The 72,089-nt window shown below is 36.0% G+C and overlaps 2 protein-coding genes and 1 long non-coding RNA gene across 3 annotated transcripts; 1 reads left to right on the top strand and 2 right to left on the bottom strand.

The window, feature by feature from the left end:
* The first annotated feature begins 1,143 nt into the window (after positions 1-1,143).
* LOC149215490 (toll/interleukin-1 receptor-like protein) lies at positions 1,144-2,505 on the top strand. Its single transcript, XM_089391093.1, has 2 exons — positions 1,144-2,183; positions 2,273-2,505. Exons 1-2 carry the CDS (start codon positions 1,465-1,467, stop codon positions 2,334-2,336), a joined length of 783 nt encoding a protein of 260 aa, XP_089247219.1. The 5' UTR covers positions 1,144-1,464; the 3' UTR covers positions 2,337-2,505.
* A 25,802-nt stretch (positions 2,506-28,307) lies between these two features.
* LOC149215489 (uncharacterized) lies at positions 28,308-28,775 on the bottom strand. Its single transcript, XR_016251036.1, has 2 exons — positions 28,697-28,775; positions 28,308-28,579 (listed from the first exon to the last, which is right to left on the bottom strand). It is a non-coding gene; the product is annotated as an uncharacterized LOC149215489 (long non-coding RNA).
* A 14-nt stretch (positions 28,776-28,789) lies between these two features.
* On the bottom strand, positions 28,790-30,480 carry LOC149215488 (catalase isozyme 1-like). The gene is made up of 3 exons (XM_089389738.1): positions 29,680-30,480; positions 29,477-29,566; positions 28,790-28,939 (listed from the first exon to the last, which is right to left on the bottom strand). The coding sequence occupies exons 1-3, from the start codon at positions 30,478-30,480 to the stop codon at positions 28,868-28,870; spliced, it is 963 nt and encodes a 320-aa protein (XP_089245864.1). The 3' UTR covers positions 28,790-28,867.
* Positions 30,481-72,089: the final 41,609 nt, after the last annotated feature.

The raw sequence follows: 72,089 nt of genomic DNA, 5'->3' as shown, positions 1-72,089 counted from the left end.
AAGAAAAGCGTATTTTCTATTAGCATGGGCAAATGAAATTATGTTAGTTCCAGTAACATGGTTAGAACTCATATATTGTAGACAAGCAGTAACATGTAAGCCGGTGGAGGTTTCCACAGTTATTCATATTGTTGGAGATTTCTGGAAGAGAATTGTGTAATAGATTTTTGATCCATTCAACATTTCGGATGGTTACTCTATCCATCATCACTCATTCACTCACATTAGCTCTTTGGTCCCTGATGATGGATGGAGTAACCATCGAAAAGTTGGATGAATCAAAAATCCATTACAGAGTTCTTTTCCGGAAATCTCCAACAAACCTCTAACATGGTTAGAGCTCACACATTGTAGACAATAAGTAGGTAAATATACATACTTGGTTATGGGTAACAAATTTTTCCTCTATTTTTTAAAATAGATAAAAAATAGATTTTATATCTGACAATTTTAAGACGATATAAATTTAATAAATTAATGCACATCAAGAGTTTCAAAATTATCTGTAAATTTTCAAAATATCTAATTTTACATTTAAATTTCACAGAACTTTATTCAACTGTGTAAATTTTTTTAACAATAAATTAATGGAAGTCAAATTTGACTTAAATATACTGCAGCCTAACCAGTTTGTCGGCCGGTATGCAAAAACATCTAATTAACTTTCATATCTTGAATGCTTGATTATTCGCGAAGGTGACTCTAACACATGATATCATCAACTAATGAAAGTCCAGATATAGCATATTAACTTTCTTATCTTGAATGCTGTATTATTCTTTAAAAGTGACTTTGCCGCATGTTATAATTAACTACTGAAAGTCCAACTAATCAGACTTACAATCAATTACAATATACCCTTTTCTAAAGTGACATCTTACTAACTTAAATTCCTTGTCTTGAATGTTGATTATTCATGAAAGTGACTGGCCACACGTTATCAATCTAAATTTTTGTGGACCTGAACAACAGAATACACAACCATCACGCACTGTGCGGCATGTTACCATTGGTCTAGATATCATAGACCTGAATAACAGAAGACAGAATGATGCAACCATGACTTATTGAAAGTGACTTTTGCCATAGAGTCTGAATTTTAGTAGACACCAATATCTAAATTTCTATATAACAACACAACTGAATGCACAACCATCACAGACTTTGCCACCTGCTACCATCAGTCTAAACTTTTTAACTGGAGACAGAAGATACAACCAGGACTCCTTGAAAGTGACTTTTGGCAGTGGGATCTAAATTTTAGACCTGAATAACAGAGGATAGAACATACGACTTCTTGAAAGTGACTTGTACCGACATGTGGTCGCCAGCAACGGTTGAGTGTGAGGGCTGGACATCAAATCTATCAGACCAGACAAGCACAAATATCAAAACGAGCGCATTTTTATTTCAAAGCACACGCTCGCTTGCTTACAGTTTACGCAGCGCTTCAAAGGACCTTCCATGGATCTGCTTGCCCGCCTGCGCATCATTTTGATATTGTTATTATTGCTGTCGATGCATTCATTCATCGAGATCGCAATGTTACAATTCACAACCGCCCTTCATCATATATTTTCTTACATCGATATGTCTTCCTGCATCTGCACTATCTTAATATTAACAGCTTTTCTTGCAATCCATGCATTCATCGAGATTCTATTGGCAAAGGATACGACTATCCGTCGTCCTTCTGCGTCCTCGGCGGGCTGCTCTGCGTTCACTTCTTATCCCCATTATGACGTGTTCATAAATTACAGAGTCCAAGACCTTAAACACGCTTTGGCCCTCCCTCTCTACCATAGTCTTCAATCCCGGGGGTTGCGAGTCTTTCTTGACCAGCGTGAAATGCGGGTTGGATGCAAAATTTGGGATCAAATAGAAGCCGCTATTGGTGTCGCCTCGGTTCAGGTAGTCATCCTCTCTCCAAATTATGCAGAATCGGCTTTTTGTCTCGATGAACTCGTCCTTGTGGTAAAGTCGGGGGCTATCATCATTCCTGTATTTTACGATTTAAAACCTGAGCTCGTGTGCACGGGAGAAGATAAAAGTGGAGCATACGATAAAGCGCTTGGCGCACACGAACAGACACTGAAATACGACAAGAAAAGAATTCAGAGTTGGAGAGACGCTCTGTCTCATGTTGCAATTATAAGCGGTTTGGAGCGGGAGGCATCGAATGAGTGAGTATCCTAATCTGTGTAAATCCGTTATAGCTTGTAGTGTGTAGGATTCTCAATAGTTATCTTACGCTCTGAATATGAACATACAGGGAACTCTTGCAGAAGGTCGTCGAGAACGTGTTGAAATTCTACACGCCATCGGTGAATTGTTGACAGCATCCATCGTGGTTGATTGGCGAGAGAATCACGAATATCTGAGTTAAGTGATGATGCGTAGGAATTCCATTGCACGAGCTAGCATATGGCACAGGTTTTTCTTTTATTAAAGAGTAGGTTTGGAATAAGACTATGTAATGCCCAGATATACCATAGCTATGTAAGAATTAGTACGGTTGGAATAAAGCAATGTAATGCTTGGATATGCGATATGTTTTGAAGAAGAGTAGTTTTGGATAAAATTTTTGTTTGTGGTTATTTTTATATTTAGATTTTCATGCGTGGGTTTTTCTTTTCTGTTTTTTTTTTTTTTTTTTATTGTTTCTTCTGTTCTTTGTTCTTTTTCAATGGGAGGGGTATTCAGTTGCCATTCACTTTCCTAAGGAGAATCTTCAAGAAAAGAACTGTGAGGTTTGATAGGGGCAATACATTAGCTACAATGCCTAGATGTAGGTTGCCATCCTTTAAGAAGCTGTTTGGTAGAGTTAACTGGAAGGGTAATTCTCATATTCTTGCACTCATGGAAGTATTTATCTCTTTTTACCAATCTCACAAATCTACATGTCTGGTTGTGTAAGTCAGACAAATACATCTAGTGGGGCTGATGCCTTTGAATTGTTTTCTCCAACTCAGCATATCAGTGTTTCACCGGAGGTGAGCATAACACTGCGATGGGCTTTTCCTGCCTCCTCCCTGCAATTGCCAATATTTGATCCCTCTCTTAGATTCGAAAGTCGCTGCAAAAACAATGTGCCATCCTTTCCTAGTTACAGGTCTTCATTAGGAGGTTGACCTTACCTATCCAATGAACATCGGTATCTCGCTCTCACTCAACGAAAAACTCAACACTTTGGGTCTGAACCGAGACAGATAGAGTGGATGGAAGAAACTCCATAGAACCTTTAGCTAAGACTCTCACCCAACACCGTTGCGATGAATCGTTTAGTGTGATGGACTTATAGTTCAGGAAAATAGTTTCCTGTGAAAGCTTCGAGCGGACCAACAAAGAAGAAGATGCCTAGGGTTAGCTCTGCGCACGGACTTCTGCTCGACGGCTAGGGTTTGTGTAAACAACTTGCGCGTCCACCACAAGATTGGGCAATCTTCCGTTGGCCACAGGCTCCATTAAAAATGGGCGTAGTCCTCCATCTACGCGCCGATAGGGCAAAACATGCGAATAATGCTACGTTGCCCGAGGCCTTCACAAAAACAGACAAACCCATTGCTACGGAGAAAGAAAGTCGACTTGGAAACCTTCTGGGATCTTCAAGGACAATTCCGTGACTGCTGGCTCGACCTTTGCTTGGCTGACAGCCTCTGACGTCTCCCTTCATCAGCGCTCGGATGCTTGGCCCAAATTAAAATAATGAAAAAGATAACAACGGAGCGGTAAAACTCAAGATAGTGGTATTATTATTGTCCAAAAAAACCCCAAGTTTACAATCGATTCAGATTAAATTTACAGATCCATGGGCAAGAGATTGGTATTATTATTATCCAGGAAACCAAGGTTACAATCTATTCAGATTAAGTTTACAAGAACAACACTACAGTTCTCTCGGGGTAACATAGATGTATGTTTATTATGGCATTGTCACATTTGTGACAGTTATGTTAATTTGAATTATCAAATATTTACCCTCTATGTTTTGTTTTTCTGGACTATGTCCATGATGTGTGGATTTGTCCTGTGACCCATGATGTGTGGATTTGTCGTGTGATTAAGAAGGGGTAATTCAGAGCTTTTGAGTTGTTAAAATCACTTTGGGAATTGTATTTAATTTGAGTAATGTCAATTTTTAATAGAGTTAGATTGGTTTTGAATCTTCAATTTTTACTGGAGTATTTCAACAGTGCACCTTTTCATGATCTAGTTTATTTTTTAGATTTTTATAATAATATTTTCTAGTCTACATCTTTGATTTTTATAATCATATTTTCTAGTCTATGCCTTTGATTCTTATAATAATGTAAATTTTTATAACAATATTTTCTCGTTTTTCATAATAATATAGATTTTATAATAATATTTTCTAATCTACCTCTTTGATTTTTATAATAATATTGTGTAGTCCACATCTTTGATTTTTATAATAATATTTTCCTTTTAGGTAGGCTGAACACGTCAATAATCTAACCATTAAAAGTTTTTGTCAGTATAGCTATATCAAAAATCTTCGCAATTACTTTGCACTACGATGGCCCTGACAGTCAAGAATCTTCGCAATTATATAAAAGCTGAGACGATGGCCCTGACTGTCAAGAATCTTCGCAATTACTTTGCACTACTATGTTCTTTGCAGCTCTGCCACAATTAAATCTGGGAAAGCGAGATACAGTTACTGAGCTGGCGTATAAACCCTCCTCCCTCAGCCTCAAGAACGGAGAGAATATAATATATATTTATACACGGAGATCTCCATTCAATTCCAAAACAGCTAGCGGTTTCCCGTACGTTTTGTGAAACGCACTGAAGCAATGGTGGTTTTGAAGGCGATTCCTATTTCCATCCTAATATTTTAATTAATGGAAGGCGATTCCTATTTCCATCATAATATTTTAATATTTTAATTAATTAAGTCAAAGATTATAAAAATAAGATCATTTAATAAATAAAAATAGTAATTTGAAAAATGACTCAAGATCCTAAATGAAACAAGATCATTTAATAAATAAAAATAATAATTTGATTTTGATTTTTTGATTTATTTTTTAATAATATTTGATTTTAATAAAATAATTTGAATATTATTTTTTAAAATAATAATTTGTTCCATCATATTGTTAGTTTAATTTTTAATAGTATTTGATTTTAATAAATTAATTTAAATATTATTTTTCAAAATAATAATTTGAAAAATGAGTCAAGATCTTAATGCAGACAAGATCATTTAATAAATAAAAATAATAATTTGATTTTGATTTTTTTATTCTTGTTAGTTTTTTTTAATAATATTTGATATTAATAAATTAATCTAAATATTCTTTTTCAAAAAGTTCCAACCACAAATTTGCTAAGCATACATTTTTTTCTCTTTATGTTGTTAACTTTAAAAACTAAAAATAAAATTTTGTAAAATATTTTTTGTTAGATGTTTTTTTAATAAATTATTTTAGAATATATAAATTAATTCAATATTATAAAAAAATCAACTTTAAAAACTAAAAATAATTTTTGTTAAGATGTTTTTTTTTAACAAATTATTTTAGAATATGTAAATTAATTCAATATTATAAAAAAAAAATATGAAATATTTAGTTATATAGAATTTATAATTTAAATAAATAATTTTAACAATTTTTTATCCAATTTCACATAAATTTGATAAAAAAAATAATAAAAAACTTTTAAATATAGAACATTTAAACTATGAAATAAAATAATATTGTTGATGCATAATGAAAATAAATAACTATAATTTTTCATTTAATGGGAATAGGTCAATCAAAATATTTATTTTAAGATAATAATATTTTAAATAATTTAATAATTAGGTTTTTTTTTCTCATTGTAATGGCGGGATAACGTGTTGATGTGTTGATTCCTGAGTATGCATTTTCCTCTTTATGTTAAATGGTTGATTTTAAAAATTAAAAATAGAATTTTGTTAAATTGTTTATGAAATTGAATAGTTATTCATGATAAAAGTTTATATGTGATTAGTTTTAAGGGATAGTTAGTTGGTTGAGTTACAGTTGCTAAGTATTTTGCCAACTGAAAGGTTATTGGGTCCAATTTCTTTGATTCCCTTAAACTTAGACTGAATAGTACCCTTTGGGTGGATCTACTGGGATTATTACTCGTGGATAATCACACTTGATTTATTTTTTTACATCAAAACATATATAATAATGATAAACCATGAATTTAAATTTAATACGTTTTTTTAGCTTCTATTTATCATAACTTTTTAAAATCATTATAATAAAACATTAATGTAATGAATTTTATACTATTTTTTTATTAATTTTTTTTCTTATTATTATTATAACTTTTCTTTATGTCATTATAAAATCATTAATATAACGAGTAAAACTCAAAACATGAATTTAATTATATTTTATATAATATATATTTTTTATTTTATCTAATTTTAAATTTAAAATATAAGTTATATATATATATTATAAATTTTAGAAAAATAAATATAAGAATAGTATAATCATATAATAAAATGATAATTTTTTAATATATAAATAAAAATTCAATATTCCTGGATGGGGTTGAGGATCATCACATGAGTGGATGGGGTTGAGGATCATCACATGAGTGAGAGGATTGGGGTGGTTGCCACCTCACCAATTCCCGAGATCATTAAGGGGTGGTGTGACCTGCCCCCATGCTTTATATGTGCGAAGTATGATTCTTGTCATTATGACTCATGCCATTAGCATGCAATTTCTAGATCCTTCAAATGGTTTATTCAAGAATGTATGTGGAGCAAGACAAACGTGGGTCACATGAGAGCCTCTTCGGTATCATTGCGAGTTTGAGTTATGGTTTGGCTAAAGGCATTAGCTTGGTTTTGAGGGAGTCTGCAAAGGAAAGCTTGGAACATAAAAGGGTTTCTAAAGGTTTTTTGTGTGCTTCCTCACAAAGGCGAAAGCCTTTCGTCTCAAGGTGCACTTGTATTTGGTCATTGCTCAGTGGACACCAATCTTAAAATAGAAGTTGGTGAGAAGCTAGCCTTTAATAGTCATTCAAAGCCTAGTAGTGTTCAGAGGGTCACTGTGGCTCAGTATTTTGGAGCTAGTCTGGGGTTTGGCTTTCTCTTTTGTTCCAACCTGCATATTGACGTAACCCTATGGCTTTGGCTTTGTATGTATGGTCATCTGGTTTCTATGAGTTGCCTGGTATTTTCGGGTATTATTATCCCTTTTCTAGTTGAGTTAATAGGTACCTTGCTGACTCAATCAGACTTCTCCCCTCTTGAATTCTGTGTTTTTCTATGGGATGATTTTCCATCGCCTTCACCTCTTGTGCAGCTTTCTTTCATGGCGGTGGCTCTAGTGTGTTGGTTCTATGCCAGTATTTTTTAATTTTCTTGTAGGGATTTCAAGTGAGGTATCTGGTATGTGGTTTTGAAGAAGTGGGGAGAGTCTTGACCCCTGTGATTGCAGGAAACTTCGGATTGTATTCTTGAAGTGTAAATGTCTTTGGTCTTTAGGGAAGCATGTTTGTGGCCTTCTCAAGGTTTACAAAGTGTTGTGGATTTTATGTTTTATCATGCCTCGACAACGAGGCCATCATTGTCGTGGTGTTGGGAAGTGTGGCTAGTCTAGTAGGACTCGCTTTGAGGCTCTTGCTCAAGAGGCGACAACTATCTACTAGGCCGAAATCCTCCCATGCACATAGGTGCATATTCAAAGGCTTGAGTGAAATGCCCATAGGGAAATATAGACAATGTCACATTCTGAGGTTTTGGAAGAAGTTTCTCATTGGCTCCTAGATCGTGGGCACACTAGAGGTAGGAGAAATCGTTAACCTTCATTGGCAACTGAAAAGCTACTAGGGCAAGTTCTAAGAGAGAAATATGATGATAGAAATGAGATCATCGCATTCCTTAATGAACTTCAAAGGAATCAATGGAGAATGTAGGACAACCTAGATCGTCTGAAAGCATATAGAAAATCACATTAAGTGTGAACTCAAGTTCCCAACACCTCCGTGCATTGGGCCAAAAAATCCTGCTCCTGTGACGTCTTCAAAATCGTAAATGTATATCCTTTTGATGTGTTTACGGTGTTTATTTGGATCTCTGGATGTATGGTATGATGGGTTATGCAATCTATATGGTTGGATGTAAAAATTTTGCGAGTTAACATATTAGCCAACCAAACTAGTTAGAGTGAGGTTGATAAATTTTGGAAATCTAACTATGTAACACCCCTTTAATAATGGAAAAATCCCAACTTACAAAAAAAACAAAAAAAAAGTTCAATAATATAATCTTATAATAAAATGATAAATTTCTTTTCTTACATAAAAATATGACAAAATTTAATGTAAATTAAAAATGGTTTATGGAGCAATTTTTATTTTTTATTTCTTATTTCTTTATAAAATCTATTCCTATCCTTAAAAATTATCAAAATTTTAGATTAATAAAAAAAAATTGCTTCTATTTATTACTAAATTCCTATAATGGAAACGATGTTTTTCATTAGAATAAATGCCTCCTAGTATAAATGCCTTCTACTAAATATGGTATCATTGATTTGCTATGAATGGTATGTTTTTTGTTTGCATCATTTTTAAATTAAAAATTCAAATTCTTTTGTTTGTCATTAGAATAAATACCTCCTATTATTAAAGAACAAATGTTTTTTACTAGCGGTTTTAGTATCAATTATATGTTTTCTTTTCATGTCATTTTGAATTAATTTTTATTTGTTTGTGTTGAAAAATGTGTAACTAGGTTTGGTCTTCATAAGTATGAAATGTATTCGTGTAAATATAAAATGAAAAAGAAATTATTATTATTATTGGAGCATGGGTTTCATGCTCAAGTTCTTTTATTTTATATAGGTCAAGCACCCATTGAGTGCTTCTAGGGTCTATCCTAGGTATAAGAGTCATTATCATATATTGAAGACCCTATGGGGGCATTGTAAATTGTAAAGAAAAAAATATTTTTTCTTTAAAGTGTCAAAATACCTCTAAGATCTGTGGAAAGCCATTTGGAGACTCAAATACAATATGCCAGACACAATAGTTGACATTTTAATACAGAGAGAAACCCCCAAGGGTTCAACAATCTGGGATCTAGCTCGACAGAACAGAGATATAGTAGAAAACCATACATTCTGGGAAATTCGAGGCGGCGAGGAAGCCAACTTCTGGGATGAAAAATGGCAGCAGAAGGAAAAAATGAACAGAATTCAAACGGTCCAACAGCTACAGGAAAGAATAGAGGGAAATCGAAAATGTGTCAAAGACTATTGGAAAGATAATGAATTGGATGGAATCTGGAGAAAATGGATAGAACCAATTGAATGGGACTGCGAGCTAAATCAAGAGCAACAAGAAGCTTATATGAAAGAGGTGGATTCCAGGAAAATTAGAGCTCGTACAGGAAGGGACATTCTTAGATGGGGGAACTCCATGAAAGGATCTTTCACCGTCAAAGAGGCATACTACTTAGCGGACACACAGGCTATAAATGAGGAGAATCTCGAATGGAAAATTATTTGGGGAAGAAACTGGTGGCCGAAAGTTTCCCTATTCATATGGCTTGCAGCTAAGAACAAGATCCTAACTTGGGACATAATTCAAAAAAAGGCTTCAGTGGACCCTCAAGATGTTGTCTCTGTAAAAACGAAGAGGAGACCCGAAATCACCTCCTAATTAATTGTTCGTTCACTAAGAAATTATGGATGGATACAAGAAAGATATTCGGCAAATCTGAGATAGTTCCCAGAGACATTAACGCAATAATTTTCCAATGGAACAAGGAGAAATTCCAATGTAAAGTTGTTAGTAGAGCTTGGGATCTTATTGCAGGCTTCGTGCTATGGATGATATGGAAAGAAAGGAACCGTCGGATATTCCAGGACAAAATAAAAGATTCGGAAACTATATGGAGACGAGCGGTCAGTCTAATGAGGGAAACAATCTTGGTGGAGAAATGGGACGTGGAGGACTGGAAGGCTAATCAAACAGAGGAGATGATCCTGAACAGTTTAAACTTAAAGTATGAGATGGTGTATCATAAGCAGGACATCAGGCATAGCGCGCGAGCCCAAAATTCAGATAAATTTATTTACCCCAGAGATAACTTCATCAAATTAAACTTTGATGGAGCATCGAAAGGGAATCCTGGCAATGCTGGTTTCGGAGGCATATTTCGCGATAGTCAGAAACAGGTAAGGTGGATTTATGCTGAATGGGGCGGGGAAATGACGAATAATGAGGCTGAACTTTGGGCGATCCACCAGGGGCTGAGAATCGCAATCAGAAATGGTTATACAAACTTGGAAATAGTTGGTGACTCTCAGATCGCGATTGAAATATTGAAGAAACTTAGCAATGGAAGAGATTGGGAACGAATTACCAGCAGTTGGAGAACTGCCGGAATTGTCCAAGAGATAGCAGGTCTGCTAAAAAGGATAGAATACAAATTATTTAACCATGTAAGGCGGAATGGGAATCGCGCGGCCGACTTCCTGGCGAACTGGGGTTGTAAAGGACGAGGCAGCATTGTAGACAGCCAATGGAAAGCGGTGCGTGCCAGCAGAGATTGGGTAGACTTGGCAACGATTATTAATGAGGATCATGATCAGGCAACGAGCGAGAACGCCAGGATTAATGAGCTGGATAGGTGAGTGGGACTGGAGATCTCGGTTAATGAATGCAGGTCAGTATGGACAGAGGAATGATATGATGGAAATGCACAGTGCAGTACACCGGCGGCGTGTGTGGAAGGCATCTCAGGATCACTCCCACCGCGAAATAATTAATGCATGCGATCGGAGAGGATGGTGGAGCGGCATGTCAGAACTTCAGACGGTAAATGATAAACAAGGAATGATGGCCAGGAGAGGCAACATCCCGGATAATAAATGGCGGCAATGCATCGCCGATATCGTGGCATACTTTGATGGCAGAAAGGTAATAAGTACCCAGACGGGTAAGGGAAGGCAGCAGGTTAGTTTCTTTCCAATTCAGCGTGCAGAGGTTAGGACAGTAGCGAGACAGCGAGACAGGAAAATTTTTAGCCGGCACCAGAACATACCCCGTGACATAATTAGAGATAGCATGGAAACCAGGATGAAGTCTAGGGTGGCGGAGGAGCTGACTATTGCAGCTGACAAGAACAGGGACAGAAAAGGCAAGGCTGCTGCGAAAGAGGAGCTCCCGGCAGAAATTTTTGAGATTGAGGACGATTCTGAGGATGAAGAACCCCGTCGCGAAGCTAACAGGAAGTATAAACCACAGGGCAGATCAACAGGCGGTTGGGTCAACCAGCAGTCGAAAGAGGATCAGCCAGCACCGCAGGTGGAACGCGTAAGAAGATACGGCAGGAGAAGAAGTGATAGGGGAGCGGGAAGCAGGACGGATACGGGCGGCAAGAGAGGTCGGGGGCAGAGCAGGAATGAAGGCGACAAAGGCGAGAATCTGAAGCAGGAAGCGGGACCAGCCAAAAAAACAAGGAGATCGATGGAGCAGAGAATTCACCAGGCTGAGAGGGCCTATCAGCAGAATACAAATCCAGAGGTCAGAAGAATTATGCAGCATTTGGAGGAGGAGTCTTTACAAGGCCAATCTGACGCAGAAATGGAGGACTGGGAATTCTTACTGCATGACCCAGGCAACACCAGGGGCAGAATGTCTCTGTTCAAGCAATCTCTCCACATTTACTGGGTAATGAAAAGGTTATTGGCAAAAGCATTAGAGCAAGTTGCTATTGAGATGGTGGAAATAGCGCAGGGAGGCCCTGAACTGCGTAGGGAACTGAGGTTCATCCACATTGCTTTAGAGAGGCAAGAGAAGAAACTGGATGAATTACAGCAGCTATTGAAGGGAGAACATCAGGGAGCAGACAGAGGAGCAAACCAGCAACCTGCAACTGAAGATGTCTGAGAAAAGATATGTATAGGAAAGTACATAGTCTAGTTAAATATAGCTTTTTGCATGTTATAGATAAGGGAATATACTTTTTGCAGACCAGTAGGATTAGGAGTACTCAGGACCGTTTAGTTCATCTTGTAAGGATAATCAGACTTTGGGCTTTCTATTTTTGGTCGGCCATTAAAAACTTTAGATGGCTAAAATACTCGGTTTCCCCATGAGGGCGAGTTAATATGTTTTGATACTATGTTCTGTTTTATTTTCTATATAGTAATAGAAAGAGTCCCACCTCAGCTTACAAAAAAAAAAAAATACCTCTAAGATCAAGTCGGCTTAATGAGCTATCAAGTCGGCCTACATGAAGAACCACGTCCACCCTTGAGGAAGCGTCTATATAAGAAGAACTCGTCCTCCATTTGGATAACTAACTCACTCATCTCTTATGCGAAAAATAAGAAGAAGAAATCAAGAAGGAAGTGTGAAGAAGAGGAAGTCAAAGATGTCGAAGTGTTTCTGAGCCTTATCTATTCTTCTGGAAAGATTGAAGTTAGGGTTTTTTGTGTTGGATCTCCTGGGGTTTGATTTTGGAAGCAGAAGAGAAAGAAAGGCAAGCAAAGGTCTCTTAGGGCATCTTACTAGCCCTAGGAATCAAGGCAAGGCAAGCAAAGTCAAGAGGAAGGCTATTAGAGGGAGATCGAAGTCTCTTAGAGAAGCAACAACAGTTGCAATAGTTGTTGGGAAACATAATTTTGGATCTACTAGGAGGTCGAAGATATTGCAACAGTAGGTCATGGTAGATTTGATCTTGAAGAGTATTTGTCTGAGTCTACGTCATGGTATTCGTCAATTGAAAGATCTGAAAGATAAGAAGAGATTTACGGGTTTTTCCCTCAAGAAGAGGGGTTTTGGCCCTAGCTTGCAGCCTATATACTGTGTCACTATGCTTACTGTTTTGGTAGTTGTTTGATGTATTGCATGTTGGAATAATAAGGAACAAAGCTAATAAGAAAAAGGTAACACAAACAATTATCTAGTTAAGAGAATTAACATATTCATTGCCCTATTGAATTCTCAACATGTTATTGGAGCTTTGGTTCTCTAAGGGCATCATGAAGATCTCCTCAATAATGAAGAAATTCATCAAGAAAATTGCCAACCATCTCAAGAAAGGTATCAAGGAAGCATGGAGTTTCTTATTCTCTACAAAAGAATGTATCATTCAAAGAAAGGGATGAAGGTCTCTTCTTGTCTCTCTCTAGTACATTCCAAGACGAAGACATTTGGTAATTGAAAGTGGTGCATCAAGACACATGATTGGCCACTCCCACCGATTGAAGATCTTATCAAAAGGAAAGTATGCTTACTCTATGGAACTTGGAGGCAACAAGAGCTATCATGTGAAGGGAATTGGATCAACTTCCATAAAACTCGAAGATGGAAGCAACATCCACCTTAACAACATTTTATTTGTTCCAGGTTTGCATAAAAGTTTACTTTCTATTTCAAGTTTAGAAGACAAAGGAGATCGAGTATCCTTCATTGATGGAAAAGTAGTTGTTTGGGGAAAAGACCCAAGCATAGATCAAGCAAAAGTTATTGGTATCCGAGAAGGAAGGATTTACAGATTAATATCTCCCGTAAACCAAGCCCTAGTTCACATTGAGATTAGTCCATGTGAACTTTGGCATCGAAGGTTTGGCCATCTACATTTCAAAATACTTCCAACTTTAGGTTCCATAGTAGGCGGAATACCGAATTTGAAGGATGATCATGAAGGTGTCTGCAAGGGATGTGCATTGGTCATGAATACCAAAATACCATTTGGAAGCAGTGCTTCGTAATCGAAAGAAATCTTGGATCTCATTCACTATGATGTGTGTGGCCCTATGACTCCAAAATATCTTGGAGGCCATCTGTACTATGTCACATTCATAGATGATCAATCAAGAAAAACCTAGGTTTACTTAATGAAAACCAAGGATGAAGTATTAACAAAATTTCAAGAATTCAAGGCTGAAGTGGAGAACCTTACAGAACGAAGAATCAAGATATTGAGATTTGATAATGGAGGAGAATACACATCCAAAGATATTATAGCATTTTGTAAAGAGTTTGGGATTAAGAGGGATCTGATAGTCCCATACAATCCCGAACAAAGTGGAGTCACAGAAAGAAAGAACAGATCCATTGAAGAAAGTGTAAAATCAATGTTACACGATCAAGATCTACCTAAGTTTCTATGGGGAGAGGCAATAAAGATAGCGGTCTACATTCAAAATCAATGTCCTCACAGATCTCTAGATAATAAGACTTCGAAAGAAGTGTTCAATAGGAAGAAGCCATTTGTAGATCATCTCTGAACCTTTGGGTGTCTTGTGTATATTCATATACCAAAGGACAAAAGAAACAAGCTGGATCCTTTCGGTATGAAGGGTATATTTTTTGGGTATAGTAACTCATCAAAGGGCTATAGAATCTATATGAAAGATGGACATCACATTGAAGTTAGTCATGATGTCATATTTGATGAGAGTATAGCATTCAACAAGTCAGACGAACTTTGCATGGATTTTGATGACGAAGAACTTCCGATATTTGAGGAGGAAGTTGACAAGGAAGGAGAAGGATCACACCACGATGAAGAAGGGCCAAGTGAACTTGTTCAACCCCTGGTCATTCCAGAAACAAGGAAAAGACCTAATTGGTTGAAATCCACACTACTTGATGCAAAAAGTCATGGGGTATCACATGGATTATTTAGAGAAAGTAAGAGACCCAATAAATACTTTGGGTATGCTACATACATGACAAAATTAATAGAATAAGAACCATCCACCTTCGAAGAGGCTGTATAACATCAAGAATGGAAGGATTCCATGAATGAAGAGTATCAATCTATATTGAAGAATGGAGTATGGGAGATCGTACCTAGGCCCAAAGACAAACCTGTGGTTACTTCCAAGTGGATCTATAAGATCAAGCATGCAACTGATGAAAGTATAGATAAGTATAAAGCAATATTTTTGGCTAGAGGTTTCTCTCAACTTGAAGGCGTTTACTATGAAGAACATTTGCTCCAACAACAAGATATACAACAATTCAATCATTAGTCTCTCTGGCAACATCAATGGGATTGAACATCCACCAAATGGATGTCAAGACTGCGTTTCTAAATGAAACCATAGGTGAAGAAGTCTATATAAAACAACCCTTGGGATTTGAAGTCAAAGATATAAATAGATATGCTTGAAGATTGAAGAAAGCATTATATGGCCTCAAGCAAGCACCAAGGGCATGGTATGCTAGAATGGATGCATACCTCCAAAGAATAGGCTTCACAAAAAATTTTGTTGACTCGAACCTTTATATTAAGGTTGAAAATAGTAAAACTTTAATTATTCTTCTGTATGTAGATGATCTTCTCTTGACAAGTGTAGAAGGTCGAATTGAAGAATGTAAGAAGAAATTTGTAGCAGAATTTGACATGAAGGATCTTTAGTTGATGCATTATTATTTGGGACTAGAATTTTGGCAAGGACCGAATGAAATATATTTGGGTCAAGGAAAGTATGTGATTGAGATTCTAAAGAAGTTCAACATGATGGATTGTAATCCTATGACCGCTCTGATGATCACAAACTTGAAGAGACTGATGAGTTCTAAATCCAGCCATGTGGATCATTCCAGGTATAGGCAACTTGTTGCCTCATTGATGTGCTTGGTGAATACTCGACCAGACATATGTTTTGCAGTAAATGTACTTAGTCAATTCCAAGTGGAGCCGAAGCATGATCATTGGATAGAAGCAAAGCATATTCTGAGATATTTTGCGAGGAACCATCAACTAATGTCTGAAATATGATAGAAGGAATGATGTTCAATTGCTTGGTTATACAAATTTCGATTGGGGAGGCAGTGAACAAGATCGAGCAAGCACTATGAGAGGATGTTTTAGTTTAGGATCCTCTATGGTCTCATGGATGAGAAGAAAGCAAGGAATTGTTGCTTTGAGTAGTGCTGAGGCTAAATATGTTGCAACATGTGAAGTAAGCAGAGAAGCAGTATGGTTAAGGAAGTTGCTATCCGACTTGTTTGAAGGACCGATGAACCATGTAGTGATACTTTGTGATAAAACAAATTGTATTTGTTTGTCTGAGAATCCAGTGCTTTATGGAAAGACAAAGCACATCAACAACAAGTATCACTATATTCGAGAGCTAGTACAAAATGGTGTGTTGTAGCTATGGTATATCTCCACTAATGAACAAGTAGCTGACATATTGACAAAATCACTTCCGAACAAGAAGCGTGTATACTTAAGGGAAAAGCTTGGTTTGGTGGATTTTACCTCCCTAATTAAGAGGGAGAGATAGGCACTACATTCTTGTCTTCACTTGGGAAGAAAAAATGGAGGATTGGGTAACCATCTGGCATTCGATACTCTTTGAGAATGTGGTAGGGCATTCAAGACAAGAGTAGTCGTGGACCGATATTCTTTGAGGATTAGCTACCCAAGATAAGAATAGTCCAATGGGAGGTCATACTCTGTGAACACGCGGGTGGCGTATGTACCTTGGGAGACAATGATGATGGTGTTTATACATCATTGGTCTCGCCAACATTGTGCTATGATCTTGTGGAGAGATAGAGTTGTTATTCAAGGCCTTGCTATGTGACAATGCTAGCTAATATGATGCTAGACAAATTGGTTACCAATCGGACTCTTCTTAGGAGATCTCTTTAGATTGAGAATGACCATGTACCTCTTATGAATACCTCCCTAGTTAAGAGGGAGTGTTGAAAAATGTGTAACTAGGTTCGTTCTCCATAAGTATGAAATGTATTCTTGTAAAGATAAAATGAAAAAGAAATTATTATTATTATTGGAGCATGCGTTTCATGCTTAAGTTCTTTTATTTTGTATAGGTCAAGCACCCATTGAGTGATTCTAGGGTTTATCATAGGTATAATAGTCATTGTCATATATTGAAGACCCCGTGGGGACATTGTAAATGTAAAGAAAAAGTTATTTTGTCTTTAAAGTGTCAAAATACCTCCAAGATCAAGTCGGCCTAATGAGATGTCAAGTTGACCTACATGAAGAGGCACTTCCACCCTTGAGGAAGCATATATATAAGAAGAAACCATCCTCCATTTGGATAACTCACTCACTCATCTCTTATGTGAAGAAGTAGAAGAAGAAGCAAAAGTCAAGAAGGAAGTGTGAAGAAGAGGAAGTCGAAGAAGTCAAAGTGTTTATGGGCCTTATCTATTCTTCTAGAAAGATCTAAGTTAGGGTTTGATGAGTCCAGCCCACGTAATACACCTCCCACGAATATCAATGCGAGAATAAAGTAGCAGTTAATGATGAACAACAGATTTTTTTGTGGTAACGTTGATTCGCCGGCAGTTGAGTTTAATGATAGGGACTTGGTCCTTGGTACCCGCACAGGTGATTGGTACTTCTGCCTCCGGTTGTTTGACAACTGTCCACTCTTGGAATTCTCAAATCGGCCTTGGTATGGGCGATCAAACCATCACTCAGGCTATTCGTTTGCACATTTATTTTGGTTCCCGTGAGCTCTGCATTCTCGGTGGTTTCTGGTGGTTTCGATATGAGGTTTTGTTGTTTGTCCTCTGGTTCAGGGTTTCAACCTAAACGTCGCTCCTCTTTGTCTGGCAATAACAATGTCAACTCGGTAGGTCCTGTTTTCCTCTGGTCCGTTCTTGTTTTCGACTGTTCACTGTGTACCTGCGGTTTGTGATTACGTCTCTGCGCTTCTTTGTAACATGTGATATTGATGCCTGTAATTTTTTTTCACTGTCATTGTGTCCGGTTGCTAGTTGGAGCTGCTTCAGGCGACAGTCTTCAGGGTTCTATTCATCCGTCCTCGTTTTTGGGCAGAATATGGTAGCAACTTCCTCCGGCTTCTTCGTCATTCACAAGGTATGTTTTCCCGGTTCCATGCTATCAGCATTTGCTCTTTTTCTCTCAATTGGCTAATGTATCGGCTCCTTGTGAGCAGGGTGATCTGGTGGGACTGCTTCGGCCACGGCTTGCCACTGTCAGGTAAATATCTACTGTTGTTTGCCTTTGCTCAGTTGTACGCCTCGTCTTTCTTCACTATCCGTCACTTATATCTTTTGACACTGGCTGTTGCTACAGGTATGGCTACTCGAAGGGATTTCGAGGCCTAGCAGTTTGGTTGCTCCGACTTGACACAGGTAGTGACGTTCTCTATGCTTTGGTTGCTTTTCGTTCAACGTTCTGGTTGGGGTTTGTCAAAGTCTGTGTGTCAATAGCTTATTGGGTCGCCGACTGTTTAGTCTCGGCTGTAGGGTTACACAGTTGTTCTTTCCTTGTCTGGTGTCTGTAAATAAGTCGAGGGTTTCTAAACCCGTGTGGTATCTTGCTCCAACTTTGTCAAAGAGTTCGGCACGGATTTTGTAACTGTTGAACAGGTTTTGGCTTTGAACGATATATATGGATGAATGCACAGGAAATTCTATTTTCTCTTCTGTCTTAATTTAAACAAATGAAGTTGTGGATGTTTGTCTACTGGGCATACCTGGCAGTGCTTGCAACTTATTACTCGTTTGACGTTCAATTTGTTCTGGGTCTTTGTCATTCACTTGTGTGTTGCTTCGAGGACTGTGAGTTTGTTTTCCGCCACACGTCCTTTGAGTTTCTTTGTAATCTGTAAGTTAGATTATCAACAGGCCTGCACTGTACATGAAAATAGATGCTATATCGTAGAAATAATTTGGACAATTTATGGACACTAGAGAGGATTGAGTGCACAGAAATTATAATACTTTATTTTCCATTTCTCGGAAAGTCGAACCCTTCACTATGTTATGTTCCACTTTTAAAACAACTGTTAGAAAACTGTTAGTTTTTCCAACCACAGTTGGTTATGTCTAATTAGTTACATCAATTTTGTTACAGAACTTTTCATTGTCGCTCAACGTTATTACAAAGGCAAAATTAGCCGTTTAAAACATTGATCCTAATTAATTATAATTCCTACTATTCCTAATTACTATTTATTTATTTAACTTAGACAACTTAATCAAATAAAAGTAAAAGAAACAAACACATTATCCATTCAGAAAGTTTACTCCTCCGTCCCCTTCAGAGACCAAACAACCTTCCTTTTATCTCGTCCTGTCAGCTAGATGCTCCTGCATCAGGCTCCCGAGGTAAGGAAAAGTCATGGCTCCGTTCCATGAGCTCCTCCACAGAATAACCAGCCTTATGTATCTGCGCCGCGTCGAGCCACGAACTGTCCTCAATTGGACAATTCTTCCACTTGACGAGGTATCGTAGATACTCCTTCCTGCGAGTCTTCTTGGCTACCTGGGTATCAAGAATCTTATCGATCTCATGGGGCTGAACCAAAGGCATGTGCCTCATCCAAGAACTGTCTCCAACTTGGGTGTCTCGTTCTGGCTGTACGACACTGTCGTCCTGTTTTGATGTTGATTTTTAAGGTTTTTTTAGCTATACTATTTGAATAATAATGCCATAGTTGAATGTAATGTTATCGACCCACAAGGAGTAGAATAGACACTGATGGGGTGTACTGTTAAGGCAATCCATGATGTGAAGGTCATTGGTTCAAAACTCCATGGCTAAAAATCAAGCCATATTAAAGGTTGGTGTGGCCCAGGACAGGTGCGATTCTTGGGTGATTTTGACAGCTTAGATGCTCCTGGGTTGTAGTTTCTCAAGCCAAAGGTTAAGAGTGAAATCATCTTAAGGTTCACACAACTTAGCAAATAGAAAAAAGAAAGTAGTGTTATCACAACCAAACTGAAACTAGTGGAACCCGCTGATTCAACCAGTTTGTCCAATTTGAGGTCTAGAATTGGAAATGGCCAGTTTAGTACTGAACCAACTAGTTATGTAAATGTGACCGAAGATGTTTCAAATGCAATTTATTTAAAAAATAAAAAAATAAAAAATAAAAAATTGAAACGGGAAATCTAATATTCAAGCCTATGGCCCTATGATTAATGTTCAATTAATGGTAATATTAAATTGTTAAAGTAAATATGTCATTCTCATTTATCTTTCATTTTCATCTTTTTACTTAAATTTTTAACATTAACATTATGTTGGCGGTGTTGGACTCATTAACATTCAAGGAATATCCCTCATATGAAGTCCCAACTAGACCTCACACCATTTGGAGTAGGAGTCCCAAGAGTGCAAGGTTTGACCGAGAAATCGCGTGCCCATTGGAACTATGTAATAGTACGCCGCTTAAACACCAGGGAAATGACATCACAAACTAAAATGCAAAATAGTGAACAAATTAAAATGATGAGTTAATCCAACAACACACATTCAACATCCATAACTAGATCCGTGGAAAACCCCCAAAAAATTGTTGCTAGATATTATCACAAAAACTGAAAAGTGCCCAAGTGCGATAAAAGCTTAATTAATTAAAAAACCCAGATATTGGAATAAATAAAATATCACCCTTCCAAATTCAAATTTGAATTCACTTCAAATGGGTATTCAAGATTAATGTCGCTAGACTAGATTAAGTATTGTATGACTTGCAAACATTATTTATTGACCATCATGCTCATGGGGGTCGTTTGGCATCCGCATAAGCCATGGATGATGGGTCAACCCATTTCCGCAACCGTTAACCGGAGAGTGTCTTTGCTGGAGAAATTATTTACACCGGTTTAAGGTGAAAGCAAATAAGAGTCCGTCCTCAAGACTGTCCTTCAAGTATATTAATGGACTTATAGCATAGGAAATATTGGTTGTCCTAAATTTTTGTGGATATGAATAACAGGATACGACAATCATCACGCACTGTGCGACATGTTATCATCGGTTTAGATATCATAGACCTGAATAATAGAAGACAGAACGATGCAACCATGACTTATTGAAGGTGAGTTTTGCCATACAGTCTGAATTTTAGTAGACACGAATATCTAAATTTCTATATAACAACACCACTGAATGCACAACCATCACAGACTTTGCCACCTGTTACCATCAGTGTAAAGTTTTTCACTGGAGATGGAAGATACAACCAGGACTCCTTGAAAGTGACTTTTGGCAGTGCAATCTAAATTTTAGACCTGAATAGCAGATGATAGAACATACGACTTCTTGAAAGTGACTTGTACCGACTCGCGCTCGCCAGCAACGGTTGAGTGTGAGGGTTGGACATCAAATCTATCGGACCAGAGAAGCACAATATCAAACGAGCGCATTTTTATTTCAAAGCACACGCTCGCTTGCTTACAGTTTACGCAGCGCTTCAAAGGACCTTCCATGGATCTGCTTGCCCGCCTGCGCATCATTTCGATATTGTTATTATTGGTGTCGATGCATCCATTCATGGAGATCGCAATGTTACAATTCACAACCGCCCTTCATCATATCTTTTCTTGCATGGATATGTCTTCCTGCATCTGCACCATCTTAATATTAACAGCATTTCTTACAATCCATGCATTCATCGAGATTCTATTGGCAGAGGATACGAGTATCCGTCGTCCTTCTGCGTCCTCGGCGGGCGGCTCTGCGTCCACTTCTTATACCCATTATGACGTGTTCATAAATTATAGAGTCCCAGACCTTAAACACACTTTGGCCCTCCCCCTCTACCATAGTCTTCAATCCCGGGGATTGAGCGTCTTTCTTGACCAGACCGAAATGGTGGTTGGACGCAACATTTATGATCAGATAGTAGCCGCTACTAGTAGGGCCTCTGTTCATATAGCCCTCCTAAAACCTGAACTCGTGTGCACCGGCGAAGATAAAAGTGGAGCGTACGATAAAGCCCTTGGCGCACACGAACAGACACAGAAATACGACAAGAAAAGAATTCAGAGTTGGAGAGACGCTCTGTCTCATGTTGCAAATATAAGCGGCTTGGAGCGGGAGGCATCGAATGAGTGAGTATCCTAATCTGTGTAAATACGTTATAGCTTGTAGTTATCTTACGCTCTGAATATGAACATACAGGGAACTCTTGCATAAGGTCGTCGAGAACGTGTTGAAATTCCACACACGCGAGTTCAAGACTGGTCGGTGAACTGTTGACGGCGTCCATTGTGGTTGATTGGCGAGAGAATCACGAATATCTGAGTTAAGTGATGATGCGTAGGAATTCCCATTGCACAAGCTAGCATATGGCACAGTTTTCCTATTATTAAATAATAGGTTTGGAATAAAACTATGTAATGCCCAGATATACCATAGCTATTTAAGAATTAATAGGGTTGGAATAAAGCAATGTAATGCTTGGATATGCGATAGTTCGTTATTTTGAAGAAGAGTAGTTTTGGATGGAGTTTACTTTTGGATTTTTTGGTGTTGGAATTTGGCGAAAAAATTTGAGTTGAAATTTTGATTTGTGTTATTTAAACTAGTGTTTTGATTGTAAATATGGATTCAGCAGTTCGAAAAAAATTTAAGGTACTTTAATTGTGCAAGGATAACCCATCAAATTTGTGATTTCAATAAACAGGATTTTAGAGGAGAAATTAGACTAGAAAACTCACGGGAAAAGGTTCCAAAAAAATCTCACTAAAAACAACTTGATTTTAAATAAAAACAAATAGATTTTAAATTAAAAACATGCCATACAAACCTGTACATTGGATAATTTTTTGTGATTATTTTATATTTAAATTTTCATGTGTGGGTTTTTCTTTTCTTTATTGTTTAATAAGGTAGCATATATAACAGAATGGAATGGAGCTTGTATATATCTAATTATTTTTTATAAAGGGAAATGTGAAATTTTGATTTATCATCATTCCTGTGTCCATGATGTGTGGATTTGTTTTGTAACTAAGCAGTGATGTGTGGATTTGTCTTGTGATTAAGGAGTGATCAAAGATTTTGAGTGGTTAAAATTATTTGGGAATTGTAATCTTTAACATGGTTAGATTGGTTTTGGATCTTGGATCTTTACAGGAGTATTTCAACCGTGTATCTTTTCATCATTAATCTACATTTTTAATTTTTATAATAATATTTATTTAGTTTTAATTTTTATTTTTATAATAATATTTTCCTTTTAATTAACATAGTTAGATTGGTTTTAAATTTTGGATTTTTTTTCAGAGAGAAAATCATCATATGACCGAAGCGAGCGGATTTTTACAACATATGACCGAAGCCAGCATAATTCTTTATGACATAGCCGTTATAAATATCGTTCATATGGCCAAAACCATCAGATGACCAAATCGTGGGAGCCTCAACCAAACACCGCCACAGGAATCGATCCCGACTGAGAGGTGCGAAAGCCATCCACCCCAGCCCTCATATCTTTACCCGAAGAATATTTCAACGATGTACCTTTTTACGTTAACTCTTTAATTTTTATAATAATATTTTTTTTTAATTAAATTAAACCTCAATACCTCAATAGTCTTACCATTCAAAGTTTTTATCATTATTTAACTGATACAATTTTTGATTAAATTATAAATTTTAGCGGTTTAAAATGAATTTTAGATATATAAATCTGCCCAAAAAAATGTGAAACATTCAATCACTGTGAAACCTTCAATCCATGGGAATTACATTGCTGAAATTTAATTATTCAGGATTCCAAGAAAAATGTCCGGAAAAGGGAAAATGCACAGTTACGCTAGCTTTAAGGGGAGAGTAGCATATTCATCTATCTAGTGCCACGCGTCGTTTTTAAAGAGGTGGGTGCTGTCACCGGTCTCCGTCATCTGCGTCGGTTGCAATACGGAGCATATAGCGCTGAGTTGGAGGAAGCATTTAATGAATCCAATTTTGACACACATGTGCACCGAGGATCATGTACCACGCGTCGTTTTCAAAGAGGTTGGCGCCGTCGCGGTCTCCATCACTGTGTCCGTTCCAATACGGAGCATATCGCTATACCTATTTAAAAATCATGTAGGAATATAAAAACAATATTGAGAAATAATGACTTAAAATATATGAGAAAGTAATGAAATGATTGATTTTATCAAAAAGGAAAAAAGAGTAGAATCCCACCACAGATTGAAAATATTAAAAAAAAAAAATTATTTAAATTTTTCAAATTTTAATTTCATTTTCATGGCCAGACAAAAGAACCATACACTAATATAATAGATGAAATTGTTACTTTGTAAATCAAATTAAATCAATTAATTATTTGAAAATAAATCATTGAATAAACTGAAAATTATTAATAATTATGTTAGTATATGTTAATAATTTTTAATACAACTTTTAGAATTATCAAGAATTATTAGAATAATATAAAATATTATATAGATATGTTCTTTTTCATTTAAATTAAATTGATTAATTAAAGAAAATGTGACATTATGAGAAAAGTCAAATCTCTCCACCAATAAAATGATAAAAACGTAAAATTTTAATATAGAAAAAACTTAAAATTATTTTGTTAGATCTAAGACTTTTGAGCCCCAAGGGTTAGCTCAATTGGTAAAGTTGGGGCCTCCCCATATGGGAGGTCACAGGGTCAATTCCTGAAAGCTCAAAGCTCTTGGGTCAGGTCAAATAAATATGGCCTTCGAGTGGGGTCCACCCTAGATATTATTCATGTGGAAGTAGCGCAACCACAAGTGAAAAAAAAGAAGGATCTAAGACTTTTGTGATCCATTATGTAAATAAATGTCTTTCGGATTAATCACATCATTAGGATTTAGTGGATTGCTTGAACCAACCAATGTGGTTTCAAAAATAAATAGTATGGATGTATCATATCAGATTTCTTCTTAACAACTTGTAGTTGAGCTGGTTCAAATTGATGTGCCTTATCAGTGATTTCCCCCTTATGTGTAGAGTTAGATCTAAAAATATTTTTAAAGCAATATGTAATAAAACACTAAAAACAATGAAATTTTTCTGGTCTAATTTCTCTAAAATCGGACAACAATTTATTGAATTTTTTTTGGTCTAATTTCTCTAAAATCAGACAACAATTTATTGATATCAATATAATAGATAACCCCTGCCAACTACAACTATTTTTATCACACTCGTTCACAGATCCTACCCGCATCTTGACTCTGCTTTGTCAAAATTCGTCATCTCAAATTTCAATATGAACGTCATTATGAATTAAAATAATTAAAATGATAAAATATCAATTCATTGTATAGGTTGTTAGCTTCTTTATATTTACACATGGATTTTGGGCACGTCAATGAGCATAAATTCAGATCGTTGGGAGTTCCTAAACCGAAGCGCTGTATGTGAGGCCCACTGTGTACAGATGTCAGTGTAAAAGGTAAGGTCATATGGTGAACAGATGTCACGCTTAAACAGAAAAGATGGACGAAAATAGTAGGTAAACTGATTTCACAAATTTTTTATTACTAGCAATTGCCCCAAAAGGAAGGTGCAAAGAGAGGCCGATAGAAATGTTAAATTGAAAGGAATCAATTTTCATTCAAAATAAAAAATATTATAATAATTCAATCATCCAAATTAAATCTCAATAAATTGCCCAAAATAAAATAAATCCTTAATCAAAATTATACAAATTATTATTCTTCGTTTCTCTCAATTATGTATGTAATAAAATCCAATCATTCTCTCAATTATTTATATAATAAAATCCAATCAATCATTCTCTCAATTATTTATATAATAAAATCCAATCAATCATTCAAAATTAAGCACATTAAGGCAAGCCAGTCCGCTTGCGCCAGAAATAGCACCTCAATAAACATAAATACATTTGAAGAATACAAATCAGTTCACATAGGTAAAAGATTACCTCAATAAGGTAAAAGATTACCTCAATCTATTGTGTTCAAGATATTTAACTAATTCAATAACTATAACCGTTTATATAAAGGGGGTTATACTCAATCAAAGTAGATTCATCACACAGAAATTTACACTTCAGTTTTCTTTTTCTCAATAAAGATGAGGAATCAGAACTTATCCAGAAATTTACACTTCAATTTTGTCTTTCTCAATAAAGATAAGGAATCAGAACTTGTAACAAAATTGAAGAAAGCAATCAACCCTGCTAAATACTTGTTATCTGAAGAAAGCAATTAACACTGATAAATGCTTATTGATTGAAAGCTGAAATCTTGCCAATTTACTTACAGATGCATTAATCACATCTCATTCCCAGATCATGGATATGAGCAAATTGGAAAATCCAGCATCTCCGAAGCTTAGGCTCTTATGATAATAATTTAATGTTTGAGATGAACCAGGAACTATATATACCAATCTAAACGGTCGACCCTCTGCAACTTCTTGAACTTGAGAGCAACAGAAAGACCAAAATAATTGCTTCTTGAATTTGAGAGCAACAGAAAGACCAAAGTAATTGCATTGGATCGGTGTGCAGAAACCTCCTCTGCACTCTCTGGCCATCAGGGAAACGGACACATACCCTACAAATATTGAGCCCTTTATCTTCTTGTGGCTCCTCCGGCAGAAATGACACTAAATGACGTTTGGCTTCTCTTGAAGATTCAGCAGCTGGTAGATCACAACAAACTGAAAATACGCATTAAGATACGAATCTCATTTAGTACACATCCATCTCACTATTTCCCCACCAGATAAAGTTGAGGATTGGCAATTAAGTGGACCAATGTATGTTCTTACTTCATAGTAATATCGACTAGAAACAAATGTTGCATGGTTGGTCTAAGATGTTCCAACAATGTCCTTTCATGATCAGTTGCCATGAAAAGACATCAAGACATCACTGAAGCTTTCCATGTTCTAAAGATGCAACAAATATAGTTTCATGATCAACTGCCATAAAAACGCATCATTGAATCTTTCCAGTGAAGAAGAATGGCATGAAAGAAATATGATGATGGTGCAAGTGAAACCATACAACCCAAAGTTCTAGTTTGACAAGTTAACAGAGAAAAAGCATTGGTTATCCTCCCAACGAAGACGTCGTGTCAGAGCTCAATCTGGACAGACGTACGAAAAGAGGATCCATTTCAACAGGAATTTTTAGGATTTGTAAAGAGAAATTGTTCATATTCATGAAACAATGCAAGCAAATGAACTAAAGAGTTTAACCCAAGCTTTAGAGGAAGTCTAATGATTTGTAAAGAGATTGTTCATATTCATAAAACACCGCAAACAAATGAGAGTTTAACTCCAGTTTTATCATTATGAGAAAACAGAAATGAATTCATGAAGATCAAATGATTGTTATTCCAACCCCATGAGAAGGCCATGAAAATAACACAAATCATGCATAGTGAACAGATACTATAGTGGAAGTTGGATGTTTGATATAAAATAACAAATTCACACAACTGCAAGTATCAGTATAGGAGAAGCAGACCACCTGTCAATGGAAGCCTCTTGGGGCATAAATATTAAAACAGAAATCGGTTCATGAGAAGTATCACATGAAGCCTTTGTGATACTGAAAAAATGTTGGTTAGGAGGCGGCAGCTCCCTGTCCTGGGGATTTTGTGCTATGTTTTTAGTCCATTTGTGTGCCTCTTTCTATAATCCAATCCAGAGTATGGAATTAGGATTGTAATCTAATACCAGTCTCGATAGATTAAGATTGCTACGGGATACTTAAAAATTTTATCTGCCTTTGAAAACTGCTATTTTTCAATCAATAGCTTTGAAATTGTTATTTTTTTTCCAATCAAGGGCTTTCAAAATTAATCTCTCGTGGTGTGGACCATTGTTTTCTTTTGTTTTAGAATTTTGTTGACATTATCTTTTCTTGCCCAGGTATATCACACACTCCTCAACTACCTTGCAATCAAACACAATTACACTCCTCAACTACCTTGCAATCAAACACAATTGAGTTAGGGTAGAAACTTCCCCAAAATGTCACCGTGCAATGGGAAAAATGAAAATGAGGAAAAATCACTCAAAGAAAGGAACCTAACTGTCACTATGCCAAGGGAAAAATAAATAGAGAAAAATAGGTGTCAGTAAGGTTGACTATCATTGTATCTGCACCATGCAGAGGGAAAAACAAGACAAATGAGGCCGAGAATGTTTCCTCCAGCAATAGGTAATATTATCACTCTTTATTTTGACGCTCGACTTCCCTAACCCTCACCCACCCATTCGTTTCGACTACAGTACCTTTGAGAATCGAGATAAGGCATAAAAACAATAAAAGGTACACTCGAGATAAGGCATAAAACCAAATGACAATAAAAGGTACGTCTACAACAATATCACCTGTAGTTTTCGCAAGAGCTCTGGTCAAAGAATATATTTTTGCCGGAGCTATGATCCAAGGTTATTTCTTTACCTATTATCGAGGCTGACAACCGATATTCTTTCATAAACATTTCTCGACAGAATTTATTCAATTTGACCATATATGATACCAATACATCATGACAATAGACCTGTCAAAGTTCATAAGTAGGTATCTATCCCCTGGACCTAACAGATGTCCAATCACTGATAAATCATCAGCTGTAATTTCAATTTCATGAACCACTAGCACTATGTACTAAAGTAAAAGCAGTTTTATCTTCACAGAGAGAATTCCTCTTTCTCCTGCCCTTCATGTATGTAGAAAGATTAACAAGCAGCAGCATCCTATTATAAAATGCCGTATCCCACATTGCATGCTGCAGTTCGAACTTCTTACATATTTGCTTTCATGTTAAGGCGAGCTGCTATCTTCTGACCCAATGATTTGTCACACTGCACCAATCCATGTGATTAATAATTAATATCAATAATAGGTTATTCCAACGGATGTATAAAAAGGATCACAATCATAGTAGCTCAAACGAAATATAGAGAGTCTGAATGGCAAACCTGTGACCACTAAGATATCCAAATACAGCAAATTTCATGGGTGACCCTAGGATCTGACAAAGTTGCCACCCATCGCTTCATAAAACGCTCTTGCCTACAATTTAAAATCATCACTGTAATTTCTATCCATATAACAAAAACAATGAATTGACTACTAGAAATCAAGCCAACCTACCGTTCTGGTGCAAATGAACGATATCGCTCTCCAGGTTGTTTGAAATTATTCTCCTTCTCTATCACGCACTGCAAATACCAAAAAATATCCAATATTTCTTAGACTTGCACATTTCTCTTTTGGCAATCTTTACTTCCCCAATTTGTAAACGATGAATTTGACTGATGACAAGGCAAAGCCCTTCCTAACACTTAAATGAAATCAACTTATAAATTAAGGGAAGATGCATCGAATAGCCAAGACACAAAGTGGACTGAACCAACAAACAGAAATAAATTTATGATAAACTGAAAAATGTTAGATCATCAACTGTGACGATATATCCAAATCCAAGAAAAAGCAGCAATAATCTAAGTCATTGTCATCATAATCACAAAGAGAAAAACTATCGAATAAAACAAAAAGCATGCAATTAATAGTCTCCAAAAACAGACTATTCTGAGTTTCAAACTAAAATAGTACAAACATCTTTTTCAAAAATAAAAATTATCAAGAAAAACGCCACTACGCCACATACATACTACAATAACGAACTGTCATTGTATCATAATATTGTAAAAATCACAGATCTATCACCAAATTCTGGAGAAGTGGTGAGATCTTACCTTCTCCCGCTTGCCAGTATGGGTATGGGAAGGAATGGGAAATCTCTCAGCATGACGAACTGGATCGAACCTTGATGGAAAGTAGTTGACCTGTAATTCCAGCAATTGTTTTGTAAAAATCAAATCTCTCCATGAACATTGACTCGATGTCCAAGTAATACGAGAGGTATTGAAAAAGAAAAAGATTAAAATTATTTACCAACCTCTTCATCCCTGTGCATGAAGTTCATGAATCCCTCATGATGATTATTGTGATGTGCACACTTGGGTGCATTGGCTAGCAGCATCAAATAGTTGGGTCCAAGTCGATGCCTTTGTGTATCTGAGTATGAGAATATCCTTGTTTGGAGTAGCTTATCTTCAGTGTAATAGACACCAGGAACAACAAGAGCAGGAGCAAATGCAAGCTGCTCGTTTTCAGCAAAGAAATTGTCAATATTCTTGTTCAAGACCATGCGTCCTACAGGTTGAAGAGGAAAGATATCCTCGGGCCAAGTTTTCGTAACATCTAAAGGATCAAAGTCATATTTATCCTCATCCCGAGGATCCATTGTCTGGATAAAAAGTTTCCATTCAGGATAGTTGCCTGCTGCTATAGAATCATAGAGATCCTTGGTTGCATGACTGTGGTTTGTCCCACCTACTACAACTGCTTCATCATCCAATAGACACTTAACTCCACAAGTAGGCCTCCAATGAAACTTCACATAGGTTTGCCTCCCAGCCTTATTAACAAGGGTAAAGGTGTGGACACCAGACCCATCCATATGCCTGTAGTTTAAAGGGATTCCAAGATCATCAAAGAGAAAGGTGAACATATGCAAACTCTCTGGGTGGTGAGAGAAGAAATCTCGAATCCTCCAGTCTTCTTGAATGTGACTTTTGGGATTTGGTTTCAATGCATGAACCATGTCTGGAAACTTCATACCATCGCGAACAAAGAATACAGGAAAATTATTTCCAACAAGATCGAAGTTCCCCTGCAAGAGAAATGAAAACCCCATGAGCTATATGGGAAAAAAGAATGGGGTAGCATCAATTACAGAATAATCCTTTGAAAGAACTTTCAAAAATAGTCAAATATTTGGCCGAATAATGCAGCAATTTTGATCATAAAAAACAAATGCCTATTGCAACATACAAGACAAGAAACTTCAAAAAGAAAATGATCCATAAACTTTCTACTCGAACAGAGTTTAATAGAAGATGCAACCTCAATGATCAAAAACGTAGATGTCACTTTCAGCAGGGTACTACCTATATACCAGGGTTCCCCGTACTTGCTTTATTCTGTAAATGGCACTCCCATCTAAGGAAGGATTCATAAAACCAGTGTTGAAAGACTGAAATTGTAGCTATTGCATCAATCCAGAAGACGTTGAACACTTTTTTTATGGAGGCACCTTTTACCAAGCAGGTCTAAAGACGGATACAAGGCCTCTGTAGAGGTTAGCAAGGTACTACCTAGATACCAGGGTTCCCCTTACCTGTGCTTTATTCTGTAAATGGCACTCCCAACTACAGGAAGGCTTCATAAAACGAGTATTATAAGGCCAAAATTGTAGCTACTGCAGAAAGCAAGACGGGAAAAAGATTTGAATTACCTTCTGGCTGGAGGGAATGCCTTTGAGATAAGGTGAGCTCAATACCTGCAAAACACGGCACAGAAGGGCTCCATCTTCTCTGACCGCCCACCCTTTGGCGGGATGCAGAAAATCTTCAGCAGCAACCGACACAGCATCAGTTCGGCCGCATACGGGCCTCTGTGGCGGAGTCTTCGCAGGAATTTGATTAGCGAAGCCCTGAGACCTTCAGCGATGAACGCGTTTGGGGAGGTGAGGGAATGGGGCATCGGCCGCCTGGTGGAATACCTGAGGAATGAAGCGGCTCGGAAAGGGGGAGCGGTGAGCGTCGCGGATCAGTTCCGAAACGCAGAGGAAGACCGAAATGTCAGAACTGAATGGGACAGATGTCAGGTTCATGAATTAACAAACATAACAATGAACAGAAATTGCAGGATTTCCCGCTGAATGTGTGGACGCCTGTCAGCACGAGATTGCAGAACTCCCGGTTGTGTCGCTTTATTCCGACGCCACGTGTCAGCATGAGGAACAAAGGGACGACGAAAGTCCCTTTCAAAGGAAGGCCTATCGGCCTAATTATCAAATTTCACATAAATTTGGTAAAATAGATAATATAGAACATTTAAACTATGAAATAAAATAATATTGTTGATGTAAAATGAAAATAAATAACTATAATTTTTCATTTGATGGGAATAGGTCAATCAAAATATTTATTTTAAAATAATAATATTTTAATTATTGAAATAAAATAAGATTGTTAATTTTTCAGTGGATAGGAATAGGTCAATGAAAATATTTATTTTAAGATAATAATATTTTAATTATTGAAATAAAATAATATTGTTAATTTTTCATTTGATGGGAATAGGTCAATCAAAATATTTATTTTAAGATAATAACATTTTAATAAATTAGTGTTATTTTTTTCATCATTGTAATCGCAGGATAATGAGCATGCATTTTTCACTTATTTTTCATTTATGTTAAACAGTTTATTTTAAAAACTAAAAATGGAATTTTGTTAAATTGTTTATAAAATTGAATAGTTATTCATGATAAAAGTTTATATTTGATTAGTTCTAAAAGATAGTTAGTTGTTTGAGTTCCAGTTGTTAAGTATCTTGCCATTGAGAGGTCATGGAGTCAAATCTCTTAGATCCCTGGCCTGGATAACCACACTTGAATTTTTTTCATCTAAACATTTATAATAATAATAAACCATAATGCAAACCTTGAATTTGAATTTAATAAGATTTTTAACTTTATATATCATAATTTCTTAAAATCATTATAAAAAGCATTAATGTAATGAATTTTATAGTATTTTTTATTATTATATATTTTCTATATATCATTATAAAATCATTAATATAACTAGTAAAACTCAAAACATGAATTCAATTATATTTTATATAATATTTTTCTTATTTGATCTAAATTTAATATATATATTAAAAAAATAAATATAAGAATAGTATAATCTTATCATAAAATGATATTTTTTTAATATATAAATAAAAGTTCAATATTCCAGGATGGGGTAGAGGATCATCACATGAGTGAGGGGATTGGGGTGGTTGCCACTTGACTGATTCACGAGATCATTAAGGGGTGATGTGATCTACCCCATGCTTTATATGTGCAAAGGATGATTCTTTTCATTATGACTCATGTTGTTAGCTTGCAATTTCTAGATCATTCGAATGGTTTATTCATGAATGTATGTGGAGCAGGGCAAGCGTGGGTCACATGAGAGCCACTTCGGTATTGCTGTGAGTTTGAGTTATGGTTTGGCTAAAGGCATTAGCTTGGTTCTCAGGGAGTCTACAAAGGAATGCTTGGAATAAAAAAGGGTTTCTAAAGGTTTTTTGTGTGCTTCCTTACAAAGGCGAAAGCTTTTCATCTCAGGGTGCACTTGTATTTGGTCATTTCTCAGTGGTCGCCAATCTTAAAACGACAATTGGTGAGAAGTTTGCCTTTGATAATCGTGAAAAGCCTAGTAGTGTTCAGAGGGTCACTGTGGCTCAATATTTTGGAGCTAGTCTGGGGTTTGGTTTTCTCTTTTGTTCCAACCCGCATACTGAGGTAACCCTATGGCTTTGAATTTGTATGTATGGACATCTAGTTATTATTAGTTGCCTGGTGTTTTTGGGACTTATTATCCCTTTTCTAGTAGAGTTAATGGGTACCCAGTGACTCAATCATACCTATTCCCTCTTGAATTTTGTGTCTTTGTATGGATGATTGTCCATCGCCTTCACCTCTTGTGCACCTTTCTTTCGTGGCAGCGGATCTGGTGTGTTGGTTCTATTTCGATATTTTTTAATTTTCCAGTAGGGGTTTCAAGTGAGGTATCTGGTATGTGGTTTTGAAGAAGTGGGGAGAGTCTTGACCCCTGTAATTGCAGGAAACTTTAGTTTATATTCTTGAAGTGTAACTATCTTTGGTCATTAGGGAAGCACATCTGTGGCCTTCTCGGGGTTTACAAAGTGTTATGGATTTTCTGGTTTATGATGCCTCGACAACGAGGCCATCACTGTCGAGGTGCTGGAGTGTGGCTAGTCTACTAAGACTCACTCTGAGGCTCTTGCTTAAGAGGCGACAACTGTCTACTAGGCTGAAATCCCCCCATGCATATAGGTGAATATTCAAAGGCATGAGAGAAATGCCCATAGGGAAAGATAGACAATGTCACATTCTGAGGTTTTGGAAGAAGTTTCTCATTGTCTCCTGGACCGTGGGCACACCAGGGGTAGGAGAAATTGTTAACCTTCATTGGCCGCTGAAAAGCTACTGGGGCAAGTTTTAAGAGAGAAACATGATGATAGAAATGAGATCACCACATTCCTTAATGAACTTCAAAGTAATCAATGGAGAATGCAGGACAACCTAGATTGTCTGAAAGCATATGGAAAATCACATTAAGTGTGAACTCAAGTTCCCAACACCTTCGTGCATTGGGCTGGAAAATCCTGCTCCTGTAACGTCTTTAAATCGTAAATATCTATCCTTTTGATGTGTTTATGGTGTTTATTTGGGTCTCTGGATATATGGTATGACAGGTTATACAATCCTTGTGGTTGGATGTAAGAATTTTGCTAGTTAACATATTAGCCAACCAAATTGGTTAGAGTAAGGTTGATAAATTTTGGAAATCTAACTATGTAACACCCCTTTATTAATGAAAAAATCCCAACTTACAAAAAAAAGATTAAAAAAAAAAGATAAAAAGAAAAAGAAAGTTTAATATCAATATGAATTGAGAGTAATATAATCTTATAATAAAATGATAAATTTCTTTTCTGGTATAAAAATCTGATAAAATTTAATGTAAATTAAAAATGGTTTATGGGGCAATTTTTACTTTTTACTATTTTTATAAAATATATTCCTATCCTTAAAAATTATCAAAATTTTAGATTAATAAAAAAAAATTGCTTCTCTTTATTACTAGATTCCTAAAATGGAAAAGATGTTTGTCATTAGAATAAATGCCTCCTAGTATAAACGCCTTCTACTAAATATGGTATCATTGGTTTTGCTATGAATGGTATGTTTTTTGTTTGCATCATTTTCTAATTAAAAATTCAAATTCTTTTGTTTGTCATTAGAATAAATACCTCATATTATTAAAGAATAAATGTTTTCTACTAGTGGTTTTACTATCAATTATATGTTTCTTTGTTCGTGTCATTTTCCAATTAATTTTTATTCGTTTGTGTTGAAAAATGTGTAACTAGGTTCGGTCTTCATAAGTATGAAATGTATTCTTGTAAATATAAAATGAAAAAGAAATTATTATTATTATTGGAGCATGGGTTTCACGCTCAAGTTCTTTTATTTTATATAGGTCAAGCACCCATTAAGTGCTTCTAGGGTTTGTCCTAGGTATAAGAGTCATTGTCATATATTGAAGACCCTATGGGGACATTGTAAATTGTAAAGAAAAAATTATTTTGTCTTTAAAGTGTCAATATACCTCTAAGATCAAGTCGTCCTAATGAGCTATCAAGTTGGCCTACATGAAGAGCCACGTCCACCCTTGAGGAAGCTTATATATAAGAAGAACTCGTCCTCCATTAGGATAACTCACTCACTCATCTCTTATTCGAAGAAGCAGAAGAAGATGAAATCAAGAAGGAAGTGTGAAGAAGAGGAGGTCAAAGAAGTCGAAGTGTTTTTGGGCCTTATCTTTTCTTCTGGAAAGATTGAAGTTAGGGTTTTCTGTGCTAGATCTCCTGGGGTTTGATCTTGGAAGCAGAAGAGAAGGAAAGGCAAGAAAATGTCTCTTAGGGAATCTTACTAGCCCTAGGAATCAAGTCAAGGCAAGCGAAGTCAAGAGGAAGGCTATTAGAGGGAGATCGAAGTCTCTTAGAGAAACAAAAACAGTTGCAGTAGTTGCTAGTGTTAGAAAATTATATATTACAGAACAATGAAACATATAAAATATTGCAGAAATATATACACAGAAAACGCATAAAACAAGAGAGACATAAATATACGTGGTTCACCCAATTTGGGCTACGTCCACGGAGAAACAGCCAGTCCTTCTTTTATTATATTATCCAACAAACTGAAGCAATACAACCTACAACAGATCTGCTGTAACTCCCTCTTCACTCTCAATTTCCTCTCTCTTCCTCACTCAGAATACAGATATACATATACACAATACAATTCCCTCATATATAGTGAGGGGTTGCCTTCTAGGGAAAAAATCCTTAAATTAAACATAACTTCTACTGTCAGATCATCTGCCTAATGAACAGCCCAGATTGACTAGAAATTAGACTTTTACAAGGCAATTTTACATCTATTTCTAGCTTCGGGGGCGCTGCCCCTGAACCCTCGCCGGGGGACCACTAGCCCCCGGAACCCCCAGCTGGGGGGATTAGCCCCCCCCCCCCCCCGGGACCCCCGCGAGGAGACAAGTCCCCCCCGCACTCCCCGTGTGGAGGGGTGTACAGTCTTCCTGGGGTATACATTTGGGCTGAAACCTTTGAATACAGAAGATAATCAGGCTCCACACCCAACAATCTCCCACTTGGAGACTGATTATAGCAACTCCACTGCTGCTTCATTTGCTAGACAATGACTCCACTTTCGACCTGGCTGTTCCTCATCTTCTTCATCATACTTGAAGACCAATTCAAACTGAGCAGATTCTCAGTTTCTCCCTGGTTACAACTTTTGTTAGCATATCTACAAGATTCTGGCTAGTGTGTATCTTTTCCAGCTTCAACTAGTCAATCTTCCGATGCTGACCGTATGAAATGGTACTTGAGCTGTATATGTTTGGTCTTGGAATGAAATGCAGAGTTATTTACAAGATGTATGGCACTCTGGCTGTCACTGTATAACCTGCCCAATCCTGCTTCTTACCCAATTAATCCAAAAGCCTTTGTAACCAGATCATTTCTTTACTAGCCTCTGTAGTAGCAACATACTCTGCTTCTATTGTTGAAAGTGCAACAACACTTTGGATTTTTGAAACCCAACTGACAGCTATTCCACCTACAGTAAATACATATCCTGTAGTGCTCCTCCTGTTATCTCTGTCACCTGCCATATCTACATTGACATATCCCTGTAGAGCAATGTTTGAACCACCAAAGCATAATGCTTGATTTGTGGTACCTCTCAAATACCTGAGAATCCACTTCACCACCATCCAATTTTCTTTTCCTGGATTGTTCATGTACTTGCTTACAACTCCCACTGCATGTGCAATATCAGGCCTTGTGCAGACCATTGCATACATTAAGCTTCCAACTGCTAATGCATATGGAAATTTAGATATATGAGCCATTTCTTCCTGAGTCTTGGGACACGTCTCCTTACTTAATTTGAAATGGCTAGCCAAAGGTATACCAACTGGTTTTGCATTCTGCATATTAAACCTTTTCAACACCTTTTCTATGTACTCACTTTGAGACAATGTTAATTTGTGATTCTTCCTGTCTCTAGTTATTCTCATACCAAGGATTTGTTTTGCAACACCCAAATCCTTCATTGCAAATGAGTTTGCCAATTTCCTTTTGATCACATTTATTTCCTGCATGTTAGAACCTGCAACAAGCATGTCATCTACATACAATAACAATATAATATAGCTACCATCATTTTGCCTTTTGAGATAAACACAATGATCAGAGTGACACCTAGTATAACCTTGTACAGACATAAACCTGTCAAATTTTAGATACCACTGCCTTGGAGCCTGTTTTAAGCCATACAAGCTCTTCTTCAACCTGCACACTAGTTTCTCCTTCCCTTTTACCTCATATCCTTGTGGATGCTGCATATATATCTCTTCCTCCAAATCCCCATGGATAAAAGTTGTCTTTACATCTAACTGCTCAAGATGCAAATCTTCAACTGCTACTAGACTTAAAATAGTTCTGATTGAAGTCATTTTAACAACAGGAGAAAATATTTCATCAAAATCAACACCTTTCTTCTGTGTAAACCCCTTCACCACAAGTCTAGCTTTGTACCTCTGTTTTCCTCCATCTTCTTCCTTCAGCCTGTACACCCATTTATTCTGCAATGTTGTTTTACCTGCAGGCAACCTGATTAAGTCCCAAGTCTGGTTATGTGCTAAGGAATCCATCTCTTCTTTCATGGCTTGTTCCCAGTTCTTCCTGGTTTCTACCTGCACTGCTTCTTCATAACATTCTAGTTCACGAGAATCAATCAGCAATACATAATATAATGAAGGAGAGTATCGTTCAAGGGGTCTACTTATCTTGGTAGATCTTCTAACACCACTTTCAGGTGTTTGAAGTGCTTGTTGCTATTGTGGTTGTTGTTTTGGCTGTTGATCATTATGATTTTTAGGCACCATCACTTTTCCTATGATATCGTCAAGCACTATGTATTCTTTGTTTTCCTTTTCCTGCAACTAATTCTTATACAAGATATTTTCATTGAATATTACATCTCTGCTCCTAATGATTTTTTGATTTTCATAATCATATAAGTGATAACCAGAATTATTAAAACCATATCCAATAAAGGTACATTTCTTTGATTTTGCCTCAAGCTTTGTGCTATTTTCTTTGTTAATGTGGACAAAGGCTTCACAACCAAAAGTCTTGAAAATTGAGTAGTTTACCTTTTTACCTGTCCATGTCTCCTTTGGAATACCACCATCCAAGGAACTTGAAGGCCCTCTTTTTATTAGATAAACAACAGTATCTACAACATCTGCCCAAAATTGTAAAGGCAATCCTGCATGCAATCTCATGCACCTTGCACGCTCCATGATTGTCCTGTTCATCCTTTCTGACACACCATTTTCTTGTGGTGTTCCTGGAACTGTCTTCTCTCTGTGAATTCCATTCTCTAAACAGTACCTATCAAACTCTTTGCTGCAATATTAATCTCCATTATCTGATCTAAGACACTTCAACCTTTTCCCTGTCTCATTTTCAACCAAAGCCTTCCATTTCTTAAAAGTATCAAATACATCAGATTTGTTTTGAATATAATAAATCCAAGTTTTTTTGGTTGCATCATCAATAAAAGTAACATAATAATGATAGCCACCAAGAGATGATACCTGAGCAGGTCCCCATACATCTGTATGCACAAGCTCTAATTTTTCGCTCTTCTTTTCTTTCCCAACTCTAAGGAATCTGACTCTCTTCTGTTTTCCATAAACACAATTCTCACAAAATTTTAAATCAACATGCTTCAAACATGGCAACAAATTTCTTGAGTGAAAAATTTTCATCCCCTTCTCACTCATGTTCCTGAGCCTATTAACAGAATTAGAAATACCATTGCATAAATACAATGTATCAACCTTTTCTCCTTTCGCTATTACTAGGGATCCTTTAGTGACCTTCTAGGTTTTATCTGTGAAAGTACTTACACAACCTTCACCTCCCAACGGCCCTGTTGAAATTAGATTTTTCTTTAGATCTGGAAAATGCCTTACCTTCTTCAATAGCCATTGATTTTCATTTTGCTGTTTTATGAAAATTGTACCCATTCCAACGATTTTACAGGGTTTATCATCACCCAATCGAACCCGTCCAAAACCTCCTTGAACATAATCATGAAAATGTTTCCTATCAGGTGTGGCATGGAATGAAGCCCCTGAATCTACCACCCAGACATCAATAATATTTTCTAATGAAAGAATCAAAGCATCTTGCAACACATCACCTTTTACATTCGCTTCATGATTGTTTTCTTGTTGCGCGTCTCCTTCTTTTCCCTTCCAAGACTTGCAATATTTCTTCAAGTGTCCTTTCTTCACGCATTTCCAGCACACTATCCCCGATCTGGACTTGGATCTGCCTTTTCTTGACTTACTGCGATATCCTGGGCTCTTTCCTCTTTCCATTTTTCTCCCCCTAGTCTCTGCAGTCAAAGCTTATCTGATGCTTCACCGGAGCTTTTCCATTGCATTTCCTCGCTAAGGATTGCACCGACAACATCATCAAACTTTAAAGTACTAGATCCAGAGACAGAGTTACTAATGGCCATAACTAAACCATTCCAACTTTCTGGCAATGAGCACAGAAATAACAAAGCCCCAACTTCATCATCAAAATTTACCTCTACAGAACTTAACTGACTTGTAACTATATTAAAATCATTTAAATGGTCTACAATAGATCCACCTCCTGACATCTTCATATTAAAGAAACGCTTCATAAGAAATACCTTATTTGAGGCCGAGGGTTTTTCATATAGTTTGGCTAGTGCTGACATTAAACCCTCTGTTGTCGTTTCCTTTGAAATATTAAATGCTACCGACGCCGCTAGGCACAGCCGTATTGTTCCAAGTGCTTTTCTGTCGAGAATATCCCATTTTGTGTCTGTCATACTCGCCGGATTCTTTGTCTTTCCACTCAATGGTAGGCACAGATCTCTTTGATACACATAATCTTCCATCTGCATCTTCCACAGCTGGTAGTTTTCGCTGTTGAATTTTTCGACTCTAAACCTACCATCTTTCGCCATTGCTCCCACTCGAACCAGGAACCGTTCTCTCCTGCGAGTTTATCAGCCAAATAGACCTTCGGCTCTGATACTAGTTGTTAGGAAATTATATATTACAAAGCAATGGAACACATAAAATATTGCAGAAGTATATACACAGAAAATGCGTAAAACAAGAGAGACACAGATATATGTGGTTCACCCAGTTTGGGCTACGTCCACGGAGAAACAGCTAGTCCTTCTTTTATTATTGAAGAGATACAACCTACAGCAAATCCGCTGTAACTCCCTCTTCGCTCTCAATCTCCTCTCTCTTCCTCACTCAGAATACAGATATACATAGATGCAATACAATTCTCTCATATATAGTGAGGGGTTGCCTTCTAGAGCAAAAATCCTTAAATTAAACATAACTTCTACCGTCAGATCATCCGCCTAATGAACAGCCCGGATTGACTAGAAATTACTAGACTTTTACAAGGTAATTTTACATCTATTTTTAGCTTTAGGGGCGCTACCCACGAACCCCCACCGGGGGACTGCTAGCCCCCGAACCCTTGTGGGGGGGACAAGTCCCCCTCACACCCCCCCGCGTGGAGGTACATTCGGTTGAAACCTTTGAATACAGAAGATAATCAGGTTCCACACCCAACAACTGGGCAGCAACATTTCAGATCTACTAGGAGGTCGAAGATATTGCAACAATAGGTCGTGGTAGACTTGATCTTGAAGAGTATTTGTCTGGGTCTAGGTCATGGTATTCTTCAATTGAAAGATATGAAAGATAAGAGGAGATTTACGGGTATTCCCCTAAAGAGGAAGGGTTTTGGCCGTGGCTTGCAGCCTATATACTATGTCATTGTGCTCATTGTTTTGGTAGTTGTTTGATGTATTGCACGTTGGAATAATAGCAAACAAAGCTAATAAGAAAAAGGTAACACAGACAATTATCTAGTTAAAAGAATTAACATATTCATTGCCCTATTGAATTCTCAACATGGTATTAGAGATTTGGTTCTCTAAGGGCATCACTAATATCTCCTCAACAATGAACAAATTCATCAAGCAAATTGCAAACCATCTCAAGAAAGGTATCAAGGAAGCATGGAGTTTCTTATTCTCTGCAAAGAATGTATCATTCAAAGAAAGGGATGAAGGTCTCTTCTTAGCTCTCTCTAGTACATTTCAAGACAAAGACATATGGGTAATTGATAGTGGTGCATCAAGGCACATGACTGGCCACTCCCACTGATTGAAGACCTTATCAAAAGGAAAATATGCTTACTCTGCGGAACTTGGAGACAACAAGAGCTATCACGTGAAGGGAATTGGATCAACTTCCATAAAACTCCAAGATGGAAGCAACATCCACCTCAACAACATTATCTTTGTTCTAGGTTTGCATAAAAAAATACTTTCTATTTCAATTTTAGAAGACAAAGGAGATAGAGTATCCTTCATTGATGGAAAAGAAGTTGTTTGGGGAAAAGACTCAAGCATAGATCAAGCAAAAGTTATTGGTATCCGAGAAGGAAGGATTTACAGATTAATATCTCTCATAAACCAAGCCCTAGTTCACATTGAGATTAGTCCATATGAACTTTGGCATCAAAGGTTTGGCCATCTGCATTTCAAAATATTTCCAACTTTAAGTTCCATAGTAGGTGGAATATCGAATTTGAAGGATGGTCATGAAGGTGTCTGTAAGGGATGTGCATTGGTCAAGAATACTAAAATACCATTTGCTTCACAATCGAAAGAAATCTTGGATCTCATTCACTATGATGCATGTGGCCCTATGACTCCAAAATATCTTGGACTCCAAAATATTTCCTCTTTCATCTCTTAAAACCCCGCCATGACCCGCAGTACCTGGGTTGCCCTTTGAGGCACCATCAATATTGAATTTCAAAAAACCCTTGGGGGGGGGGTGCCAAAAATCAAGCTCAGAGTCTCTAATGAGAATCTTCCTATCCAGGCCCTGAGGAATGAGACCCTGCAACCCTAGCTGACAGAGAATCCTCAATTCTAGTGCCGAAGGTGGATTCTTAGGGAGATTTCTGACTATAGTACCCACTGTCTCCTTAAGTTGTTTTAAGATCTGTTCCAAAAGGTAAAGGGATGGTTTTTTTACTTCCTTGAAGATTCTGTTATTCCTTTCTTTCCAAATATTCTAGATAATGAAGCTTGGCGTTAGAGCCCAAGCTGAGCCAAGAACTTCATTATTCGAAAAATTGCTTCTCCACTTGTTTAGGGTGTTGATGATGCTCCCTTTGTCCCTATCTGACTGTTGGAAAATGGTGGCAAAAGAATCCCACAACCTGGAGGTAAAGGTGCAATTGTTGAGAAGGTGCTCCATTGTTTCCTCTTGAGCTTCACATAGTTGGCATCTGGAAGGCCCCAGAACACCCCTCTTCCGAATATTATCCCAAGTCAAAATCTTCCTATGCTGGACCAGCCACATGAAGAGTTTAATTTTCATCCAACCTTGATGCCTCCATAGTCTTTGCCACGCTTTGTCCGGAGCCTGGGAGGTCAATCCAAGGAGAATGAATTTTGCTTCCTTAAGATTAAAGGTACCCTCATTGTTGTTGCCCCATCTCAGCTGGTCATTCCCTCCTGACACTAAAATTTTCCTTCGATCTAACTCTTGCATTAGCATTTCAGCTTTAGCTTTTAAGGGGTTGCCATCCCTGAAATCAAATTTCCTCCATATTCTCCATTTTCCTATACTATTGGTTTGATCCCAGAAATCCTTTACTTTGGATAGTCCTTTAGTATCTGCCTCTGCCTTAAGGTCCTTCAATTCCTCTTTTAACATAATGGGTTCTTGTTGCCATCTGTCCTCCCATAACAGAGCTAAGTTTCCCTCTCTAATTTCCCGGAAGCCGTTATCTTGGACTAGACCTCTGCTTTCCTAGGTCTTGTTTCAAATGTGTGATCCCTAAATATTTCCATCCATCCGTATATGGTCATTACTTTGCCATGAGCTGGCATATTTTTCTTTCCAAATTATAACCAACTGGGCCTTTGGTTCTTTTATCCAATTTAGCCCTTAAAGCCTTGCTTAAAATTTCAGGATCATCCAAACCAAGACCCCCATGGTTTTTAGGTTTGCAGATTTTTTCCCAGGCTACCAAGGACCATTTATTATTTTCTTCCCCCCTGCCCCAGAGAAAGTCTCTTTGTATGGTTCTGAATAGATGCAAGACTCCTTTAGGAGCAGGGAGAGAAGATAGCATGAAAATTGGGATTGATTGAAGAACAACCTTTGTGAGCACCAACCTACCAGCCAAGTTTAAGGACCTCATAGTCCATTTCCTTATTTTATCTTGCAATTTATTAATCACCGGCTCCCAGATGCTCTTGTGTAATGGCTTAGCAGTTAGAGGAACCCCCAAATATATTGAGGGGAGAGATTCCCTTTGAAAGCCCAGAATTTTAGCAATGTTCCTCTGAATAGCAATATTAGTATTGAAGAAAAAAATCTTAGATTTGGAGAGATTAACTTCCATACCTGAAGCCCTGGCAAAGTCGTTTAGGATTTGTTTGTATGCGAGAGCTTCTTTGACTGTGGGGATTCCCTGCAGCATGGTGTCATCAACAAACTGTTGATGAGTCCAAGCCTGTCCCCTGTCAGAAAGTTGGAGACCTTTGATCTTACCAACTTCTTTTGCATGCTTGATAGACCGACCCAGTCCTTCCATCATGAGGATGAAGAGAAAGGGAGAGAGTGGGTCCCCCTGTCTGAGGCCTCTAGAAGGAATAAAAGTCTCAGAAGGAGAGCCATTGACCAGAATTGAGAAGCTGGAGGAAGTAACTAGGGCCAAGACCCATCTCACCCAGTTGTGATCAAACCCAAAAGCAATAAGAATTTTCCTGATATAATTCCAATTCAATTTATCATAGGCCTTGGCAATGTCCAATTGCATGATCATACCAACCTTTCTGTTGCTAGTCAGAGAGTGTACCACCTCATGTGCTTGAATGATATTATTAAGAATTTGCCTTCCTTCTACATACCGGATTGTTCCACAAAAACAAGGGTAGAAAGGAGAGGTTTGAGTATATTGGCCACCACTTTTGATATTATCTTGTAAACCACATTGCATAAAGCTATCAGTCTAAACTTGTCAAGAGTTTGGGCTACCTCCTGTTTAGGGATCAGGGTGATGAAGGAGGTGTTCAGCGCTTTCAAAATAGTTCTATTCATCCGAGAATCTTCTACTACATTCAGAATATCCTGTTTTACAATATTCCAGCAAGCCTTAAAGAAATCTACATTGAAACCATCCGGGCCAGGTTCTTTACCATTTTGCATTTCTTTGAGCACTTCACTAACCTCTTCTTCGGTCACTGGCTTGTTTAGGTTGAAATTGTCCTCTCTGGACACCAGCCTAGGTATATGTCTAGTGAAGTCCCTGATGGAGTTTTCTCTATCATAACAGGTTTCCTTGGCTATGCCTCGAAAGTTCTTAACAAGTACAGCTTCTATCTCTTCATGAGAGTTGTGAAGATTACCTCCCTCGTCCTTGATCAATGAAATTCTATTGTGCGCTCTATTCGCCATAGTGGATCTGTGGAAAAATCTAGTATTGTGTTCTCCTTCTTTGAGCCATTGAACCCTAGATTTTTGCCTCCAAAATATTTCCTCTTGTTTACATAAATTCTCCCAGTCTTGATTATATTTGGTAGCTTGATCATTTCTAGCTTCATCGAAGCCATCTGTGATAAGGGCTTGGTTGAGTTCCTGCATTTTACCCTCCACAGCTTTTTTTGCCTCAAAAATATTGCCATATTCGTTCTTATTCCAATCTTTGAGCCGGAGCTTGATGTGTTTTAGTCTTTTCTGAAGAAGGAACATTCTTGTGCCCTGAATGTTCAAATCTTCTGACCACCATTTGGCTATGTTGCTGATGAAATCTGGATGGGAAAGCTAGATATTTTCAAATCGAAAAGGTCTGTTCCGGGGGGTACCAATACTCTGCACCTCCAGATGAACCGGCCAGTGATCTGAGCCTCCAAAGGGGAGAATTCTTGCTGATATTTCCTTGTCATTGAGCATAAGGTCCTCTGAGATCATGAATCTGTCTAATTTTGAAGCCACCTGAGACTCTCCTCCTCTTTTATTGTTCCAAGTAAAGATGCCATTACTCGTTACAATGTCCACTAACTTCATAATATCTATAAAAGTTTGAAGTTTCAGAGAGTCTTTACTTAGAACTTTGGTTCCCCCTTTTTTCTCCGAAAGTGATTTGATCATGTTGAAATCACCTCCCAAGATCCATGGAATGCCTAAATGTCTATCTCTGAGATCCTCCAGAGAATCTAGAAACTTGAGTTTACCCTCCAGTCTTTGGGGGCCATAAACATTTGTGACCAGGTAGGTTTCCTTATCTCCTACAGGCTGCATGACCACTGATAAATATTCTCTAGATGCCTCAGCATCTAAAATGTCTATTTTTTTTGGATTCCAAAGGGTGAGTATACCTCCTGCTGTATTCTCTGCTTTGACTTCCAGAAACTCATAACGATTGAGCCATTTGCTATGAATCTCTTTTATTTTTTGAATGGAACATTTGGTTTCCTGGATGAAGATCACATCCGGTGTTGTTTGTTTCATTCTATTACTAATTAGTCTCTGTTTTCTTTTACTACCTAGACCTCTAATATTCCAAGAAGTGAACTTCATTATTAAAGATTGGTAAAGGAGTAGCTAGTTAGGTCTTTCATCTTACCTGAGTCTATCATTATCTTTCCACATTCCATCAATAGTTCATTCTGCTTTTTCCTACCTCTTTTCTTTCCTAGGTTCCTCGGTGCTAATTCTGGTATGGTTTTCACCATTTTTACCCCTTCGCTACTCTGCTTTTCCTTGTTTCTGTGCCTCTCCGGCCCTTTGTTTTGGGTTTTCCATATAAATAACTGTTGGACTTTGCTGAACTCTTTTGGAGGTAAAGAGTTTATCCCTTCCTTGGTTCCTTGAATCAAGAAATCCTCCAGATCTAGATTCTCTTTCTCAAGAATCTCCTGAAGTTCTTGGTCCTCCGTTTCCATCTCACTTTGGGTCATCTCATGATCCATCTCCATTTCTGCATCACTCACCATAGTTTCTGTCTGCTGATTTTTATCTGGTGTTTGTTCCCTGTCCTCTTCTTCCCCCCCTCCATTAAACCTTCTCCCTTCGTCTGGTCTGCATTTGTTATCCCTTCTTCCTCTTCAAGAACTTGGAACCTGTTTTGACTGGCTTGTTGCCCTTCTGATTTTTGTATCTTTGGCCCCCTCTTGCTTCCTTTTCCTTTGTTTGCCACTTTATGAAAGTTTTCAGAATCTTTCATTGTGTTAGCTTTACTCTTATTCTCTATTTTAGTGAGAGGGCAGTCCCTAAATAGGTGCCCATGCTCATGGCATTTGCGACATCTGAATGGAATATGTTCGTAATCCACAGTTTGCACCCATTCTTCATCAAATACTTCCAAGATTACCTCATCCGGTAGAGCTCCAGAGAGATCCATCTCCACACATATTCTAGCAAAGGAAGTGTACTTTCCCCTTCTAGTGGCTTCAGAAGCTTTGACAAAACATCCTAACTTATTTCCTATGGCAGATAAGGACTTTGTTTGCCAATAATCAAGACGAAGAGAATAGAGTCTTACCCAAAATGGGACTGAAGTAAAGGTCTCACGCTCCGGAACAAAATTCATGATCCATGGTCTCATATAGAGACCCGCTGCAGCGTAAAAGTAGGGACCTCCTTCAAAAACTCTGTCCTTATCTTCAATGTTTACAAATACCACAATGAAGAAACCCTTTGACCCAAGGTGTAGGTCAATGATTCCTTTTGGTTTCTTGATATTTTATCCACATTTGTAAAACTTTTTCAGTGGGCCATAAACCCATGAATTTACAAATGATAGCATAAGTTTGCATGTGGTCCCTATGCGCCTGCAGAGCCGGATTATTTAAAACGACTCTGGGAGTAACTGCAGCTTTGGGTTTACATGGACCCATGTGTGCTTTGTTTTTTGTTCCCTGTTCCTTGTCTTCTTCCTCATTTTCTTTAGTGATGTTATTCTCCTTTGACTTCTATCCATCTTGTTCCTCTTCACTATTCCTATTCCTTCCCATTGAAGGGCCTCTATCATATTCCATTGGTTTTTTACCCCTGCTGGTCACAGCCTGTTTGTAGGAGGGAGTGGAGCTCCCTCCTTTGCGCCCTTCCATGGAGACCCGCCTCTGCAACAACCTTGAAACTCTAGCTTATTCCTTAACAAATTCTTTCATCCAAAGGTGTTTTTGGAATAGATCAATGCTCGGTTTTCGACAATGGTGGAGAATTCTCAATCATCCTTTCTTAGAAGAGATTCACCATTGGTAATAGTCATCTGAAGAAGTTATGGTATTATTTCTGTCATTCACATTTCGCCGGAAGTCCAAGAACCAAAAAAAATTCGTAATCCGCTGGGTAGAATAATTGTTATCTCCATCACCCATCATCTCAAATTTCAATATGAACTTTATTATGAATTAAAATGATAAAATATCAATTCATTGTATAGGTTGTTAGCTTCCTTATATTTATGCATGGATTTTGAGCCCGTTGGGAGTTCAAAACCGTCCCTAAACCGAAGCGGAGTATGTGAGGCCCACTGTGTACAGAGGTCAGTGTAAAAGTTAAGGTCATATGGTGAACAGATGTCAGGCTTAAACAGAAAAGATGGACGAAAATCGTAGGTAAACTGATTAAAAAAAGGCGTATCGGCTTGATAATTAAATTTTCATAATAAGATTTGGTTGTAAGTGGGGGTCAACAATCTTAAATGGAAGCCCATGATGGGTACTAAATAGGACGTTTTTTTAATTATTTTTAATTATTCGCCCATGATGGCTATTGAATAATACGTTTTTAAAATTATTTTATGTTTTTTTAATCATTCGCCCATGATGGCTATTGAACAAGACTTTTTTTATAATTATTCTATGTTTATTTTATGTTTTTTTTTATTATTCTATATTTTGAAGTTTCTTTTTTTTCACCTAGGTGGAAAAACCTATCAACTCAGGTGTCAAAACCAACAGTGTGGACAGCCATCTCTGGCTGCTATCCGCGAATGTCAGTTTGACTCATCACAGTTAGATAGGAAAACCACGCCACCTGAAATAACCCGCTGGTGGTCCGTAAGGGAGCAGGCTCATCACTCCTGCCAGATGCCTCTGGTGGTCAGTAAGGGAGCAGGCTCATCACTCCTGCCAGATGCCTCTGGGTCTTGGGCCGTTAACCTGTTTCCTTACGTCCGAGGAAGACGAGCTCTTAGCCAAGCAGAAGCAGTTAATGTTTTTTAATTTATTTATTCTTGAATGTATAAAAGGAATTATGAATGTCTTTTGGAATATCTAGTTACGTAGAATCTATAGAGTATTATTTTAACATTTTTTTTTCCAAATTTAAATAAATTTTTAAAATTTAAAATGATTAAACTACTACATACAAATAATACTATTTGTACATGAAAATAAATAAATTACAAATAATACTATTTGTACATGAAAATAAATAAATTTTCATTTTATGACAATAAAGTCAATCAAAATATTTATTTTAGTATAATAATATTTTAATTAATTCAATAATTATTGTTATTTTTAAATTTAGGTTTATGTGATTCATAATGAATTAAGAAAAGTCTTTATATATAAATCAGAAATCATATAAGAGAATTTTTTGGTTTGAACCAACAAGTGTGGTTCATCTTTAGGACCAAGGTAGACCATGGCAAAGGTGTTGTAAAGACAATAATATTTAAATTATGATATTAATTTATTAATATATTAAAAACAAATATTATTAAGTAACAACTATATTAAACAACACAAATTATTGTTAAGCAACATCTAGTTTTTGAAAAATAATATTTAAATTAATTTATTAAAATCAAATATTATTAAAAAATTCTTTTAAAGAAGTCAAAGATTATAAAAATAACATCATTTAATAAATAAAAATAATAATTTGAAAAATGACTCAAGTAACTACTATATTAAATCTCTAGTTTTTGAAAAATAATATTTAAATTAATTTATTAAAATCAAATATTATTAAAAAATTCTATTAAGGAAGTCAAATATTATAAAAATAAGATCATTTAATAAATAAAAATAATAATTTGAAAAATGACTCAAGTGACTACTATATTAAATCTCTAGTTTTTGAAAAATAATATTTAAATTAATTTATTAAGATCAAATGTTAAAAAATTCTATTAAAGAAGTCAAAGATTATAAAAATAAGATCATTTAATAAATAAAAATAATAATTTGAAAAATGACTCAAGATCCTAAATGGAAACAAGATCATTTAATAAATAAAAATAATAATTTGATTTTGATTTTTTGGTTCTTGTTAGTTTAATTTTTTAATAATATTTGATTTTAATAAAATAATTTGAGTATTATTTTTCAAAATAATAATTTGTTCCATCATTTAATAAATAAAAATAATAATTTGTTCCATCATTTAATAAATAAAAATAATAATTTGATTTTGATTTTTTGATTCTTCTTAGTTTAATTTTTAATAATATTTGATTTTAATAAATTAATTTAAATATTATTTTTCAAAATAATAATTTGAAAAATGAGTCAAGATCTTAATGGAGACAAGACCATTTAATAAATAAAAATAATAATTTGATTTTGATTTTTATATTCTGGTTAGTTTTTTAATAATATTTGATTTTAATAAATTAATTTAAATATTATTCTTCGAAAGGTTCACCAAAAATTTGCTAGCATACATTTTTTTCTCTTTATGTTGGTTAACTTTAAAAACTAAAAATAAAATTTTGTAAAATATTTTTTGTTAGATGTTTTTTTAATAAATTATTTTAGAATATATAAATTAATTCAATATTATAAAAAAATCAACTTTAAAAACTAAAAATATTTTTTTGTAAAATAATTTTTGTTAGATGTTATTTTAATGAATTATTTTAGAATATATAAATTAATTCAATATTATAAAAAAATTATGAAATATTTAGTTATGTAGAATTTATAATTTAAATAAATAATTTTAACAATTTTTTATCTAATTTCACATAAATTTGATAAAAAAAATAATAAAAAACTTTTAAATATAGAACATTTAAACTATGAAATAAAATAATATTGTTGATGCATAATGAAAATAAATAACTATAATTTTTCATTTAATGGGAATAGGTCAATCAAAATATTTATTTTAAGATAATAATAATTTAATAATTAGGGTTATTTTTTTTATCATTGTAATAGCAGGATAACGTGTTGATTCTGTGTACGCATTTTCCTCTTTATGATAAATGGTTGATTTTAAAAATTAAAAATAGAATTTTGTTAAATTGTTTATGAAATTGAATAGTCATTTATGATAAAAGTTCATATGTGATTAGTTTTAAGGGATAGTTGGTTGAGTTACTGTTGTTAATTATTTTGCCAATTGAGAGGTCATTGGGTCAAATTTCTTTGATGCCCTTACAGTTAGACTCACTAGAACCCTTTGAGTGGATCTGCCCGGATTATTACTAGTGGATAATCACACTTGATTTATTTTTTTTACATCTAAACATTTATAATAATGATAAACCATGAATTTAAATTTAATACGTTTTTTAACTTCTATTTATCATAATTTTTTAAAATCAGTATAATAAAACATTAATGTAATGAATTTTATAGTATTTTTTTATTAATTTTATTATTATTATTATTATTATTATTATTTTTTATGTCATTATAAGATCATTAATATAACGAGTAAAACTCAAAACATGAATTTAATTATATTTTATACAATATATATTTTTTATTTTATCTAATTTAAAATTTAAAATATAAGTCAAATATATATATAAATTATAAATTTTAGAAAAATAAGTATAAGAATAGTATAATCATAAAATAAAATGATAATTTTTTAATATATAAATAAAATTTCAATATTCCTGGATGGGGTAGAGGATCATCACATGAGTGAGGGGATTGGGGTGGTTGCCACCTCACCAATTCCCGAGATCATTAAGAGGTGGTGTGACCTGCCCCCATGCTTTATATGTGCGAAGTATGATTCTTGTCATTATGACTCATGCTATTAGCCTGCAATTTCTAGATCCTTCAAATGGTTTATTCAAGAATGTATGTGGAGCAAGACAAGCGTGGGTCACATGAGAGCCTCTTCGGTATCGTTGCGAGTTTGATTTATGGTTTGGCTAAAGGCATTAGCTTGGTCTTGAGGGAGTCCGCAAAGGAAAGCTTGGAACATAAAAGGGTTTCTAAAGGTTTTTTGTGTGCTTCCTCACAAAGGCGAAAGCTTTTCGTCTCAGGGTGCACTTGTATTTGGTCATTGCTCGGTGGACACCAATCTTAAAACGGAAGTTGGTGAGAAGCTGGCCTTTAATAGTCATTCAAAGCCTAGTAGTGTTCAGAGGGTCACTGTGGCTCAGTATTTTGGAGCTAGTCTGGGGTTTGGCTTTTCTTTTGTTCCAACCTGCATACTGACGTAACCCTATGGCTTTGGCTTTGTATGTATGGTCATCTGGTTTCTATGAGTTGCATGGTATTTTCGGGTCTTATTATCCCTTTTCTAGTTGAATTAATGGGTACCTTGCTGACTCAATCATACTTCTCCCCTCTTGAATTCTGTGTTTTTCTATGGGATGATTGTCCATCGCCTTCACCTCTTATGCACCTTTCTTTCATGGCGATGGCTTTAGTGTGTTGGTTCTATGCCAGTATTTTTTAATTTTCCTGTAGGGATTTCAAGTGAGGTATCTAGTATGTGGTTTTGAAGAAGTGGGGAGAGTCTTGACCCCTGTGATTGTAGGAAACTTCGATTTGTATTCTTGAAGTGTAAATGTCTTTGGTCTTTAGGGAAGCATGTTTGTGGCCTTTGCAAGGTTTACAAAGTGTTGTGGATTTTCTGTTTTATCATGCCTCGAAAACGAGGCCATTACTGTCGAGGTGCTTGGAAGTGTGGCTAGTCTACTAAGACTCGCTCTGAGGCTCTTGCTCAAGAGGTGACAACTTCCTACTAGGCCGAAATCCTCCCATGCACATAGGCGAATATTCAAAGGCTTGAGAGAAATGCCCATAGGGAAAGATAGACAATGCCCCATTCTGAGGTTTGGAAGAAGTTTCTCATTGGCTCCTAGACCGTGGGCACACTAGAGGTAGGAGAAATCGTTAACCTTCGTTGGCAACTGAAAAGATACTGGGGCAAGTTCTAAGAGAGAAATATGATGATAGAAATGAGGTCATCGCATTCCTTAATGAACTTTAGAGGAATCAATGGAGAATGCAGGACAACCTAGATCGTCTGAAAGCATATGGAAAATCACATTAAGTGTGAACTCAAGTTCCCAACACCTTCGTGCATTGGTCCAGAAAATCCTGCTCCTATGACGTCTTCAAAATCGTAAATGTCTATCCTTTTGATGTGTTTATGGTGTTTATTTGGATCTCTGGATGTATGGTATGATGGGTTATGCAATCTATATGGTTGGATGCAAAACTTTTGCTAGTTAACATATTAGCCAACCAAACTAGTTAGAGTGAGGTTGATAAATTTTGGAAATCTAACTATGTAACACCCCTTTACTAATGGAAAAATTCCAACTTACAAAAACAAAAAAACAAAAAAAGGTTCAATATCAATATCAATTGAGAGTAATATAATCTTATAATAAAATGATCAATTTCTTTTCTTACATAAAAATATGACAAAATTTAATGTAAATTAAAAATGGTTTATGGAGCAATTTTTATTTCTTATTTCTTTATAAAATCTATTCCTATCCTTTAAAATTATTAAAATTTTAGATTAATAAAAAAAAAAATTGCTTCTATTTATTACTAGATTCCTATAATGGAACTGATGTTTGTCATTAGAATAAATGCCTCCTAGTATAAATGCCTACTACTAAATATGATATCATTGGTTTGCTATGAATGGTATGTTTTTTGTTTGCATCATTTTTAATTAAAAATTCAAATTCTTTTGTTTGTTATTAGAATAAATACTTCCTATTATTAAAGAAAAAATGTTTTCTACTAGCGGTTTTACTATCAATTATATGTTTTCTTTTCATGTCATTTTCAATTAATTTTATTTGTTTGTGTTGAAAAATGTGTAACTAGGTTTGGTCTTCATAAGTATGAAATGTATTCTTGTAAATATAAAATGAAAAAGAAATTATTATTATTATTGGAGCATAGGTTTCATGCTCAAGTTCTTTTATTTTATATAGGTCAAGCACCCATTGAGTGCTTCTAGGGTCTGTCCTAGGTATAAGAGTCATTATCATATATTGAAGACCCTGTGGGGGCATTGTAAATTGTAAAGAAAAAATTATTTTGTCTTTAAAGTGTCAAAATACCTCTAAGATCAAGTCGGCTTAATGAGCTATCAAGTCGGCCTACATGAAGAACCACGTCCACCCTTGAGGAAGCTTCTATATAAGAAGAACTCATCCTCCATTTGGATAACTAACTCACTCATCTCTTATGCGAAAAAGAAGAAGAAGAAATCAAGAAGGAAGTGTGAAGAAGAGGAAGTCAAAGTGTTTTTGGGCCTTATCTATTCTTCTGGAAAGATTGAAGTTAGGGTTTTTTGTGTTGGATCTCCTGGGATTTGATTTTGGAAGCAGAAGAGAAGGAAAGGCAAGCAAAGGTCTCTTAGGGCATCTTACTAGCCCTAGGAATCAAGGCAAGGCAAGCGAAGTCAAGAGGAAGGCTATTAGAGGGAGATCGAAGTCTCTTAGAGAAGCAACAACAGTTGCAATAGTTGTTGGGAAACATAATTTCGGATCTACTAGGAGGTCGAAGATATTGCAACAATAGGTCATGGTAGATTTGATATTAAAGATTATTTGTCTGAGTCTAGGTCATGGTATTCGTCAATTGAAAGATCTGAAAGATAAGAAGAGATTTATGGGTTTTTCCCTCAAGAGGAGGGGTTTTGGCCCTAGCTTGCAGCCTTTATACTGTGTCACTGTGCTTGTTGTTTTGGTAGTTGTTTGATGTATTGCATGTTGGAATAATAAGGAACAAAGCTAATAAGAAAAAGGTAACACAAACAATTATCTAGTTAAGAGAATTAACATATTCATTGCCCTATTGAATTCTCAACATGTTATCGGAGCTTTGGTTCTCTAAGGGAATCATTAAGATCTCCTCAATAATGAAGAAATTCATCAAGAAAATTTCAAACCATCTCAAGAAAGGTATCAAGGAAACATGGAGTTTCTTATTCTCTACAAATAATGTATCATTCAAAGAAAAGGATGAAGGTCTCTTCTTGTCTCTCTCTGTACATTCCAAGACGAAGACATTTGGGTAATTGATAGTGGTGCATCAAGGTACATGACTGGCCACTCCCATCGATTGAAGACCTTATCAAAAGGAAAATATGCTTATTTTGTGGAACTTGGAGACAACAAGAGCTATCATGTGAAGGGCATTGGATCAACTTCCATAAAACTCGAAGATGGAAGCAACATCCACCTCAACAACATTCTATTTGTTCCGGGTTTGCATAAAAGTTTACTTTCTATTTCAAGTTTAGAAGATAAAGGAGATAGAGTATCCTTCATTGATGGAAAAGTAGTTGTTTGGGGAAAAGACTCAAGCATAGATCAAGCAAAAGTTATTGGTATCTGAGAAGGAAGGATTTACAAGTTAATATCTCCCATAAACCAAGCCATAGTTCACACTGAGATTAGTCCATGTGAAATTTGGCATCGAAGGTTTGGCCATCTACATTTCAAAATACTTCCAAATTTAGGTTCCATAGTAGGTGGAATACCGAATTTGAAGGATGATCGTGAAGGTGTATGCAAGGGATGTGCATTGGTCATGAATACCAAAATACCATTTGGAAGCAGTGCTTCGTAATCGAAAAAAAATATTGGATCTCATTCATTATGATGTGTGTGGCCCTATGACTCCAAAATCTCTTGGAGGCCATCTGTACTATGTCACATTCATAGATGATCATTCAAGAAAAACCTAGGTTTACTTAATGAAAACCAAGGATGAAGTATTAACAAAATTTCAAGAATTCAAGGCTGAAGCGGAGAAACTTACATAAAGAAGAATCAAGATATTGAGATTTGATAATGGAGGAGAATACACATCCAAAGAGATTATAGCATTCTTTAAGGAGTTTGGGATTAAGAGGGAGCTAATAGTCCCATACAATCCCGAAAAAAATGGAGTCACAGAAAGAAAGAACAGATCCATTGAAGAAAGTGTAAAATCAATGTTACACGATCAAGATCTACCTAAGTTTCTATGGGGAGAGGCAACAAACACAACGGTCTACATTCAAAATCGATGTCCTCATAGATCTCTAGATAACAAGACTCCGAAAGAAGTGTTCACTAGGAAGAAGCCATTTGTAGATCATCTCTGAATCTTTGGGTGTTCTGTGTATATTCATATACCAAAGGACAAAAGAAAGAAGCTGGATCCTTTCGGTATGAAGGGTATATTTGTTGGGTATAGTAACTCATCAAAGGGCTATAGAATCTATATGAAAGATGGACATCACATTGAAGTTATTCGTGATGTCATATTTGATGAGAGTATAGCATTCAAGAAGTCAAAAGAACTTTCCATGGATTCTGATGACGAAGAACTTCCGATATTTGAGGAGGAAGTTGATAAGGAAGGAGAAGGATCACACCATGATGAAGAAGGGCCAAGTGAACCTATTCAAACCGTGGTCATTCCAGAAACAAGGAAAAGACCTAATTGGTTGAAATCCACACTACTTGATGCAAAAAGTCATGGGGTATCACATGGATCATTTAGAGAAAGTAAGAGACCCAAGAAATACTCTGGGTATGCTACATACATGACAAAATTAATAGAATAAGAACCATCCACCTTCGAAGAGGCTGTAGAACATCAAGAATGGAAGGATGCCATGAATGAAGAGTATCAATCTATAATGAAGAATGGAGTATGGGAGATCGTACCTAGGCCTGAAGACAAACCTATGGTTACTTCCAAGTGGATCTCTAAGATCAAGCATGCAACTGATGAAAGTATAGATAAGTATAAAGCAATATTTTTGGCTAGAGGTTTCTCTCAACTTGAAGGCATCTAGTATGAAGAACATTTGCTCCAACAACAAGATATATAACAATTCGAGCATAAGTCTCTTTGTCAACATCGATGGGATTGAATATCCGCCAAATGGATGTCAAGACTGCGTTTCTGAATGAAACCATAGATGAAAAAGTGTATATAGAACAACCCTTGGGATTTGAAGTCAAAGATAGAAAGAGATATGTTTGCAGATTGAAGAAAGCATTATATGGCCTCAAGCAAGCACCAAGGGCATGGTATGCTAGAATGGATGCATACCTCCAAGGAATAGGTTTCACAAAAAATTTGTTGACTCGAACCTTTATATTAAGGTTGAAAATAATAAAACTGTAACTATTCTTCTATATGTAGATGATCTTCTCCTTACAAGTGTAGAAGGTCGAATTGAAGAATGTAAGAAGCAATTGGTAGCAGAATTTGACATGAAGGATCTTTGGATGATGCATTAGTATTTGGGACTAGAATTCTGGCAAGGACCGAATGAAATCTATTTGGGTCAAGAAAAGTATGTGATCGAGATTCTAGAGAAGTTCAACATGATGGATTGTAATCCTATGACCGCTCTGATGATCACAAACTTGAAGAGACTGAGGAGTTCTAAATCAAGCCATGTGGATCATTCCAGGTATAGGCAACTTGTTGCCTCATTGATGTACTTGGTGAATACTTGACCAGACATATGTTTTGCAGTAAATGTACTCAGTCAATTCCAAGTGGAGCCAAAGCATGATCATTGGATATAAGAAAAGCATATTCTGAGATATTTGCAAGGAACCATCAACTAATGTCTGAAATATGATAGAAGGAATGATGTTCAATTTCTTGGTTATACAAATTTCGACTGGGGAGGCAGTGAACAAGATGGAGGAAGCACTACGGGAGGATGTTTCAGTTTAGGATCCTCTATGCTCTCATGGATGAGCAGAAAGCAAGGCATTGTTGCTTTGAGTAGTGTTGAGGCTGAATATGTTGCAGCATGTGAAGTAAGCAGAGAAGCAGTATGGTTAAGGAAGTTGTTATCCGACTTGTTTGAAGGACCGATGAACCATGCAGTGATACTTTGTGATAAAACAAATTGTATTCATTTTTCTGAGAATCCAGTGTTTCATGGAAAGACAAAGCACATCAACAACAAGTATCACTATATTCAAGATCTAGTACAAAATGGTGTGTTGCAGCTACAGTATATCTCCACTAATGAACAAGTAGCTGACATATTGACAAAATCACTTCTGAACAAGAAGCATGTATACTTAAGGGACAAGCTTGGTTTGGTGGATTTTACCTCCCTAATTGAGAGGGAGAGATAGGCACTACATTCTTTTCTTCACTTGGGAAGAAAGAATGGAGGAGTGTGTAACCATCCGGCATTCAATACTCTTTGAGAATGTGGTAGGGAATTCAAGACAAGAGTAGTCATGGACCGATATTCTTTGAGGATTAGCTACCTAAGATAAGAATAGTCCAATGGGAGGTCATACTCTGTGAACACCCGGGTGGCGTATGTACCTTGGGAGACAATGGTGATGGTGCCTATACATCATTGATCTCGCCAACATTATGCTATGATCTTGTGAAGAGATAGAGTTGTTATTCAATGCCTTGCTATGTGACAATGCCAACTAATATGATGCTAGACAAATTGGTTACCAGTCGGACTCTTCTTATGAGATCTCTTTAGATTGAGAATGACCATGTACCTCTTATGAATACCTCCCTAGTTAAGAGGGAGTGTTGAAAAATGTGTAACTAGGTTCGATTTTCATAAGTATGAAATGTATTCTTGTAAAGATAAAATGAAAAAGAAATTATTATTATTATTGGAGCATGGTTTTCATGCTCAAGTTCTTTTATTTTATATAGGTCAAGCACCCATTGAGTGATTCTAAGGTTTATCCTAGGTATAAGAGTCATTGTCATATATTGAAGACTCTATGGGGACATTGTAAAATGTAAAGAAAAAGTTATTTTGTCTTTAAAGTGTCAAAATACCTCCAAGATCAAGTCGGCCTAATGAGATGTCAAGTTGGCCTGCATGAAGAGGCACGTCCACCCTTGATGAAGCATATATATAAGAAGAACTCATCCTCCATTTGGATAACTCACTCACTCATCTCTTATGTGAAGAAGCAGAAGTCAAGAAGGAAATGCGAAGAAGAGGAAGTCGAAGAAGTCAAAGTGTTTATGGGCCTTATCTATTCTTCTAGAAAGATCGAAGTTAGGGTTTTATGCGCTGGATCTTCTAGGGTTCGATTTTGGAAGTAGAAGAGAAGGAAAGGAAAGTGAATGTATCTTAGGGCATCTTACTAGCCCTAGGACTCAAGTCAAGGCAAGCAAAGTCAAGAGGAAGGCTATTAGAGGGAGATCAAAGTCTCATAGAGAAGCATCAACAATTGATGGGCAACAGAATTTTGGATCTACTAGGAGGTCAAAGATATTGCAGCAGGAGGTCATGGTAGACTTGATCTTGAAGAGTATTTGTTTGAGTCTAGGTCATGGTATTTGTCAATTAAAAGATCTGAAAGATAAGAAGAGATTTACGGTTTTCCCCTCAAGAGGAGGGGTTTTGGCCCTGGCTTGTAGCCTATATATTGTGTCACTGTTCTTACTATTTTGGTAATTGTTTGATGTATTGCACGTTGGAATAATAACGAACAAAGCTAATAAGAAAAAGGTAACACAAACAATTATCTAGTTATGAGAATTAACATATTCATTGCCCTATTGAATTCTCAACAGTTTGTCAATAGAATAAATGGTTTCTACTAAACTTATTATAGTTGGTTTTACTATCAATTGCATGTTTTTTAGTTGCATCATTTTCTATTCACTTTTTAATGGAACATATTTCATTCTCAGCGAAACATTTTAATTTTCAATTTTGTTTTTCCATGCACATATTTTTAGACAATTTTGTTCAAACCAAGTTAAAATTGAGAAGAATTAGTGGAATTATAAACATTAATTATTGAGATTCCGTAATCCCAACACGCTAGAGTGTTTGCAAAGAATTGAATTCATTTATATATTAAGAATGCAATTTAAATAATAAAAAATTACAAATCCTAACAATTACATAATTTGATTTTAATAATAATTATTTTAAAAAATCCAAAAAATAACATATTTAAACTTGTTATTAAAATAAAATACATAAAATACTTGCTAACCAGCTCTTAAGCTCTATGCAAAATTGGTGTATATGCAATTATAAATAATTTTAAATTATCTTGCAATTGAGATTAGATTCTAATAAGTACTTACCATATCAAATCCTCTTGATGTCTTATATTTACTTTACATAAAATAATAATAATAATAATAATATATTTACTTTACATAAAATAATAATAATAATAATAAAATAAAATCGGACGCTATGGTAGGTTTCTTTGAAATTTGAATGGTTTATATAGATTTTAAGGATTGTTATCATTAGAGTTGATTTATGTGGTAGAAAGAGATTATCATGTCTTTGATGATATAAATGGATTATTGTGTATTTGGTGCTTTTCATTTATATGTAAATGTTTTTATGGATGGTGGCATGTTTTGTTATGTTTTATTTACATTATATTTATACTTATTTTTTATTTATTTTTTTCATTTTATTATGATAAAACTCAATATAATTAATATATAAATCTTATTATTATGTTTAAGAAATGAGGTTTTCTATATTTATTGAGGTTGCAGTTTTTTTTTTTTCCACATACTTGTTTTATTTAACAACCAAACTAAAAAGCTAAAATGAAAAAGAAAAGAAAACTAGTTTAACATTTATATGGTTTTATCATAAGAGAAATATTTCTATGAAAAAAGAAGAGATTTCGAAGTGAAAAGACGATAAGGAAAATGGCGCTCGCTCCTGCTAGGGTTTCGCACTCCTTCCCCCGGCAGCTCGGCTCCATCGCCTGGGCTCCTTCCTCTGTCTCGGCCTTTGGCGGCCGGGGATTCCTGGGCTTCGAATTCTCATCTAAGAACAGCTGCCGTTGCGGCCTCAGAACGAGCTCCCTGACGGAAGGATTTTTGGATATAGGGCATTCGGCTTCGAGTTTTTCTCCTGAAGGAGGGGAGCGTCTGGATGAACCCTGTTTTGCGGCCTGTCAAAAATCCGAGAAGGGCTTTTGTGCTTCTGCTCAAAGATGCGAGCCAATAATTGTGAAAGGTCTTTTTCATCTGCTGTTGGGGGCGACGAACGATGAAGCCGCAGATGCGTGGGTAACCTTCCTTCCGCGTTTTGTCCTTTGTCGTTGTCTATTTTTTAGATTTCCCCGAATGTGTCTGCTCTTAGCAGTGGGACAATACGAAGTTTTCTTCCTTCTGCAGCATACTCGTGGGGTTTTTTCTCACTTAGATGCGTTTTCAAGTTTTGTTTTGGGGAGGGAAAATCGATCTGGTGTTCTCCGGCATTTTTTCAAGAGAAAGACCGGTATTCAAGGTTGGGGCATGGGCTATGCTTTGTGGTTCTTGTGTTACGCTGCTCCCCTGTTCTCATCCAAACAGATGCGTGAGCAAGTTCCCCAGGTGGAGAAGACTTCCAGGTTATGGGTCATCCCCACCAAAAGCGATTCATGTCCAGAGAACAGGAGTCCCCTGTTACGCACAGGACCTGTGGATTTTTTTCTTGAATACAGGAGAAATAGCCTTGAGGATCCTGCCCCCCTTTTCGCATCTGTGATCCATACAGCTATTGTTTCAGGGGGAAAATCATCTAAGCCAGCCCTCAAGGACCCAGAACAGGATCGAATGCAAATTTTCATCAGAACTTTGTCAGGGAAATCTATCTGCAAGCAAATCTGGACAGGAACAGAGATAAAAAACATAAAGGATGAAATTCAAGCAGATATAGGCATCCCATCATATCTGCTAAGCTTGATACATGCAGGTAAAATCCTGCAGGATAATCTCACAGTCCAGCACTATGGCATTGGTCGAGACTCAACTATTATTGTAAGCACAAGGCTGAGAGGAGGAAGCCCTGGCCCAGGCCCAAAAGGCATTGGCTCTTTTAAAGATGCTGTCAAAGGGAAGGGGGAAGTAAAAAACAAGCCAACAACAACTCCAGATCTGCCTGGTCCCTACATTGTGGAGCAAAGACCACAGAACCCTGTTCTGCAAATCGACTTGCCTGAGGTAAAAAAATTTCATTCTGATCTTTCTTCAATGGCTGTCATATGCAGATTCAACGGGTTTTGGCCAAAAACAGATGCCTTAAGACAATGGATCTTCTCCACATGGACCACAAACTGTGACATCCATTTGTGCTCCAAAGGTTTTTTTATTGTAAAATTCGACTCGGAAAAGGAAAAAGATTTTGCCCTCCATGAGGGGCCATGGTTCTGGGGCAATGCTGGTCTCTTCATGACCCCCTGGTTCCCGGGTTTTGACCCTTCCACAATGGTGGTTTCCAAAATGCCGGTTTGGGTCAGGCTCCACAACCTTCCATTACATTTCTGGTTTCCTAATGTTTTTGCAGCAATAGGAAATGCCATAGGTACATTCATCAAGCAAGATGTGGAAAGAATCGAAAGATGCATTCATACCTTTGCCAGAATCTGTGTGGAGGTTGATCTTAGCCAAGGACTTCCGGATAACATAATTCTGATCCATAACAATTCTCAGTGGAAGCAGCCTCTTGATTATGAAAACACGGCCTTCAGATGTCGAGGCTGTCAACAAACAGGACATCTTCACAACAATTGTCCGCAAAACAAAAGAGAAAACAGAAGGAACAAGAAACAAGTTCATAAACCAAGAGGCTGGCAATGCACAGTGAATCCAGAAGAAGAAATAGAGGATGAGGGGGAGCTTAACTCCACACATGAACAACAGGATGATCCTTTTGGGGAAAATGATCCTAATGGGGAGAATGCCGCGGCTGCCACACCCACGGCAATCAATCAGGAACATTTGTCCACAGTTTCCGATAAATTTACTGCACCAACAAACAAGAACTCAAAGATTCAGCAAAATTAGGCAGAGATGACCAGCGTGGATCCAAGCATGGGAGGCATCAAACGACATCACCTCTCTGATACTTCAGACTCAGACAAAGAAACAGGTCCACAGAACACAGATTCACAGTTAGTCATTGCTTCGATCGAGCCCACTCAAGGAGAGTGGCGCAAGGTTGAAAAGAAAAAGGGGAGAAAATCTTGATTTGCCCTTTCTTTCTCTCTCCCCTCTTTTCTCTTTTCTTATTCTTTGTGCACGTTAGTCTTCTAACGTTGCGTGGGGTGCGAAAGCACTCGTGCCCATGTGGCTGCTTACTCGGCAGTAAGGGAATGCTCCGCATTTTCCCTCACTGCAACTGAATGCTTTGCATCTGCTTGTAACTTTTTATCTATTTTATATATAAAAAGTTCGCTTTTTTCTCCGGAAAAAACATTTATATGGTTTTCAATTTGAGAGATTAAGAATGCCTTTTATTAATACTTCGATTCAAATTTGATTTTAAACTAATTTTGATCAAGGAAGAAAGCGTGCATTTTTTTTAGTAAGTTAGTATTCACAAATATTTTCAGTATTATATTTTTTTTTGGGTCAATAATAATAATTTTTTGAGATATGTTTTGTTAAAAGTAGTTGTTTTTTAGTCAAAAATCTCTGTTTTTCTATCTATTTGAATGGTTGGGCTCTCTATTTAACTTGTTGCTATGATTTAATTCTTCATCTTGCTTTGATGATGAACCACATGACAAATGAATTTTGACGTGATTATAGCCAAAAACATTTCCCAAAAAATTGATATAGATCACAGAAGCCTTGATTCAATAAATAATAATAATATAATAAAATTAATTATTATTTACTTATTTAATTTATCAATTATTTTGATTGAATTTTTATTTATTTTTGTTAAATTTGACCCAATTTTATAATTTTTTTGGATTTTTTTAAAATTGAATATTCCAATTTATCTTGTTTTTCAATAAATATTTATTTTATTCAAATTAGCCTTTCAGTCTAACCGTTAGAATTTATTATTTCTCTATGACGCTATCTCTATTTAATCTGGCGCCTAGATCTATATATTTCTTAATAAATAATTTTTTTCAAAGTTTTTAGATTTAATTTTTTTTATTGGATGGTTTTTTAATTTGTACTTAAAAAGTGTTATTGTCCATGCATTTTGTTTCTCATGTATTTAACAAAAGTGATTTATTTATTTATTTTAGGATAATAAAGAAAAAAAAAATTATCAAAATTTTAGTTTACTTCATTTGACCAAAGTATCTAGAAATTTGATTATATAAGTGAAGATGCATTAATATTAAAGATTTTAATATGAAGATATTAATGTTACTTTATTTAATACTATTATCTTGGAAGTAGTTTAACATGTGACTATTATCATTTTTTTTTACTACTAGCCATTTAAAATTTATAAATGAAAATTTATTTATATTTGTTTAGCTATTTTCTACTTAAAATTTATAAAGGAAAATTAAAATTTAATATTCAAGCTCAGATAATGATCCTCTTTATTTTCCCAAATTTAGGCGACTGTAAAGTTCTTGGGGTAGCTGTCACATGACTGCACTGCATGATGAAATAAGGGAAATGGTAAGGTGACATTCATTTCTTGATCTCACCTCAAGCCACAATCAATGCAACCAAACCATGAGCACTCAGTTGACGATAGAGCATTTACGCCCTCTACATGATATGGTTTTGGACATTATTGAATATATATATATATATATATATATATATATATATATATATATATATTCAAAGAAAAGTAATCAATTAAAAAAAAAAAGCAGGGTCAACAATAAAATATGGAGCTGAGGCTCCTTAAACAAATAACAAAAAAATACTAAAAGGAGTTAAGAACGAATAGGATGATAAAATACATAAAAACATGAAGGATCAAGAAAATAAACTCTAATGAAGAATAAATCAACAACAAATACTATAAAAAGGATGTCAATACCTACATAGATAAACAAACAAACAAAATAAATCCCAAAAAGAAGCCTAAAAAACTAGGAGGACAAGACAAGGACCCAACTTCTACTAATATTCCAACCATCATCTCTATTCAAATTATTGGGTCTTTTTTCAATTTCTAGGGCCTCCCTCAATTTACGATGATGGAAATGACTAACCCTAGCAATGACTTGGGCCTCCTCAATGTAGATGTGATGCTTAGATTTATCTGCATGCTCTGCCAAAGCAGAGGAGCGGGTCCTGCCATGCTTGATGTCAGCGACATGCTCACGAATCCTTTGATTAATCGAGCGACTAGTCTCACCAATGTAGGGAGTCCCACAAGAGCATGGGATAATGTAAACACCCTTCATATTCTTTGGGTCCACTGAGTCTTTTACAAATCTAAGGGAGCTCCGGATGGTATTTAAAGGCCTAAAGGTTGAAGCCACCTTATGCTTCCTTAGGATCATCGCAATCTTGTCAGTGGTCCCTTGGATAAAAGGAAGATGAACACCAGAAAATCGATCCTTGGTATCTTTCTTAGCATTAGGACCTTTTTCAACTCTGAGGAAAGCCTTATTACATTGGTGTCTACTATACCCATTATTAAAGAAAACACTTAGGAGATGTGCTTTCTCTTCATTGAGATGGTTGTCATCAGAAGCTCTTAAAGCTCTAGTCGCTAAGTTGTTGAGAACGCCAAGCTTTTGAGTTGGGAAATGATGATAATTAGCATGAAGATATTGTTCCGTATGAGTTTTCTTACGAAATACCTTATGAGAAAAAGAGCCATCATCATTCCTTGAGAGGAGGACGTTAAGGAAGGGCAGACTACCATTACATTCAAATTCCATGGTGAACTTTATGGAACTGGAATAATTGTTAAGATGGAGGAAAAACAATTCCAACTCTTCTTTACCATGGGCCAGATGACACAAGTATCATCCACAAACCTCTTCCACTTCTTAAGCAAAAGACGAGAAGAAGTTAAGCCCTTTGATTCAAAATCCTCCATGAATAGATTAGCTACCACAGGGGAGAGGGCGAAACCCATGGCGACACTGAAAGTTTGCTCGTAGAATTCCCCATCGAATGAAAAGAAAGTAGAAGTAAGACAAATACCAACTAAATAAGCTGTGTCAAGATCCGTGATGCACCTAATGAATTTGATGGGCTCGTTGATAGGGATATTAGTGTAGAGGGAGACCACATCGAAGCTCACAAGCTTGTCATATGGATCAAGATTGAAACTCTTTAACTCATTAACAAACGATGCAAAGTCCCTGACGAAGGATTTTGTATGGCCAATAAGGGGCTTAAGCTTATGGGCTAAATATTTAGTAAGAAGATAAGTTGGCCCTCCTACCGCATTGACAATGGGTCTCAAATGAGCCCCTTACTTATGAATCTTTGGTAGGCCATAGATTCTATGGGTAAGAAGGAAACTTTCAATAAGCTTATGACTGAACGAGCTGACCAAGCTACTAGCCTTTATAGCAAGAACCACAGTTTTGGAAATCTTCTTCAGAGGATCCTTGTTGAGTTTCCTATAGCTCCCGCTATTATGGAGGTGGTCCAACATCTTCCGACGATAATCATCTTTATCAAGAATAACCACAGCACCACCTTTGTCGGCTTTGAGAACAACAATATTCTTATTATTGTTTAATGATTTGAGAGCATCAAACTCAGGTTTACTAATGTTGTTCTTGGGGGGCTTTGCCTTTCTAAGGAAAACCCCACAATGTTGACGAATGATATATTTAGTGACGTCCGGTAAGTCTCTAATACCATATTCAATGTCACAGATGATATCATCGACCGGGATCTTTCTAGGAGCAAGAAAAAAATTTAGACCTTTCTCCGAAAGACTAAAGACAAGGGGATCAAAAGAAAAGCTAGAGAGGTTGACAACCCTATTACTAGAAGAGGAAATAAAATTAGAGCAAACAATATTATCCAAACCTACAGTCTTATTACCAATCCTATTATTATTACAATTATTAGAATTGAAAACAAAGTCACTAACCTCATTAATATTATTATTATTAAACCCAGTGATATTATTATTATTATTATTATCCAAACATAAAGTACTATTGTTATTCCTAATATTATTATTCTTATCTAAAGTGAAAATACAGTCATTATTATTATTATTACTATTAAACCAATTATTATTATTATTCAATTGAATATTATTATTAATAGAACCACTTCCACTACTTTCTAAACCAACAAAGACCAAAGAAGAATTAACGAACAACGAACCTGAGAGAATCTGACCCGGTGAATTTGTAGAGTTATTATAGTCGAAACCCGAGACCGTTCTAGTTTCACCATCAATGGTGGAAGGATGAGAAACACCGTCAACCCAAGATCGAAGAGCATATATTTGATTAGAATTAATTCTACTTCTCGAAGGTCGACGAAAGCAACTAGACTCATTAGGCTGTGAGATCAATTTCTCTGAGAGCTTACTAAACTTCTTGGAATGCTTTACTTTCCATATTTCTTCTAGACGAGTAGATTTTAGTGTCAAGCATGCCTCAATCCTTGACCAAAGGGGAGCAGAGATCTCATTTGAAAGTTCCAAATGGCGAGACAACAAATCACAAGAAATGAAATCCAAAACCTTCCTCACCCTACCAATCTCCAATCGAACCAATGCCATGCTAGCATTAAGTAAAATATGAAAGTAAGTAAAATTATTAAGAGGGCGCTTAATATGAGCAAACAAAGGAATAACGGAAGAGTCTCTACATTGTTTAAGAAAAGTCAGATCTGTCTTCAACTTGGAAACCCTTATGCGAGATCGTTGAAAGTGATGAAATTTAATAGCAGTGGCCCTTCCATATAGGGTAGTAATTTCTGTATTCAGGCTTCTGTGATCCATAATGAATTAAGCAAAGTCTTTCAGTAGAAATCATATAAGAGAATTTTTTGGTGATGCGTTTCGAACCAACAAGTGTGGTTCATCCTCAGGACCAGATACATAATTTCAAGTAACTGCTATATCTGAACAATAATATTTAAATTATAATATCAATTTATTAATATATTAAAAGCAAATATTATTAATGGCTAGTTTTTGAAAAATAATATTTAAATATGAGTTATTTTGTTTAAGAATATTTTTTAGATATTTTTTTATTGTGTAAAATAGCGAAACTTTTGGAATGAATTTTAAATTTTTTAATAATCATTTTAAAAAATCAAGATTTTAATAGTTTTATAACATGATATTAAAGAAAACAAAATTGCAATTTCTTTTTTTGCTAAAGCAAGAGTCGGTCCTTCTATTATCTTGTCACTAAAAATATATTACATAAAATACAACGCGCCCAAAGAGGAAGCGGGCTGAAAAAATTAGCAATTTCTTCCAGCTTAGGGAAAAGAGTCAACTTTTCGAGAATCGGGCCTAGGGACCAAGAAAAACAAAACACACGGCCTCCATCGCCCGAACCATGATTCGAGGTCAAGTGGTCGAGGGGCAAAACAGAGCGAAAACAAGAACTCGAAAAAACTAAAAGCGGACCCAAAGAGGGGAAAAGAGACCTTATCAAAAAGATTTCGGGTCCGCTGGGCATCACCCAAACCCACTAACCTACTCATCGAACCACAGCCATTGATCAGCAGCTACATGATCCAATGGCTGAGGGAAATATCGGGCGGAGAAGAAGCAGGAGGAATACCCGCCCGATGAGGGCGGTATTCTCTCTCCTCCGAGAGCCACGTGTTGAACGCTAAGTGGCATCGGATTCATTTCTGAGAAACCACTTCGGGTTTTGAGGATGCCCGATAACCCGGAAACCGCTTTGACGCCCGAAATTCGGAAACCACGGAAACTCTGAACCTGTTGCCATCCATTCCACTGAGCCACCAATTAGAACGGATTATCACAATTTTCCTAGCTGTCCGCTCACTAACCGAGCTCCCTGTAGAACCAATGAGAAGGCGATCTATGGTATCCCACTGCAAGACCCGAAAATGCCAAATCTCAGGTTGTCTCTCTATCGAACCCCTGTCGTCCATTGATTAAAGGTTAACTAGCGGATTCATTTTCTGTGCTGATAATGCTCCTTGTCTGTGAGGGCCAGAGTGTAATAGCCCTCACGCAGTTGACCTGCGGGTACCAACTCCCACAAGCAGCACCTGTTGTCTCTTGTGCATCTTACCCCTTCATTGGCTAGTCAGTCTGTTACTCTGTTGGCATTTCTGCGCACATGAACAAAACTAAAAATTCTTAGAATTCTTAGGTGCGATTGAATTCGATAATAGACCTGCAAAAGTCTCCAATGTTTCGAGACTTTGCCTGGTGCAGTGCTTGTGCCTAGCCGCTTGAAAAAAATTGCAATTTCATTAATAAGATGATTGAAAATTAAAAAATATGATCAATTAAAAATAATGTTTAAAATTTATATTATTGATTACATTTTCATTTTCAATTTTCTTAAAAAATAATAAATCAATTGATTTTCACACCATTGTATTAAATGGTATTTGTTATATTTGAACACCAATTGCCCATAACCATGAGAGATGAATCCTTATATGCATATGATAGGTTTGACTAGAATTTTAATGAGTCCTTGTACTATCATGAAAGAGGCATCGAGAGTCACAATTTTCCATTGCATATTATGATAAAAGTGTCTTTCCCCGCTCCAAATTGTGTTACACATTTATCAAAATACATTTATTATTCTCTGATTTGCTCTCTTATATTTTGAGTTTTTCTAATAAAAACATGGAGTATATATTTTTTAAACTATTTAAATTTCTGATAATATGTATTAATATTAATATTTTAAAAGCATCATGAAAAACTAAAATATAGAATGTTTTCTATGTTAAAGGGTTGAAATATAGTTTTCTAAAATGTTTGTCAAATGTGTGATGAAGGGTATAATTTCATATTTTAAAGAATATTATCAATTTAGCAAGAATTTTATTGAGTTTTATTTTTACAAGTCGCAACAATTCATGATTTTCATGTTGATTTTGAAAAATGGTGATGCAACATCACTTTTTTTTCACTTCAACTTTTTCAACCATAACATTAAAATCTAAATATCATGTTACAAAAGACATGAAAAACTACACTAAGATGCAAAAGTGGTGATGCAACATCACTTCTTTTTCCTTTCAAGATTGAAATTCAAACATTTTTTAATCATTGCAATAAAGACCAAATATCATGATTACAAAAAACTTAAAAATCAACACTTAAAGTTTGTCTACCTTCTTTCTTTCTTTTTTTAAATGCTTGTTTTAAAGTGATTTTCAATTTTGTTCAATTTTTTTTTTTTTTTTTTTTTTTTATATGTTAAATTTACCAATTATTGGACCATATAACCTTGACTACTGATGCCTTCAAAAATACAAACCATAAAGTTAACTATAAATCCAAAATTGACTATAATTTTTATTTAATTATTAATTAATTATCATTTTTATTTTTTAAATAATTTGCATTAATTAATTAATTTAAAAGTAAATAAATAAAATCACCCTTTTATTCTAAAAACATTGAAAACACTAATTTATAAAATAAGAGAAATATAAGAAAACAAATTATTAAAAAAAAAATTGTAATACAAAATAGTTGATAAATAAATAAATTTTACCAAAAATACTAAAAATAACTCAAAAAAATAAAACTAATAGACGAACAAAAAAACTAATAAAAATAAAGAAAATAAAAATAATTTTTAAAAGATGTTGATATATTTAAAAAATGATAAACTCTAAGGGGTAGTTTTATTGGTGATGGTCGTGATATAAAGTTTTGTAAAGTATGCGTGGTTTGAACTTTAACTATGGTTTGAAGTTCAAATCCTTTTAAGTAGCCCTATGGGTTGTGCATTGAAGAGCACATGAGTTTACCTAAAGGTATAGGGTAACAATCCAAATTGGCCGCATGTTAAGCGAGTACAAGCTTGGCCTAGTTGTTAATTTTCTCCACCTAATATATATATATATATATATATAACTTAAAAAAATAAAAATTTTAAAATAGAAATAAAAAGAAAACAACCCATTTAATTGTAATATATGGAGGTGGACATTTCCCTCCCACTTTATATCACATATTTCATTTTCTTTCTTTCTATTATTATAATTATTATTTCATTTTTATATTATTTTAATTCAGTTTATATATATATAATTTGCGCGATATATATATATATATATATATATATATATATATATATATATATAATTTGCTAGGTTAAGTGAATCTTGAGATAATTGACTTCACCACTTCACCAGTGGTTTGAGCAGACAGGACCTAGTGGTATCTCTAAAGTGTCAATCTTGAGATAACTGACTTCACCACTTCACTAGTGGTTTGAGCAGACACGACCTAATGGTATCTCTAAAGTGTCAATCTTGAGATAACTGACTTCACCACTTCACCAGTGGTTTGAGCAGACACGACCTAGTGGTATCTCTAAAGTGTGAGAATCTTGAGATAACTGACTTCACCACTTCACCAGTGGTTTGAGCAGACAGGACCTAGTGGTATCTCAGTGGTTTGAGCAGACACGACCTAGTGGTATCTCTAAAGTGTGAGAATCTTGAGATAACTGACTTCACCACTTCACCAGTGGTTTGAGCAAACAGGACCTAGTGGTATCTCTGAGCAAACAGGACCTAGTGGTATCTCTAAAGTGTCAATCTTGAGATCACTGACTTCACCACTTCACCAGTGATTTGAGCAGACACGACCTAGTGGTATCTCTAAAGTGTCAAAATCACTTGGGCGAGGCCACCCTGTCACCATCTTCTTTATGCCCCATAAACATTTTAATATGTATCTTTATATTTATTTTTTAATACTTTGATGTTTATATATATATATATATATATATATTTTAAGTCATTGTTTTTTAAAATTGTGGACCCCAAGGGCCTAGAGGAGATTTGACCCCGTGACCTCTCAAATGGTTAGATACTTAGCAATTGGAACTTGACCAACTAAGCTAACCCTCGAGTTTATTTTTTTCTATTTTTGTTAAATTAATAATGATTTTATAAGTCATTGCTAAAAAAATATTGCAATTTTAGTGCCCAATTGATAATGGATCACCTTGTCTTAGGATAAGATCTCAAAAAAGCTATACTTTTAGCCTTTGGAAAAAAAATGTTCTTTGTAGAATGACTCTTTGATTTAGATGTTGATTTTTAAGGTTTTTTTAGCTATACTATTTGAATAATAATGCCATAGTTGAATGTAATGTTATCGACCCACGAGGAGTAGAATAGACACTGATGGGGTGTACTATTAAGGCAATCCGTGATGTGAAGGTCATTGGTTCAAAACTCCATGGGTAAAAATCAAGGTCATTGGTTCAAAACTCCATGGGTAAAAATCAAGCCATATTAAAGGTTGGTGTGGCCCAGGACAGGTACGATTCTTGGCTGATTTTGACGGCTTGGATGCTCTTGGGTTGTAATTTCTCAAGCCAAAGGTTAAGAGTGAAATCATCTTAAGGTTCACACAACTTAGCAAATAGAAAAAAGAAAGTAGTGTTATCACAACCAAATTGAAACTAGTGGAACCCGCTGATTCAACCAGTTTGGAGATTAAATCAGTCCAATTTGAGGTCTAGAATTGGAAATGGCCGGTTTAGTACTGAACCAACTAGTTCTGTAAATGTGACCGAAGATGTTTCAAATGCAATTTATTAAAAAAATAATACTTTTTGAGTCCGGAAATCTAATATTCAAGCCTATGGCCCTATGATTGATGTTCAATTAATGGTAATATTAATTTCTTAAAGTAAATATGTCATTCTCATTTATCTTTCATTTAATTTTTTTTACTTAAATTTTTAACATTAACATTATGTTGGCGATGTTGGACCCATTAACATTCAAGGGATATCCCTCATATGAAGTCCCAACTAGACCTCACACCATTTGGAGTAGGAGTCCCAAGAGTGGATGGTTTGACCGGGAATCGCAGGCCC

This window comes from Pinus tabuliformis, chromosome 1_1 (genome assembly GCF_031772625.1).
Source record: "Pinus tabuliformis cultivar Carrire ecotype Pingquan chromosome 1_1, CPIR1, whole genome shotgun sequence".
NCBI classification, from domain to species: domain Eukaryota; kingdom Viridiplantae; phylum Streptophyta; class Pinopsida; order Pinales; family Pinaceae; genus Pinus; species Pinus tabuliformis.
Note: the sequence above shows the minus strand (reverse complement) of the source record. Positions and strands in the feature narration are given on the sequence as shown.

What these genes read in the sequence shown, in the direction of transcription:
- LOC149215490 (XM_089391093.1), top strand. Translation starts at nt 1,465, where the DNA reads ATGGATCTGCTTGCCCGCCTGCGCATCATTTTGATATTGTTATTATTG. An exon ending in GAGCGGGAGGCATCGAATGA is followed by an intron (nt 2,184 to 2,272) that starts GTGAGTATCCTA and finishes ATGAACATACAG; the next exon opens with GGAACTCTTGCAGAAGGTCG.
- LOC149215488 (XM_089389738.1), bottom strand. Translation starts at nt 30,480, where the DNA reads ATGGGGTTTTCATTTCTCTTGCAGGGGAACTTCGATCTTGTTGGAAAT. An exon ending in TCATGCACAGGGATGAAGAG is followed by an intron (nt 29,567 to 29,679) that starts GTTGGTAAATAA and finishes CTGGAATTACAG; the next exon opens with GTCAACTACTTTCCATCAAG. An exon ending in ATACTGGCAAGCGGGAGAAG is followed by an intron (nt 28,940 to 29,476) that starts GTAAGATCTCAC and finishes TGGTATTTGCAG; the next exon opens with TGCGTGATAGAGAAGGAGAA.